General features: G+C 40.6%; 1 protein-coding gene and 1 long non-coding RNA gene across 4 annotated transcripts in view; both read left to right on the top strand.

Annotated features, from left to right (window-relative positions):
* Nucleotides 1–5,885: 5,885 nt before the first annotated feature.
* On the top strand, nt 5,886–44,216 carry LOC120441906 (gastrula zinc finger protein XlCGF7.1-like). Of its 3 annotated transcripts, none has more exons than XM_039617417.1 (4): nt 7,550–7,570; nt 12,111–12,707; nt 42,031–42,301; nt 43,987–44,216. In XM_039617417.1, exons 1-4 carry the CDS (start codon nt 7,553–7,555, stop codon nt 44,010–44,012), a joined length of 912 nt encoding a protein of 303 aa, XP_039473351.1. In that variant the 5' UTR covers nt 7,550–7,552; the 3' UTR covers nt 44,013–44,216. The 3 variants fall into 3 exon arrangements, 2 of the variants coding, with proteins under 2 accessions (XP_039473351.1, XP_039473350.1); XM_039617416.1 differs by lacking the exons at nt 42,031–42,301; nt 43,987–44,216 and adding exons at nt 13,033–13,303; nt 14,985–16,693; XR_005614369.1 differs by lacking the exons at nt 7,550–7,570; nt 42,031–42,301; nt 43,987–44,216 and adding exons at nt 5,886–5,996; nt 13,033–13,525.
* A 27,788-nt stretch (nt 44,217–72,004) lies between these two features.
* LOC120441980 overlaps nt 72,005–72,089 on the top strand; it is a 3,453-nt gene continuing 3,368 nt past the window's right edge. Inside the window, exon 1 of the long non-coding RNA XR_005614430.1 lies at nt 72,005–72,037. This is a non-coding gene — a long non-coding RNA (uncharacterized LOC120441980). The remainder of the gene's footprint in view (nt 72,038–72,089) is intronic.

Genomic DNA, 72,089 nt, shown 5'->3' on the forward strand with positions numbered 1-72,089 from the left:
GTGAACTGTTCTGTAACAACTTTTTGACCCGTTGGTCATTTGTTGCCAGTTTGGCGTTGCAACTTGATTGACCGTTGCATGACTTTGTTTGCATTTTGCAGTCTTCAACTCATATTGGATGTAAAGAAACATGCAACATGCACTGAGCTTGTGGAAGTCTGGAAATGGATCTGCCTGTCAGTAATTTTCTCTTTTGCCCACCCGCTGTACCTTTCCTATTTCTCTGCGTGAAAATGCATGTTTATTGTGTTGACTTTTTTCCTGTTGTGGCCCGTTGGCCTTTACCCAGCTTTTCCACTAAAAATCTCATGCATGCCTGAGCTAACTTATCATATTTTTCTTTCAGTAAAGAGGCTATGGGCTGCAAAGGATACTGGACGCTTGGAATCAGTTGTTGGACCATACAAGTTATTTGATTCCTCTTTTCGAACACTGCAGGGGTCACGGTGGCTTTCTGATGAGGTAAGATAACTTATCATTATTGACTCTGATTTTGAAGTGCTCTCCTTCTGAAGCATTTGCAGTGCAGAGACCATTAATAGTTTAAACTGTGCGGGTAGGTGGGGGGGGTTTATATAGCAAAACTCTGATAAGGTTTCACCCATTCACTTCCATAGAAAAGATTGTTATCAACCACAACACAGATGTTGTGACATCTGTGACATCATAATACCCAGTTCCAGTATATGCAGAAAGAACCTTTATCAGCAATTATATTTCTTTCCAAGTTTTTGTGTACAGCACTCAAGCAGTTACTTCAAAAATTGTTGCTGCTGGTGTATAAACTCTGATTTTTCAAAACAGGTCATTGATGCATACCTGCACCGTGTTATTGAGAGACGAAAGGTAAGTAAGAAATGTCCTTTGCCCAGTTATTTTGAAATACAAAAAAATGTATTTACTGTTCTGTAACATTTTTGTATACTTATACAGAATGCTGTACACCTGCTCTGTTCAGTAGTTCCAAGCTCGTTGTTTTCTGGGCAGTTCAGATGCCTCACCAAGGTAAGTTGAAAGTTCAGAAGTGGTCCAAAAAGTTGAGTCATTTCTATTTCTGAGGACAGAGTTTGGTTCCTTTAAACAAGACTATATTTGAAAACACCCTGAGACGCAAGGTACCTAAGTAAATCGAAATTACTCTGCACTTCCAATCCCACAGATGAAGTTCCCAGTTGAAGACATGTGGCTGTGCCCTGTAAACTTTGGTACACACTGGATTCTTGTGGTATGTGTTTATTTAGTTATTAATTTGCATAATTTGTTGGGAAGTAGTTTCTTGCTCAAAGTGTTATTCTTAAATAGGTTTTCAGTGGCAAAAACTATTGTAATTTTTAATTTATTAACTTTTTCTTTAGATTGTCAACATTTCTGCACAGAAAATACTACTCATAGACCCCATGGGGAATGAAGGTGTTTATGACAGGAAAATTCTGCGCAACTGGAGGTATGTATGATACTGAGGTATTATTCTTGTATGTTTTATGTTCAGGTATTAAACATAAAACATTTCTTGTTTCATTACAAACATTTTTGTTCAACTAGGAATTTTCTGAGGATGAGAGGGCATGAAGATACCATGGAGTGGCAGTTACACACTATGCAACACAACAAGCAACAGGATTCCAGCAGTTGCGGAGTTTTGCTGTTAAAGGTAACCCTTATTCAAATGAGTCCATTTATTGTTAGCTACAATTAGGACTTTACATTATAATAATAATGAGAAATCTCACAGTTTGCAGAACAGTACCTTGCTTTTGGAGAGGTCAGTGAGGTGTTAACCACTACAGAAGCAGTTGTGCTGGAGCGAATGCAGATAGCTTGCACCCTACTTGAACATCGAGGTAAGTCCAGTAAAGTCCTTATCACATTAGAGTGTGTACTTCCAATTTAAATAGTGCTTTTCAAACAGCACAGTACCAAATAGTGCTTTTCAAACATTTTCAGATAAGACCCTTCTTAAAGTCTAATTAAAAAAAAATTCAGGGGACTAATTTGCCATGAAGTATTTGTGGAAAAATGTACTATTATTTTTTTTAATTAATCAATAAATAATGTTTGATTAAAACCTAACCATGAATGTGTTTCAGGGAACGCTGAGGACTACTGCATTGTTTGCTCTATGTTAGATGCTGATGCTGACCGCAGCATGATTGAAATGGTAAAACAAAACAAAAGAAACACATAAGTCTTAGTATCATTACTTGCTAATCATGTTTAAAATGTTGACTAATAGTATTCACCAAACATAATATGAGCTATTTATTTTTCCTTTCCAGGTGCAGTGTGAATCTTGCCAAAGATGGGCACATTTTGCATGTGCAAAATATAAAGAGAGCAACCAAGAATATAAATGCAAAAATGTAAGGAAAATACATAACAACTTCAAATAAAAACAGCTGTCTTTTCCCCTCCATGTCTCTTTGTATTCTTTGTCAACATTAGATGATTGTGTGCTGGAGGCACGTTTTGATACCTAAATAAATCCAAGCAGGAAGCATGTTTTGATAGTGTGATTTGGCCATCTGAACATCCTACCTAAATAAATCCAAGCAGGAAGCATGTTTTGATAGTGTGATTTGGCCATCTGAACATCCTACCTAAATAAATCCAAGCAGGAAGCATGTTTTAATAGTGTGATTTGGCCATCTGAACATCCTACCTACCTAAATAAATCCAAGCAGGAAACATGTTTTAATAGTGTGATTTGGCCATCTGAACATCCTACCTACCTAAATAAATCCAAGCAGGAAGCATGTTTTGATAGTGTGATTTGGCCATCTGAACATCCTACCTAAATAAATCCAAGCAGGAAGCATGTTTTAATAGTGTGATTTGGCCATCTGAACATCCTACCTACCTAAATAAATCCAAGCAGGAAACATGTTTTAATAGTGTGATTTGGCCATCTGAACATCCTACCTAAATAAATCCAAGCAGGAAGCATGTTTTGATAGTGTGATTTGGCCATCTGAACATCCTACCTAAATAAATCCAAGCAGGAAGCATGTTTTGATAGTGTGATTTGGCCATCTGAACATCCTACCTAAATAAATCCAAGCAGGAAGCATGTTTTAATAGTGTGATTTGGCCATCTGAACATCCTACCTACCTAAATAAATCCAAGCAGGAAACATGTTTTAATAGTGTGATTTGGCCATCTGAACATCCTACCTAAATAAATCCAAGCAGGAAGCATGTTTTGATAGTGTGATTTGGCCATCTGAACATCCTACCTAAATAAATCCAAGCAGGAAGCATGTTTTGATAGTGTGATTTGGCCATCTGAACATCCTACCTAAATAAATCCAAGCAGGAAGCATGTTTTAATAGTGTGATTTGGCCATCTGAACATCCTACCTACCTAAATAAATCCAAGCAGGAAACATGTTTTAATAGTGTGATTTGGCCATCTGAACATCCTACCTAAATAAATCCAAGCAGGAAGCATGTTTTGATAGTGTGATTTGGCCATCTGAACATCCTACCTAAATAAATCCAAGCAGGAAGCATGTTTTAATAGTGTGATTTGGCCATCTGAACATCCTACCTACCTAAATAAATCCAAGCAGGAAACATGTTCTGAACGTCCTAGCGAAATAAATCCAAGTTTTAAGTGTGATTTGGCCATCTGAACGTCCTACCTATAGATATGTACGATGGAGCCATTAACCACGTAAGGTAGCATATTCTGATAAGGTAGCACGGATTGATAGACAAGACCATAAATTTACGCTACGGTAGCGCTACGGTAGGATGTTTTGACAAGGTAGGACGTTTTGTCAGAACACCCCCTTCTCCCCTCACTCAGCTGTATATAGCACCCCCCTGCACATTCTTGTACATACACTTGGTGCATTGTAAATAAACCACCCTTGTGAGCATCAGAACCGGAGTTCAGCACTTGAGTCCACCTTCAAACCGTAACAGGATGCCGTCTCTCCTAACAAGACCAGGTTTCCTCCAGAAGGTTTGCCAATTATCTATGAAGCCCACATCGTTTCTGGGACACCACTCAGACAGCCAGCAATTTAAGGAGAACATGCGGCTAAACATGTCACTCCTGGTCTGATTGGGAGGGACCAGAGAAAACTACAGAGTCCGACATTGTTTTGGCAAAGTTACACACCGATTCAATATTGATTTTAGTGACCTCCGATTGGCGTAACCGGGTGTCATTACTGCCGACGTGAATTATGATCTTACTGTATTTACGTTTACCCTTAGCCAGCAGTTTTAAATTTCCTTCAATGTCGCCTGCTCTGGCCCCTGGAAGACAATTGACTATGGTTGCCGGTGTCTCTAGCTTCACATGTCTGAGAACAGAATCACCAATTACCAGAGTTTGACCCCCGGCGGGTGTGTCGCCGGGGGTCACACAAAGACGTAAGCACAGCGCGGACCCGACGCATCAGAATCAGCTTGGTCTTTCTCGGCTTTCTCACCCGACGGCCCGAACACGGACACGCTGTCGGAGCTCACCGATTCTGATGCGTCGAGTCCGCGCTGTGTTTACGTCTTTTTGCGCTGATTCTGAGCTGCAGGTTTTGTCTCTCTCCAACCAAAATTCACCGAGCCAGCAGCAAAAGAAGCAGCAAACTGAGCTTCACGTTTGATCAATGTCATCATGCGTTTTGTTGTTTTGCTTCCACGACTATTAAAATCACACTTCATGCACAGCTAGCTCTCCCTCCCTCTCTCTCTCTCTCTCGCTCTGTACTTCAAGAACAGCTTCCCGTGTCAAATCTCTGTTTTCTGCATTATTCATCCGCTTATTACCCACCAGTCTACTGTTGTTTACAGTGCTGTCGGCCGCTGTCTTTTTCTTTTCTTTTTTTCACTTAAACGGTTCAATACTGAAGAAATTTAAACTTTATATGCAGAACATTGCAGAATATTTTTAAGGTTATCTGCTATAAAAAGTCAGGCCAGAAAAATCTCCTTCATGTTTTCATGTTCACAATTCTGATGAAGTCTCACATGTATCAGTACTGATAAATGATCAGAATTATAATATTTCTGACTGTCTGAGGCTAAATTGAATCGAATCAGGACTTTGAGAACCGGAATCGAATGGATTATAGAAATCAGTGATGATACTCAGCCCTAGTGAGCAGCCTTGACACGACAGAAGTGGACGTAGCTGTAATAAGAAAAGAACTATTGATAACTTAATAAGTTAAGGACTGATCCATCTGAAATTCATAGCCAGCTCTGACACGGTGTCATCAATCTTTGAATGCTGAAAAAGCACAGTGTATCAGCAGCAGGCAGCAGCAAACAGGTCGTCAGAGGCCGAGATGATGATTAAGTTTAACATTTTCTACAATACTGACAAAGCACTTTAAGCACAAGATTGTTAGTTAATAACTTAGAAATGAATATTGTCTGTATGGACTGCAATTCCCTCCCCAAAGAAGTGCACATGTAAAACTGCGGTGGTAAACGATGCGGTTGAAAAATTTGTGTACGCCTTACTTTAAAAAGTTAGTCTAGAGCCCTGTAAAGAGTTCTTGGACACAATTATCGATGAGACATAATCAGGCTTACAAGGAATCACCATAGCTGATAAGGAGCTCGTCATCAGCCAGCTAGCTGATGACACCACTCTTCTTGAAGAATGCTAATCAAATCCCTCCAGCCCTTAGTGTTATTAGTGATTTCTCTGAGACATCTGGTTTATGTCTAAATCTAAAAAATGTGAATTGCTAGCAATTAAAGGCTGCACTGCAACTACTATGTGTAACATTTCTGTTAAACAAGAAGTCACATACCCAGGACTGTTAATATCAAAAGACCAAAAGTCAAGATGCTCGTCAAACTTTAAAAAAAAAAAAAAAAAAGGTACGTTCTAAATGAAACGTCAGACGTCACTAATCACGTGACTCTGGCCAAACGAATCAAGCCTCGACACAGTGCTTCTGAAGCAGTTGACCTTTCTGACACACGCACCGGAGCGTCAGCTTCAAGCGGACCATCACTACCTCTCACATCTAAAGGTAAGTGTCAAGGTAACTTTGAACTGAGTTCAGTCAATCTCGAGTTTTTCGAAGTTTTCTGAATGAAGTTTTCTGTTGCTCTCTGTGAGAGAAGACCGTTAAAGGCGAGGCTCTCCAGAGTGTAGCAAAACAGGAAACCACAGCTGTGTGTGTGTAAGTGTGCAAACGAATAGATTAGAAGTGCAACTGAGCCACGAGTAAAGAAAGGTCAAGTTTCGTGAGTTGTTTTTCTCACCACTGATCACACGCTCAACACTCTACACATACTTGCATCACACGCGCGCTCTCGAGGATCAGCAGTAGCGGTTTTAGATACGGGCGACACGGGCGGTTGCCCGGGGCGGCATCGTGATGGGGGGCGGCATCACGGGCATCGGCAAAAAAAAAAGAAAAGAAAAAAAAGCTCGTACTCATGCTGCCCCGACGGCAACCAGGGCATATTGGGAATGTCGTAGGCACCGATCGGTTTTCTATCGCCCATTTGCTGGGAGTAAGGGAGCCCTCCGTTTGCGAGGTGCGCCTGCTGCTTGCTGTACAGGGAGGAGGGGGCGGGGCGGCGGGGGATTCTCTGGCTGGCTGGCTGGAGCAGCATCTAATAGCCAACTCGCAAAATAAAATAAAAACAAACCAACAAACACGAAGACACCAGACATCATGATACAGACTTATAATTTGCACCGATGTTTTTTCGAAATTCTATAAAAAAGTGAGCGCGAGAGCCCTCGGTGCGCCTGCTCGCTGCTGAAGTCAAAATAAACTTTATTGTCATCTCCGCTACATACAGTCCAGTATATAGAGAGACGAGACGATGAGGCTTCAGTTACAGCAGTGCAAGTAAACGAACAATAAATATAAGAAGAGTAAGAAAATAAATATATACTTTAGGACCAGGGGTAAAGGGATCAATAACAATTTAAAATTTATAATTTACAGTTTGATGATTTAAAGTCTCACACATAACCCGTCGAAAGGGGAGGGAGACCTGCTGTTTCCAAATAGAGCACATTTCATTCATAATGTTGTAAATCCAAGCCCAAGGAGTGTTCACCAGGGCGCCAAACAGGCTAGGACCGCCACTGAGCATCAATATGTACAATTCTGGGCGTCACGTGAGTTGCAGGTGTTACCATATAACGGAAATCTCCATTGTTCTGTAGCAGTGGTTCTCAAACGTTTCACAATGACTTTCAGCCTTACGAGCGACATCAAAGCACAGTAGTAGTAGTATATGTATATATATATATATTGGTGTGTCGGCCCACTGTGCATTTGATTCTAATAACAGGCCTCTGTCTCTCCTGCTATACTGCTACATTTTGTATCAGTGCTCAAACCTTTTGTGTTTGTTTCCAATAAGTTTCCCACCTCGGAAGCAAAAATGTGTTCTTTACTTGTCAGGTGAACACATGAGACACTTTGACTCTTCAGTGCAGTGTGGAGCCTAACAAAGATCTGTTTTGTGTCCCAGCTGATCAGCAGGAGGAGAAGAGTCTGACGGAGCAGCAGAGGAACATTTTCAGCTACTTGGACTCAGCTCAGCCACTACAGAGAAAACAATGAGCTCAACACAGAAGGTGACAGACAGAGCAGGGCGATATGACCAAAAATATTTATCACGATATACATTTGATAATTCGCGATAACAATATAACTGACGATATAATTGACGCAATATAAATGGTAAATGGCCTGTATTTGTATAGCGCTTTACTAGTCCCTAAGGACCCCAAAGCGCTTTACACATCCAGTCATCCACCCATTCACGCACACATTCACACACTGGTGATGGCAAGCTACGTTGTAGCCACAGCCACCCTGGGGCGCACTGACAGAGGCGAGGCTGCCGGACACTGGCACCACCGGGCCCTCTGACCACCACCAGTAGGCAACGGGTGAAGTGTCTTGCCCAAGGACACAACGACCGAGACTGTCCAAGCCGGGGCTCGAACCAGCAATCTTCCGATTGCAAGGCGAGCTCCCAACTCTTGAGCCATAATTGACGAGACAAAATACTTTTACAACTCCACAACTTTATTAGTGCAAAAAATCCCATCAATGTATTTTCACTTAAACAAACAGCTGTTTTTTATGTGTATTGAAGTTATATAAAAATTTAACAGTGCAAATGCAAATTCCTTGCTGACAGTTTAACCAAAAGGCATTTCCAGTGGAAATTGGCGGCATTTTGCTCGAGGAATTTGCATTTGCACTGTTAATATTTTTGGTCATATCGCCTGCTCTACTTTCATGTGTTACTGTTTAGGCTTAAATTGGTTTAATGTTTGGTGCCTTTTTCTTAATGTAAAAAAACCCCCTCAGGTTACAATCAGACATTTGTCTTCACTGAACCTGTTGGGTCTAAACTCAGACCCCGCTGTCTCCAGGACTTATTCCCATGAAAGAAAAACAAGGCAACAGCGATCGATCGATTTACTTGCAAGGGAGGCCTCGTCGGTATCTCAGAAACGCACTTCGAATCTCATTAGCCCCCCCCCAGAACCTCGAGAGTCTGGGGAGGGGGACAAATAAATTCCTTTCACCACAGAGTTAAAACAATGTAGAGATGGTAGCATAAAAATGACAACATTTAACAATTCACTTTAACAGAACCAAGCAGGTCATTTTACCAGCTCAGCTCTAATTCATATGACAGATAATATATGGTATAAACATCTAGATGATGGGAAAGTGGTATTCTTGGACTTTAGTCCTGCATTTGATTTGATAAATTTTGATCTTTTGATTGATAAACTAAAATGTTATTGATTTTCACCAGCTGCTCTGTGCTCGATAAAAAGTTATTTGTCTGGAAGACGGCAAAAGGTTTATTATAATGTTTATTTCTCCGAGGGCTGCGACATGAACTGTGGTCTACCCCAAGGCAGCTGCCTCACTTCTCTATTCAGTTTTCACAAACGATCTGCAATATGTCTTGGCTTAATCTTGGGTATGCCAATGATTCCACCATGTTTTATTCAGCCAGTGACAACTCTGAATTGACCAGCATGTCACAACAAAATTTGCTGAATGTGTTTGACTGGATAAGTAAAAACAACATGATTTTAAATGTATCTAAATCCAAATCTATGTTAATTAGAAGCAGATTAGTCAACAGCCCACAACTGAGTCTTTCCATAGCCAGTGTTAGAACACGTCACCCAGATTAAACTACTCGGCGTTACCATAAATCACCACCTTTCATGGTCTCAGCACATCGACTGTTTTTAAGAAAACGGGACAAGGCATAGCTATGGCTATGAAATGCTCTTTCTGTATCACTTCTTCAGTTATGAAAGATGTCATTAATGCACTAGTAATGCCTCATCTGGAGTACTGTTCAATCATTTGGTCAGCAGCTAATAAGACAGATCTTAACAGACTTCAGTTAGTCCAGAATAAGGCGTCCAGATTAGATGTTCATACTATACTAATTAAAAATGGACCGATCCTCACCTCACAAAACGCGCTACTTGGTGTAACCCAGCTTTGCTTATCAGAGAAGTATGTGTCACTCGATAGAGCGGCTGTTGTCTGCGAGACCTGTCGGCGAACTGGTGCAGCATTTGGAGCCTCACTACATGCTTCCAAACCGCAGCATTTTTAATCTTAATCTCTTCCATACTGAGGCGAAAAGGAAGCGATTTGTCCCGTACTTCAGCTAGAATGGAGGAAAAAAGACTGGAGTTAGTCTGTGTCCTTAAGTTGCAGCTGCCTCTTCTTCTCTCATGTTTTCTAAGTAGCTGACAGCTGGTAACTGTGCAGGGGCGGCTCTAGCAAAGCTTTGCCAGGGGGCAGGTAGGGCATTAACAAGAAAAGGGAGGCACAAAAAATACTTTTCTTTGTTATTTCATTTAAAGGACTAACTTTTAATAAATAATTATCTGAATCTTACACCCAAAGTGGTCATCTGATTAAATGTATAGAAATCCATTACTGTATATGGTAACTATTAAGTCTAATTTACACCCTGGTAAGCTATAGTCCTTTTTCCTTTGGGAAGGTACCATCTGTGCAGTCTGCAATTCTGTTGAAGAAAGATGTTGAATCTATTTAATTATTGTAGAAACAATTGATTATTTCTGTGCATTTGATGTACACGTGCATTAAATTAAAGTTGATTACGTCGAATAAGCATCATGAGGTGGAGGGCGGGGGTGGTTCTGGGAGATTTTTGCTGGGAGTTGGCAACTCTATTAGTTAGGTTGTTTAATATTTCTGATAAGTACTCTTTAAAATACCAGAATAGGAAGGATGGTGCAGGTTTAAGTTTATTAGATTGATGTGTGTTGCTGAACTATAAAATATTTGAATAGAATAGAATTCAACTTTATTGTCATTGCACATGTCACAGGTACAGGGCAACGAAATGCAGTTTGCATCCATCCAGAAGTGCTTTAGCCATGATATCGATATATTACAATATATATTAGCAATAATATAGATATGTAAGTTATATTACAGAAATGGGTCTATTATGGTATGTTATAATGTACACGGTATGAAGTATGTTATGAATATGCTATAACTATAAGTATGTACAGGCTGTAGTGAGTACAAGCTATGAACAGGATATAAATAGGAAAAACTATACAGAAATATGAGATATACAGCTATACAGAAATGGGAAATATGCAAGTTATAAACAGTTGTACAATTAAAAATTATCGTATTATACAGAATGATTATTTATACAGAATTATACAGTGGTGCAGTTAAGATAAGTGAGATATGTGGATAATTTCTACAGAGGCTATATAAAGTGCTAGTGGTTGTGAGTGGTGGTTCAGTCCATGTTATTATTGTGTGTCTGAGGGTACAGTTGTCCATTGTGTGTGTGTGTGTAGGTGGTTGTGGGTGTGTGTATGTTCAGTCCATGAGTTTAACGTGGGTCAGATGTCAGGAGGCAGAGTTCAGGAGTCTGACAGCTGTGGGGAAGAAGCTGTTCCGGTACCTGGTGGTCTTAGTCCGGAGGCTCCTGTAGCGCCTCCCAGAGGGCAGGAGGGTGAAGAGTCCATGTGATGGGTGACTGGGGTCTTTGATGATTTTCCCAGCCCTTTTCAGACACCGCTTCCTGTAGATGTCCTTTATGGCAGGAAGTGGTGCTCCGGCGATGATTGGAATCGGTATTGGACATTAAAAAGTGGCATCGTGCCATCTCTAATACTAATATCGATAAAATGCATTATCAACTTTCTTGGCTTCCTGTACAGGCTCAAATATTCTATGGCTTACTTGTAGTTATAAAGAAAGCAATTCTGTTAAACACACCACATTTATTTCTGCTCAGCTGCAGTATCCAGATGAAATACATAATGATATTACACGATTTTCAACAAACTGCAATTTAGTAAATGCTCGAGTTAAAAGTAACTTTTTGTAAAACTGTTATATTTAGAGCAACTTTCAAGTGGAATAAATTGCCTCATAAAATTAGAGAATTAGCAACTATTCAAAACTTCAATGAACATTTAAGAGTCGATTTACAGAACTTTTAGTTGTTGTAATATTGTAAGAGATGATTTGTTTTTGATAATTGTGTAATGTGCATTAATGTTATTGATAATATTATTATTGTTGTTATTATTGGTTTTTTTTGATTGTTTATATTTTAATTGTGAAACCTCACTGTGGATGTAAGAGCCAAATTATGTGGATATCTTGAATCCACCTCATTGTGTAATATTTTATATGATTGTATTTGACGGAAGACGAGCAACATCTGTTGTGGAAGCTAATGGGGTTCCTTTTGAATAAATAAATAAACAAACATAGGATTTATTATCACTGAATAATTATGTATAAATCTATAAAAATTATAGAAATATGTAATAAAAACAAGAACTGTGTGTGTGTGTGTGTGTGTGTGTGTGTGTGTGCAATCAGGAGGGATGGGCATGATTTTAGTGTTTGAACAGTCATGAATTATTTTTAACACCAGGTTGGATGTAATGTGTTAGAACTACCAGCAGGTGGGGATAAGAGACCTTTAAGGTGTTTGGTGCCACACTCCACCTTCAGGTTTAAAACTAGTGTTAATGGAGGGAGTTTGAAGGTTCAGTTTGTTCCACGACTGCATTTCACTCACTGCCTCTGTTTGTATCTCTGTCACTGCAGGACCAACATGGAGCGAGAAGTCAGCGGTCTCAGGAGGCCGACAAACCTCACAGAAGAAAGAGAGAGAAAAAACACACCTGTGATGAGTGTGGGAAGGATTTTACTGTGAAGACTTCACTAAAAGAGCATCAGGTCATCCACACTGGAGAGAGACCGTTCAGCTGTGACTTGTGTGGAAAGACTTTTTCCTGGAAGGATTCCCTAAAAAAACACCAACTCATCCACAGTGGAGTTAAAGCGTACAGCTGTGATCAGTGTGGCAGAGCTTTTACTCACAGTAGCAGCTTACAGAGTCATCTAGTTACCCACTCTGGAATTAAGGCATACAGCTGTGACATCTGTGGAAAAACTTTCAGCCGGAGAGGGGACCGAAATACACACCTACGCATTCACACCAGACATGATGTGTACTGCTGTGAACAGTGTGGCAAATACTTTGCTACAGACAAACAATTAAAACAACACATGTTTACCCACACTGAGGGACGACCTTATAAATGTGACCTGTGTGAGAAGACCTTTAAAGCTCCACATTACCTGAGACAACACCAACAGATCCACACCAGAAAGAGACTCTACAAGTGCAGTTACTGTGAGGTATGTATTTATATTTTTATCTTGTTATTTTAGCCTGACTGTTTGGAACAACTCTGCTCATTAAACTGTGTTAGCATGTTAGCAATTCTACTGCATGGAAAAGCAGCTCTGAGTGATTATTCAGATTTTCATGTCAGTTATGATTTTAGTATTACTGTAGTATTATGGTGGTAGTATTGTAGTTATTGCAGCCTAGTAAATTGAGTGTGTTAACTGAAACAGTAAAATGTAATTGGACGTCTGCAGAGATGCTCTTTATTTCAGGCGACGTTCAGGATAAAAATGTTGAAGGACTGACTTACACTGTCTTTGTGTCTTTGTTTAGAAGCAGAGCGACACAGATGGATCCTGTTCTCAACCCTGTCATCACCATGGTGGTGGGAAAGACTTTCGTTGTGACCTCTGTGGAAAAACTTTCAGTCGGCAAGACACCCTAAAAATACATCAACATAGACACACTGGAGGCAAACTGAAATACTGCAAAGAATGTGGGAGAAGCTTCACCACATCACGTGGCTTAAAACGCCATGAACTGATTCACAGTGGGGTTAAAAAGCACCTCTGTGATCAGTGTGGGTCATCCTTCACCACTGCAGGTGAGCTTAAAAGACACAAACGAGTCCACACAGGAGAGAAACCATACAAGTGCAGACACTGTGACAAAAGCTTCTCACATTCAAGTAGTCGTAACAAGCATGAACGTACACACATGGATAGAAACTACAGCTGTGACCAGTGTGACAAGAGCTTCAAGAATCTCAGTTCATACTCTGAACACAAACGATCCCACGTTACTAATAAACTGTTTCACTGTTACCAATGTGCCCAAACATTCACCTCATTGTCTGCTCTGTGCAAACATCAGCGTGATCACTCAGGGCTGTAATCACTCCCATCACTGGATCACAGTGAATCTGAAGAGACAGAAAGATCCTCTGGTTTCAGTGTCAGACTCAAAAAGCTTGAGATCAGGCTCCACAGAGTTCAGATAGAATCATTTAAACTTGTTGAACTGAACTGGTTGCTGGGCTGAACTTCTACATAATACAGATTTACATGGGATCTTATTTTCTGTCGTTTTACTGAGTCAGTTTTGTCCTTTTTTCTCTGTCCTGGTTTTGCTCGTCTGTAAATAATTGAAACTCAGTCAAATAGTTCATTGTTCTCCAGCAAAACGTTTTGGAAACTCATGTTTAACCTTTAAAACTCTGACATGTTTTAGCACACAAGGCTTCATCGGGGGAGTTCACTCATGATTGGACCATGAGAATAAAGGTTTTAGTTCTTTCAAAGAGAGTCTTGGAGGTGTTTGATGTTTTGTTTTTCTGAAACCACCTGAAAGAAAAACTATTTTTCTTGCTTTATGTAGTGTGGAAGTTTTTAATGTTTCTTTCATCTGTGATGTTCTTGAATGTGTTGAGGTGAAGATGGTACAAATAAACTGTCCTTTTAGCTTTAGCTCCTAATTTATTCATTATTTATGGATGTAGCACAGCAGCAGTTTCTTGATTAACACATGGAGGGCTCGGGATCTGATGCTAAATAATGTTTTGTGTCCTTGTACACATCATACAGCTCAGCTGTTCCACAGATGTCAGGTTTACACAGTGGGATGGTTTGTAAGAACGCAGCTCTCCTGTGGATAAATCCTTACTCTTAGCCTCAGGACCTCACACAGTCCCAGCAGGTTCGGTCAGAAGATTTATACCTTTTTCATTTCTATATGATTCTTCTTGCATCTAAACAAAGATGATTATGATGATGATGAGTCATTTATGAAAAAAGAAGCAAAAAACAATATTGTTGTATGAGGATTTTTATGGCAGATTTTGTGCATCAACGTTTTTGTACATGAAAATGTCGAAAAGATGCAAAGGAGGAGGAGGGCACAAGAGCTCAGCACGTGATACTGACTGGAAGCAACACAGCTGCTGTTGACAAAGCAGCAGAGTCAGATATGAATGTGTATTGAATTCATCGTGTAAATATACCAGATTCATCCACATACGCTAGTTTTCACCTTTTTTTTACTTTCAGTAAGTTTACTTTTAGTTTATTTTTACTTTCTTAAGACGCAGGAGAATCTGATTCATCATGATTGAGCATTTCATTAAAGTAATGTTTAAAAGACATTTCTCGTTTGTTCTTTCAGCTGCAGCCTCGCTGGTGTTTAACTGTCTGACAGTAAAGAAGATAAAAGATACGTGCAAACACAAACACATGAAAAGTATTTGCAGAAAAGCTTAAAGCTCTTGTTTGTCTGTTTTTTCGTTCCAGTCATCGCCAACATGGCGAAGATGTGAAGCTGCCTTTCTGCTACAGTATCTCCTTACATACATTTGCTCATATCGTGGGACTTCTTATAGAGTGTCTTTCTTTGACCATGTCTCACTGTGTTTTATTCTTGATGTTGGATTTAACTCTTGCATGACTTAATTTTAATAATGTTAAAATGGATGGATGGCTAGACGGACCCCCTGAATTAATCATCTGAAATCTTTTTATTCCTTTATTCCACTGCTTTCAGGCATTTCTGTGCATCCAAATTTATATATAGATATCGAAACACTCATATCTGTACAATTTGTTAATATCTTCATAATCTCCAATAATGTTACACCCCAGTGCTTTCATTTGAACCCCAAGTGTCATTGTCTTTGAAAAAGCACAGAGTATAATGCATCTATTTTGCAAAAATAAATAATACAATAAATGTTTAAAGACTTTCAAAAGGTACCCTGTTTTTCCCTTCGTCGTATCGTACAAATAGAGATAATATAATTATCTGAGGAACAATTGTCAATAAGCAGAGAAGTTATTAAAATATTACTGCAAGACATGGAAGCAGCTGGTGTTGTTCCCAAATTAGGAAGAATATTTTAAAATTACTTCACAATTCTTCTTGCACTTCAGATTGTTACAAACTATCAGAATATAAAGAAAGTCAGAAAATGGAAAACCTCAGCTTATAAAACTGCTATTTTTTTTAACCACAATCCACTGGATCAATTTCAAGGGTTTTGCACTTGATTTTTATTTAATCATAAAACACTGCAGAGATGCAAAGAAGTAATCATTATAACAGTGTGCAAATACTATGTGTCCAAGCTATAGACGTCTCTGAAGCGACACTTTAAGAAACTCCTGCATAGCTGCGGGGTGCACAGTCCACATTTCACAGTGACAGCACAAAGACCCACACAGCTGGATTTGGATATTTAACATTCTTTCAGTAAAAATTAAACCCTGCATGAGTCCATGAATATCTGCCATTAATCAGATGAAAGCCTCTGCTGTAGCACCCTGTCATCCATTCATCCAAGAGATGTAACCAAGATACTGCCTCTATTAGATAATTATTAGATAATCATTGTTGAAAAATAATCTTTAACATCTGATTAATTTCAGATTTTTAATGTCAGATTTTACACGGTGAGGTGTAGCAGAGTTTAACTCAGAAAATTAAACTTTAACTCAAAACGTAGCAAGAAGAATTTGTTCTTTCAGCTCTAATCTGTGAAAAAAAGACAAAAAAAAAAACTTGGTTGTTCTGTTCATTGTCACCGCTCTGATGTCAGGTGTACATGATTGGAGGATTTGGGGTTGGGTTCTCTGCTCATTCATCATTGCAGATTTTAGTTAGATTTGTTTGTCCGTGGGAACTGTGGGAACCTTAAATTACATTTTGGATGTAAACATAAAGAAGAGCGTGAAGGGGTGTGAAGAAAAACAGATTTTAAACTTTGTTTTTTTTTACCTGGACTCTGTGGCTGCTATGAAACAAAAGTGAAGTAATGAAAATAAAAAATGTTCTCAGTTTTCCTTGTTTGCCAAACTTCTCTCTAAAAACCAACTCTGGTCCCTGTGTTTTTATTACAGTCTCTACAGTGTGAGATAATAAAAGGAGGATGTTGAAGGCAGCACTGCTCCACCTGCACTATACACACTATACAATTTTTCATAACAGATGAGTTTTGTGTTTGTTGGTTTTTTTGTTTTTTTTTTGTTTTGTTTTTTTTATTCCCACCTATGCTTCTATTTTCTATATTAAAAAAAACAACAGGAGTTATGCAGGTTTACTGTGATCAAAACTTCAGACTCACAGTGAAACATCGTGCTGTGTAACACTATACAACAGTGTAAAGTCCAGGAAAGTTTCTTCATGGTTCAGAGGCTGCTCGGCAGAGGATGATTTAAAGATATGTGTGAAATGGGCTGTTATGATTGGTCAGAAAATGTGATGACGGTTGCCTTTTTATAAAGAGTAGCCTTTCCTTTTTGCCAGCGGTCGTGGCCGCTAAAGAGACTTAAAACTGCAAAGACGGCACGGCGCTGTCACGCTGACGGCCCAGGAGACACCGTTGGTGAGTCGGAAACTATTGCCTGGATGCCGAAACTCCCAGTAGGCAGGAGAATGCCAGGAGGGGTTTGTTCATATGAAATAGGAAAAAAAATACAAAGCATTAAACCATGTTAAAAACACAACAGCCTTTATAAATGTAGTTTGTGTTGGTCTTTCACGTGGAATTCCAATAAAATTGATTCATGTTTGTGGCTGTAATGTGACAAAATGTTGGAAAGTTCAAGGGAGCCGAATACTTTTGCAAACCACTGTAAAATAGAACAAAATACAAAGCATTAAAAAATGTTAAAAACACAACAGCCTTTATAAATGTAGTTTGGACCCGGAAGCAAGTTTCATCAGGTCATCACTTAAAGACTGGATATCCCACCTGCTGTGGAGTTTTAATGCAGTACAGTTGTTATTATTAAACTCCTGTCACATTCTGACCGTTAAAATGAATAATATTCATATATGTAATGAAATTGTTTCAAGTAAACTGTATATGGTGTTAAATAGGCCTAAACTACTGTACTTTAATGTCGGCGGTACTTCAAGAGCCATATATTTTATGAGCTGGTACTCATTGTGATATATAGAGGACAGCAGGAGCAGAACAGACACACAGCAACAACCAACAACAACCCTGCAAGTGGACCTATTTTGGGGGGACTTGTGTATCATGTAAAGCACTGTGCAATGCTCTATGTGACAAATATTAAAAAAATTAATTTCATTAGTATAGATGAAATATTTTGTTTTCTACGAATGCCCAGCAGCCCTGAAACCCTCTGAACTCTAATGTTCACAATGCAATAAATCGATAGACTTTGAGGAGCATGAATTAGACTGGATAAGAATTTTTATGGAACTTCTTTTATCCTGGACCTGGAAGAACCCTTGACCCCAAGCAAGCTCATGCCATCCCCCTGTACCCAGCTCCACTTGTTTGTGAAACAAAGCTGTGTCCCTTTGGTTCTCCTGTTTGGTCTACCTTAGTAATTTGGACACCCTCAACAAAACGAACAGTAAGTATGGAAAATTCAAGTCCATGTCAAGTTCTTGTCAACGGGAAGAGAAAAAGTGTCTCATCAGTTTGATACCTGCTACGTGAAGGTGTTAGAGAAGATTTGCATCAATAAGATTTCTTTTTCTGGACTATTATGGTTACTTGTGAGTTTAGACTATTCAGACATCTATGAGGGCTGTGATAAGAGAAGGAGAAGGTTTTAGAGATGTTAAAAGTTTGCCTATACTTTCACATTTTAAAACACTCTAAACACAGTTACTCCTGCTACAGAACCTGCTGCCTTCTGGTGGTGTCTAATAATCTTAGGCCCCCTCCTCGATTCAGAGATGGTCTTTCCCTTTTCACGTAAATGGGCTCCTTGACTCCGCCCTCAAACCAGCGATCCTCCCTGTCCAGGATGTGTACATCCTCATCATTGAAAGAGTGTCCACTGGCCTGTAGGTGTGAATAGACTGCAGAGTCCTGGCCTGACGAGGTAGCTCTTCTGTGTTGTGCCATCCGCTTCGCCAGAGGTTGTTTGGTTTCCCTGATGTATAAATCCTGGCAATCCTCCTGGTGCTTAACAGCGTACACTATGATACTCTGTTTGTGTCGGGGGACCCCATCCTTAGGGTGGACCACTTTTTGGTGCAGCATGCTTTGGGGTTTAAAAGCCACAGAGACCCGGTGTTTAGAAAAAATGTGTCTCAACTGCTCCGATACTCCTGACACATATGGGATCACTACAGGTTTTCGCTTGGGCAGCGGTTGTCCTTCTCTCCTGGATCGGCTGGAGCTTTCTTTAGGTGCCTTTCCTGCTTTGACTAAAGTCCAGCTGGGATAACCACATTTACTCAGGGCCTTCTTGATGTGCTGTTCTTCTGCTTCCCTGGCCGCTGTGTCAGTGGGGATGGTGTTCGCTCTGTGTTGTAGCGTCCTGATGACACCCAGTTTGTGCTCCAGTGGATGATGAGAGTCAAACCTTAGATACTGATCCGTATGTGTAGGTTTACGGTACACGTCAGCTTTTAGATGTCCCCCATTACTGATGGAAATCTCACAGTCTAAGAAGGCTAACCTGCCACTTTTCATATCCTCCCTGGTGAATTTGATGTGTCGTCCACTGAGTTAATGTGACCCGTGAAGTGTATTACATCCTCAGATTTGATTTTCACCCAGGTGTCATCCACATATCTGGTGGTGTCCCAGGGTAGGACAGCAAAGCCCTCTTTTCCTCTTCTTCCATACAAATTGGCCACGATGGGTGAAACTGGGGAGCCCATGGCACACCCATGTTTCTGCCTGTAGAACTGACCCTTGTATGTCAAGTAGGTGGAATGAAGACACAGTTCCAAAAGCAAACACACTTGCACACGATGCTGAGAGTGGTCCTGTTGCTGAGGTTGGTGTCATCCTGTAATCTCTTATGGACTACCTCCAACGCTTCCGTGACTGGGATGCAAGTGAAGAGAGATGTAACGTCGTACGAGACCATGGTTTCATCTGCCTCCGTAATGACATCTCTCACCTTCTCAACAAAATCCAGGGTGTTCTGGATGTGGTGGTCAGAGCTGCCCACCAGCGGGTTGAGGATCGAAGCCAGAAACTTGGAGATGTTATAGGTGACAGAGTTGATCATGCAGACAATCGGTCTTAAAGGTGCCCCCTGTTTATGTATTTTCGTTAAACCATACAGACTTGGTGTAGACCCCCCTGGGTACAGCCTGTGGTATGAGGTCTGGTCGATATCGATATCGATAATAAAAAAAATGGCGAACTGACTGACTGGTTAAAGCTGACAAAAGCTGTCAAGACTGACTGACTTAACATCATTGTGTGAAGCTAACCCCCACCTGACAAAGGTGTGGACGTATCTGTGTGTGTGTCTCTGTTGCAGGAACAGGAGACCACAGGAGGAAACTTGGGTCACATGACTATATGAACTCTGCAAATTTAACCTTTTTAGTTTTAATTTTTCTGTGTCTGTGAATTTACCACGGGTGTGTTATTCACTACCTTGTGTTGCTCACAGAGATCACTGTGAGAAAGAGTGTATACACCTGTGCAGCGCTAACATTTACATTTCTTTTCTACAACAGATGGTTAATCATGTGATTTGATCATGTGATTTACAGCAGGACACAACTTAATGTTTTTCTACCACAGGATTACTGAGATTTTGTGTGAAGAAAACTGTGGTTACAGGCTATATGTTGGTGATGAAATTACACTGTGTTGTTGAGAAAATGTTGGACAAAATGTGAATGTTACAGGGGAGAAGTGAATACAGTGTGATACTGTGTTTAAAACCATTGTTGCTTCTTTTACTTAACTTTATGACCTTTCACAGCACCACTGGAATCGGGATGGCCGATGCCTGACCACCAGGATGATCCGTGTGTTTGGCTGATGTTTGTTTTTCTTTAAGAGTGTTTGTAAAGGATTCAGCACAGACAGACAAGTGACAATCGAACAGATGTGCAGTGGTTACAGAATAGTTACATGGGGTTCATTATCTGACCACTATTGGGCTCATGGTGAGTGACAAACTTAAGGAAAGTCACTGATTACAATGTGGAATGACGTTGAGATGTTCAGTGATTTGGAGCAAATTATGGAAAAAGTAGGAGTTTAATGAGTTTAGAATAAACCTGCAATGATCCTTGTCTCTGTGATGCTGAATACTTTATTACAGTTATGAGTTGCCGTTGGTTGCAAATGTGAAGTTGTTTTAACTTGAAGACTTTGTCTTCTAGGATACAGGCTGGAGCTATGAGTTAAACAATCTAAACATTTAACCACTGACTAATGTTTGACACAGGGTTAAAGGTTGGAGTTTGGCTGCTCCAAGTGGGAAAACCTGGAGATTGTTTTAGAGAGAATGTGCAACATTCTTGTACATGTCTCACTGGGGAGTTGACACATGGCGAAAGCCATGTGGCGAGAGGAGTGTCATTTTTTAATTTGCAGATGTCGTGAGGTGCCATGACGAGAAGGAGTGACTGAGGGGATCGTCCACAAGATGGAAGCTGAGGCTTCAGGAGGAGAGAGGCTTCAGGAGGATCAGAGATCACCTTCAGCACAGCAGACATCGCGCAGAGAGCTGTGCTACTGGGCTTCCAGGAGATCATCGAGAGGAGTCTTTGCACAGCAAACAACCATAAGGAGTGGAAGCGTTTCAACGTTGGCATTGAAGAAGACAACTAAGGTGTACGACGTGCTCTGCCTTAAATCGTCCGCAGCGTTGGAACATGAGAACCTGAGGGATGAAGGGAGCATGCCAAGATCCAAAAGTGACAGCGCAGAGGAGGTCCAGCGATGGACTTGTGGTTCTGTGAACAGCACAAATGTCAGGTGACTGTGAAATAACTAACAGCACTTTTTCCACAAGTGAAGCCAGTAACTTACTATCCTAAAAAGATTAGCTCTGGTTTCTTGTGCTTTACCTCCATGCGTGAGATCAGTATGTGCAGCAGCTTAAGCTGTACAATGTTTCAGGAAATAGTTTATTTCACCTTTTGACACTGTTAGTTCCACACGAGGTAGATCTCTACTACTGCAGACTAAAATTACATTTCTGTCAGCTGCAAGACACTTGTCTTTAATGTTACTGTTACTCTTACAACCACACATAACCATAAAATGGTGCACAATTCTGAATCCATCAACTCTTTTGCCAACGAAAGAAGAGGGCACTTCTCATGAGTGTAGAGAGCACGTGGAGAAGGAGTGTAAGCCGAGGGATGACTTAACAGATGTGCCACTTGATGAGGGAATGGTTTGGGTTGTTGATGGTTCGAGTTTTACAACAGCAGAGGGACAGGCTAAAACAGGTTTTACTGTAGTAGATAGTGAGAAAATTATCTGTGCAGGACAACTAGCATGTTTCATATTTGCGTAAGCAGCAGAGATGCTAGCTTTAACGCAAGGGTGTAAAGCTGCAGAGAGACACTATACACTGATAGCCAATATGCATTTGCTACATTACATTTCTTTATAGTGCAGTGGGTGAGACGAGGTGTGACAGCCTCTACAGGGAACCCTGTACAACACAACAAACTCCTGCAAAATCTGCTGGAAGCAATAATATTGCCCAGTAGAATTGCCATGTGTAATTGTGCAACACATGTGAGGGAAAGATCCAGTTGCATTAGGGAATGCTTGTTTACTTAGCCTGGCAGGGCGAAGGACACTGTCTCAGCTGAACTCTGGACACATACACACACACAGGCATATACCCACATGCAGATGTACACTCATCCCCCCTCCCCCTCCAAACGCCTTCGACGCTTATTCCCTTGCGATGCTGACGGTGAATAAAGGAGACCAGCGCATAGGCTGCAGGCCCGGATGTACTGTCTACACTGGCTGTCTCTCACCCTTTACCCACCCCTGTTGCTTGTCATGTGTTTCTTTGGTGTATTAAGAGTTTTTTGATGTGCTATGTGCAGAGGTGTTTTTGTCTGTTCTCAAACTGATCTCCCTGTTGGAGCTCAGTCTGGGAGGAGTTATTTTTTTCTCCTTATCTTTCCTCATGTGGTGCATTTTCCATTGTTATACCTCTCTGACCTGTCTTCACCATGTGATGTTTTTGTGTAATGTATGTATGGTTGGAGGGTAAGATGGCGCCGCCATTGCGTGCAATAGGTCAGCAGCCTTAACATGAAATTTCCCCTTGTGGGACTAATAAAGATATATTAATCAATCAATCTATCAACTAGGGAAGCAGATGCCATTTCGGTTGCCAAAGCAATATGTAAGAATATCATCCCGGAACACGGGATTCCAGAGACTATTTATAGTGATGATGGTCCACACTTTGTAAATGAAGTGATTGGATTAATGGCACAGCATCTAGGGATTACACTAAAATATCATTGTTCATATCACCCACAAAGTGCAGGGTTGGTAGAGAGAACTAACGGCACAGTAAAGCTAAGACTTAGGAAGTCAATGGAAGAGACAGGCAGGACATGGTTAGACTGTATAGAACTAGTTAAGATGTACATGAGGATTACTCCAACAGAGAACGGTCTGACTCTTTGAGATTATATATGGTAGAGTATTTAGAGTTTTAGTCTTCTGTAGTGATGATAGAAACGCAGAAGAGAGAGCACATTAGCAGATTGGATGCTAAAAATGTTTAAAATTACAGAAGTCATGAGAACAAATGATCTGCCAGATGATTCTGTTTCTCCTCAGCAGCAGAGTCTGAAGTCTGGAGATTGGATGTTGATAAGGCCATGGAGAGGAAGTGCTCCGTTCTTACTGCAGGTTTTCATAGAAAGTATAGAGAATAACACCCTCCCTCCTACTCTTACTCAGGGTCTCATAACACTTATTCCAAAGCCAAACAAAGACTTACTTCTTATTGATAATTGGAGACCCATCTGTCTGCTCAATAATGACTATGAGATTATGGCTTTAGTACTTGATAACAGAATTAAAGAGTTCTTGGATACAATTATCGATGAGACACAATCAGGCTTTATGAGAAATAGACACATTTCTAATAACATTAGACTGGTTTTGGATCTACTTGATTACTCTGATTTGGTATCTGACAATAGCTTCATTCTCTTCCTGGATTTTTAAAAGGCCTTTGATACAACTGAACATCAATTTATTTTCCACTCTTTGAAAAAATTTGGCTTTGGATAATTTTTCTGTAAAGCTTCAAAACCTTGTACACGAATGGCAATAGCTCAATTAAAATGATTACGACTCCACCCCAAGATTTGACCTGTTATACAAGGAATCACCATAGCTGATAAGGAGCTCATCATCAGCCAGCTAGCTGATGACACCACTCTTCTTGAAGAATGCAAATCAAATCCGTCTAGCACTTAGTGTTATTAGTGATTTCTCTGAGGCATCTGGTTTATGTCTAAATCTAAAAAATATGAATTACTAGCAATTAAAGGCTGCACTGCAAATGCTATCTGTAACATTTCTGTTAAACAAGAAGTCACATACCCAGGACTGTTAATATCCAAAGACCAAAAGTCAAGATGCTCGTCAAACTTAACAAAAAAAAAAAAAAAAAGGTACGTTCTAAATGAAGCTTCAGACGTCACTAATCACGTGACTCTGGCCAAACGAATCAAGCCTCGACACAGTGCTTCTGAAGCAGCGTGTTGATCTTTCTGACACACGCACCGGAGCGTCAGCTTCAAGCGGACCATCACTACCTCTCACATCTAAAGGTAAGTGCCAAGGTAACTTTGAACTGAGTTCAGTCAATCTCGAGTTTTTCGAAGTTTTCTGAATGAAGTTTTCTGTTGCTCTCTGTGAGAGAAGACCGTTAAAGGCGAGGCTCTCCAGAGTGTAGCAAAACAGGAAACCACAGCTGTGTGTGTGTAAGTGTGCAAACGAATAGATTAGAAGTGAAAGTGAGCCACGAGTATAGAAAGGTCAAGTTTCGTGAGTTGTTTTTCTCACCACTGATCACGCGCTCAACACTCTACACATACTTGCATCACACGCGCGCTCTCAAGCATCAGTATTGTACAATTCTGGGCGTCACGTGATTTGAGGGTGTTACCATATAACGGAAATCTCCATTGTTCTGTAGCAGTGGTTCTCAAACGTTTCACAATGAGTTTCACCCTTATGAGCGATATCAAAGCGCAGTAGTATAGGCCTATTTAACACCACATACACACACACACACACACATACATATATATATATATATATATATATATGTATATGTGTGTGTGTGTGTGTGTGTATATATATTGGTGTGTCGGCCCACTGTGCATTTGATTCTAATAACAAGCCTCAGTCTCTCCTGCTATACTGCTACATTTTGTATCGGTGCTTAAACCTTTTGTGTTTGTTTCCAATAAGTTGCCAAAAATGTGTTCTTTTACTTGTCAGGTGAACATATGAGACACTTTGACTCTTCAGTGCAGTGTGGAGCCTAACAAAGATCTGTTTTGTGTCCCAGCTGATCAGCAGGAGGAGAAGAGTCTGACGGAGCAGCAGAGGAACATTTTCAGCTACTTGGACTCAGCTCAGCCACTACAGAGAAAACAATGAGCTCAACACAGAAGGTGACAGACAGAGCAGGGCGATATGACCAGAAATATTTATCACGATATACATTTGAAAATTTGCGATAATGATATAACTGACGATATAATTGACGAGACAAAATACTTTACAACTCCACAACTTTATTAGTGCAAAAAATCCCATCAATGTATTTTCACTTAAACAAACAGCTGTTTTTTTATGTGTATTGAAGTTATATAAAAATTTAACAGTGCAAATGGAAATTCCTTGCTGACAGTTTAACTAAAAGGCATTTCCAGTGGAAATTGGCAATCAGACATTTTTCTTTACTGAACCTGTTGGGTCTAAACTCAGACCCCGCTGTCTCCAGGACTTATTCCCATGAAAGAAAAACAAGGCAACAGCGATCAATCGATTTACTTGCAAGGGAGGCCTCGTCGGTATCTCAGAAACGCACTTCGAATCTCATTAGCATGATTTTAAATGTATCTAAATCCAAATCTATGTTAATTAGAAGCAGATTAGTCAACAGCCCACAACTGAGTCTTTCCATAGCCAGTGTTAGAACACGTCACCCAGATTAAACTACTCGGCGTTACCATAAATCACCACCTTTCATGGTCTCAGCACATCGACTGTTTTTAAGAACATGGGACAAGGCATAGCTATGGCTATGAAATGCTCTTTCTGTATCACTTCTTCAATTATGAAAGATGTCATTAATGCACTAATAATGTCTCATCTGGAGTATTGTTCAATCATTTGGTCAGCAGCTAATAAGACAGATCTTAAGAGACTTCAGTCAGTCCAGAATAAGGCGTCCAGATTAGATGTTCATACTATACTAATTAAAAATGGACCGATCCTCACCTCACAAAACGCGCTACTTGGCGTAACCCAGCTTTGCTTATCAGAGAAGTATGTGTCACTCGATAGAGCGGCTGTTGTCTGCGAGACCTGTCGGCGAACTGGTGGAGCATTTGGAGCCTCACTACATGCTTCCAAACCGCAGCATTTTTAATCTTAATCTCTTCCATACTGAGGCGAAAAGGAAGCGATTTGTCCCGTACTTCAGCTAGAATGGAGGAAAAAAGACTGGAGTTAGTCTGTGTCCTTAAGCTGCAGCTGCCTCTTCTTCTCTCATGTTTTCTAAGTAGCTGACTGCTGGTAACTGTGCAGGGGTGGGTCTAGCAAAGCTTTGCCAGGGGGCAGGTAGGGCATTAACAAAAAAAGGGAGGCACAAAAAATACTTTTCTTTGTTATTTCACTTAAAGGACTAACTTTTAATAAATAATTATCTGAATCTTACAACCAAAGTGGTCATCTGATTAAATGTATAGAAATCCATTACTGTATATGGTAACTATTAAGTCTAATTTACACCCTGGTAAGCTATAGTCCTTTTTCCTTTGGGAAGGTACCATCTGTGCAGTCTGCAATTCTGTTGAAGAAAGATGGTGAATGTATTTAATTATTGTAGAAACATAATTGATTATTTCTGTGCATTTGATGTACACGTGCATTAAATTAAAGTTGATTACGTCGAATAAGCATCATGAGGTGGAGGGCGGGGGTGGTTCTGGGAGATTTTTGCTGGGAGTTGGCAACTCTATTAGTTAGGTTGTTTAATATTTCTGATAAGTACTCTTTAAAATACCAGAATAGGAAGGATGGTGCAGGTTTAAATTTATTAGATTGATGTGTGTTGCTGAACTATAAAATATTTGAATAGAATAGAATTCAACTTTATTGTCATTGCACATGTCACAGGTACAGGGCAACGACATGCAGTTTGCATCCATCCAGAAGTGCTTTAGCCGTGATATCGATATATTACAATATATATTAGCAATAATATAGATATGTAAGTATATTACAGAAATGGGTCTATTATGGTTTGTATGGTATGTTATAATGTACACGGTATGAAGTATGTTATGAATATGCTATAACTATAAGTATGTACAGGCTATGAACAGGATATAAATATGAAAAACTATACAGAATATGAAATAAAAAAAACTATACAGAAATATGAGATATACAGCTATACAGAAATGGGAAATATGCAAGTTATAAACAGTTGTACAATTAAAAATTATCGTATTATACAGAATGATTATTTATACAGAATTATACAGTGGTGCAGTTAAGATAAGTGAGATATGTGGATAATTTCTACAGAGGCTATATAAAGTGCTAGTGGTTGTGAGTGGTGGTTCAGTCCATGTTATTATTGTGTGTTTGAGGGTACAGTTGTCCATTGTGTGTGTGTGTAGGTGGTTGTGGGTGTGTGTATGTTCAGTCCGTAAGTTTAACGTGGGTCAGATGTCAGGAGGCAGAGTTCAGGAGTCTGACAGCTGTGGGGAAGAAGCTGTTCCAGTGCCTGGTGGTCTTAATCTGGAGGCTCCTGTAGCGCCTCCCAGAGGGCAGGAGGGTGAAGAGTCCATGTGATGGGTGACTGGGGTCTTTGATGATTTTCCCAGCCCTTTTCAGAACTTGAAGCTGCTCACACGCTCCACAGCCGTCCCCTTAATGTAGATGGGTGGATGTGGGTCAGCCTTCCTCCTGTAGTCCACGATGAGCTCCTTGGTCTTCTTGGTGTTAAGCAGCAGGTTGTTTGTGTCGCACCACTCAGCCAGACGATCCACCTCCTCCCTGTAGGTGGTCTCATCGTTGTCACTGATGAGGCCAATCACCGTGGTGTCATCTGCAAACTTAATGATGGTGTCAGAATCATCAGCAGGTCTGCAGTCGTGGGTGAAGAGGGAGTAGAGTGAAGGGCTCATTTGGTATAACGGAATAGCTTTAGTGTCTTGTTTTTAAAACTTGAGTATGAACTTATACAAAATGCAGCAAGATATTTATTTAAAAAACAGTTTTATTGAGCACAAAAAAGGCTATATCGGATTCATATCGGTATCGGCAGATATCAATATGATATCGGAATCGGTATTGGACATTAAAAAGTGGCATCGTGCCATCTCTAATACTAATATCGATAAAATACATTATCAACTTTCTTGGCTTCCTGTACAGGCTCAAATATTCTATGGCTTACTTGTAGTTATAAAGAACGCAATTCTGTTAAACACACCACATTTATTTCTGCTCAGCTGCAGTATCCAGATGAAATACATAATGATATTACACGTGTAACACACGATACTTTACCACTACTGAATGTAGAGAAAGTTAGGATCTTGGGCTTATGTTCTCTAGGAATCGACTAAGGAGCGAATGACACACAGCTAAAAGAACAGTCAACATTTATTCAAACCAAAACCAAAAACAGTCATTCAACAGTTCACAACAGTTCCAATAGTCCATATTTGTCAGTCCGTGTATTCAATTTTAGAGTTCAGAGTTCAGTGTTCAGAGTTCTTTTCAGTCTTTTCAGTTCAGGTGTGTGAGTGTGTGTGTATAGTGTTAATGTTAGTAGTACTACCCGGGTAGTGTATTGTTCTGAGATCTCATAAGCTTATCTGTCAAGAAGTAACGCAGTTGTCACTTCTAAGTAGGCTGGAAACCTTTCCTGCATTGCAGCTGGAGATCCGGAATCCTGGCTTGCAACTTTAGACTCCAACAAAAAAACCAACCTGCACAGGGCAGTGAACATATTTTACATGAATATCATATAACAACTTAATCAACACTAGTGACCAAATGCTTTTCACTCTTTGTATATAACAACTTAATGCAATCAACAATAAAATTAATCAAAGAACCTTAAAACAATTTCCACATCATACAAATTTAACTCAAATCTCATATTTTGTGAACAGCAGTCACATCAATCCAATGAATTGAGAGAAAGCACGTTACTGATGCACAAGTAAAGTGCAAAACGTGGGGCAGGGATAGCTCAGTAGGTAGAGTGTCTGCCCCATGATCGGAAGGTCGGGGGTTCGACCCCACTGAACGGCTACCCTGAGGTACCCCTGAGCAAAGTACCGTCCCTACACACTGCTCCCCGGGCGCTGCACTGGTGGCTGCCCACTGCTTCACTGGGTGAATGGGTTAAATGCAGAGGAGTAATTTCCCTTCGGGGACTAACACAACACACTTTACACTTTACACTTTACACAGTACTATTTAGCCAAAGACTGCTCATATTTATCATCTCATTACAATAAATAAAACTTACCTACTAGCTTTCAAAGAAATATTTCCGATTGGTTTAAAAGATTCACAAGTGAAGAAATAAAAAGATAAGACAGCACTTAAAAGAAACGCATGAAATTTATATTACACTTAGCTAATGATTAGCTAACGATTAGCCTGCTATGCTAGCGCAGTTAGTCAACTCACCGGAAATGAACAAAAACCACAAAAACAGAGGTACATCGGTATCAACAAAAAGTGTCCGCGTTTCCCAACAAGCGGAAGAGTAAAATCCAATTTGTCTCTTTACAAATAACCTTTTTCTTGAACAAGGATTAAAGAAAAAACTCGGTGAGTAGCTCCGACCAGCATACGTAGCCTTAGCGCTATTCTCCTTCTCTGTATCAACTCAAGTTCACAAGCACTAAACAATCTCATAGTGCCACCTACTGACATTCTTTGGGAATAGCAGTTCATCTCTATGAGGCAAATTTTAGGTGGGTTACATCCCTCCCCCCCTAAATGGGCATGCATCCCCGCATGACAGCAGTCACTTTAAATGGTTTTTACCCTACCAACACATGGGGAAGGGTTTGAGTCAAGGGCATGTGAAAAAACCTGATCAAGACTGTTTAAAAGAGAATGCATCACTAATGTTAAGGGATTTCCCAAGGTGTTGTAGGTTAGTCTGCTAGGTTCAGTCCTGTTCCTAGTTGACCGCCTGATTTCTCTTGTTTCTGGGGGTTTTTCATCTTTAGCAACCTCTGCCTCCAATCCATCTCCATCACTCTCCTCTTTTCCATCCGACAACCCGGTTGTTTCAGTTTGGTACTGCTCCCGAGTTACGTCAATAACCTCTCTCAGAGGTTCAACATCATTTTCTATAGCTGGATCTATATCAGCACATGAATCGTGAACAGATGAATATTCCTCATTAAAAATAACACCTGTTTCTTCCATTGGAGGGTCATTTCCAATGTCATTTCCACTAGAACCGTGAAGTGAAACATCACTCTCATCCAGCTCCATGGGTGCAGAATGAAACTTCTCTACTGCAGGGTTTAGATCAGACTCGTCTCGGTCCACACTTTGTTCTGACACAGACTCAGTTGCGTTGGGGATTTCACTGACAGTAGTGAAAGCCGGGTAATTGACTTCTTCGTAAACTACTGGAAAGTCATAAGACACACTGTCATTATCACCCAGATAATGATAGTCTCCTTCAACTTCAGAAAATGGATTCTCTTTGGAGATGTCGCCTTTGGGTGTCTCTTTCTCTGGACTTCCATGACTGGGTTCGATGGGCACTGAGCATGACAGAAATCCACATGGTAACAGTAAGTCTCTATGCAGTGTCCTCTCAGGCCCATCTGACATGAGTGGAGCAACAACATACACAGGAGAGTCATTGATCTGTTTTACAACTTTGTAGACCGTCTGACTCCATCTGTCAGCTAATTTGTGTTTCCCTCGTATTCCAACATTCTTGACAAGAACACGATCTCCAACCTCCAAGGTGGATTCTCTCACTTTTAGATCGTATCTTGACTTATTGCGTAGGGCAGTTTTCTCGCTATGTTCCACAGCAAGTTTGTAACTTTCCTGTAGGCTTTCCCTGAGCTTCTTCACATATTCACTGTGAGTTACACTGTCCTGCCTACTCACATTAAGTCCAAAAGCCACATCAATTGGAAGATTTGGCTGTCTCCCAAACATGAGCTGATAGGGTGAATACCCAGTTGTGTCATTTTTTGTGCAATTGTAGGCGTGAGCCAATGGCTGCACATGATCACGCCATTTTAGTTTGTCATCTTCTTGGAGTGTTCCAAGCATCCCTAGCAGTGTACGGTTAAACCGTTCTACTGGATTACCACGGGGATGATAGGGGGTTGTTCTTGTTTTCTTTATGCCTAACATTTGGCACAAGTTTTTGATGACTGCCGATTCAAAATTACGGCCCTGATCACTATGCAACCGCTCTGGTATGCCATAGTGAATGATGAATTTATCCCACAGGGCCTTGGCAACGGTCTTTTCCTTCTGGTCTGCAGTTGGCACTGCAACAGCAAACTTCGTAAAGTGATCCGTTATCACCAGAATATTCTTTGTTCCTCGGCTATCAGGTTCTAAGGACAAATAGTCCATGCACACCAACTCAAGTGGTCGACTGGTTTTAATATTTACCAGTGGAGCAGATTTCTCAGCTCTAGCCTTGCGGCGGATGCACCTTTCACATGTTCTGATTTTCATTTCAACATCTAGGAACATTCGGGGCCAAAAGAAACGTGTTCTCACAAGGTCAACAGTTCTTTCAAATCCCATGTGACCTACTGCATCATGAAGACTTTCAAGAGCTACTTCTCTGTACTCCTTCGGAAGCACTAGTTGAAAAAGAGTCTGGCCCTGGCTCACTCGCTTCCGGTACAAGACATTATCTATTAGAGACAACTGATCCTGTACCCTTAACATTAGTTGGACTTCCCTTTCCTCCTTTTGCCTAAGACGATAGGAAAGGCGTTTTCCTGCATGGACAAGGTCTATGACTCTGCTTATTATAGGGTCACGCCTTTGTTCTGCAGCCCAATCTTGTTGGGAGAGTTGAGGAAGAGTGCTAGTACCAGTCAGCATGTCGGCTTGAACAAACTCATCAGGTATCGCACTCGCATCCACTGCCAAACACTCCACCGCAGCAGGTAAGTAGTGGCAGTAGTGGTAAGTAGTGTCAGGAGATATGCGTACTTGGTGCTTCTCGCATACAGCTTTTAGAGCATCCTTTGGAAATGTTGCCCTGTTTCCCTCTTCTGTAAACTTTGCAATGAATTGCTTTACTCTCTCATCCTCAGCAGTTGTACTGTCATCAGTTTCAACAGAAACATGTAGCCGTCTTGATAATCCATCCGCATCCTGATTTCTTTTACCAGCTCTATACTGTATGTTGAAATTGAAATTTGACAAAGCAGCAAGCCATCGATGTCCAGTTGCATCAAGTTTAGCAGACGTTAACACGTAGGTCAGTGGGTTATTGTCAGTCATGACAGTGAAGTCGGCTCCATACAAATAATCAGCAAACTTGTCTGTAATTGCCCACTTCAACGCAAGAAATTCAAGTTTGTGAGTGGGGTACCTTCTTTCACAGTTAGACAGCCCTCTGCTAGCATAGGCGATGACTCTTAACTGACCATCTTCTTCCTGGTATAGGGCTGCACCAAGTCCATGTGAACTAGCATCGGTGTGTAAAACATAGGCTTTCCTGGGGTCAGCAAACCCAAGCACTGGTGCAGATGTCAACTTCTCAATGAGGGTCTTGAAAGCTTCCTCACATGAGGGAGTCCATTTCTCATTAAAAGGACGGTTCAGGTCGCTGTTTGATGATGATTTGGGGTGTTTCAGCTTCCTGGCAGGGACATAACCAGCTGTCAAATCATTCAATGGCCTAGCAATTTTAGAATAGTCTTTGACAAACCTGCGATAATAGCCGGTGAAGCCTAAAAATGACTTCAGTTCTGACAGGTTTGTGGGTCTGGGCCATGTGGTGAGTGCAGAGATTTTATCAGGATCGGTCTCCACTCCTGTTCTGAGACAATGTGTCCTAAATACCTCACTGACTTTTGGAAAAGTGACATTTCTCAGGTGAAAGTTTGAGACCAAATTCTTTCAATCTGTTCAGAACTCGCAGGAGCCTTTCTTCATGTTCCTCCAAAGTATTGGAGAACACTATAAGATCATCAAGAAAGACCAGCACTTCCTTGAGGTTCATGGAGCCCATGCATTTCTCCATAACTCTTTGAAAAGTGCTTGGAGCATTAGTGACTCCTTGGGGCATCCTGTTGAATTCCCAAAACCCCATGGGTGTGACAAAAGCCGTCTTGTGTTTATCCTCTTCTTCCACCTCTACCTGGTAATATCCAGACTTTAAATCCATAACAGAAAACCATTTGGATCCTGACAGAGCTGTAAATGCCTCTTCTATATTGGGCAAGGCATAAGCGTCTTTGATCGTCTGGTTGTTCAACTTTCTGTAATCCACACATAGACGAATCTGCCCATTTTTCTTTTTCACAACTACAATTGGTGAAGCAAATGGGCTCTCGGACTCTCTAATAACGTTGCTGTCGCACAGCTGCTCCAAATGAAGGCGGACAGCTTCATAATCAGAGGGATGAATGGGCCTTGGCCTTTGTTTAAAAGGCGTTGGATCAGAGAGCCGAATCTTATGTCTCACCACTGTGGTGTGACCATAATCAAGTTCACCCCTAGCAAAAACATCAGACAAGGAATTCAGCTTCTCAGCAATCCTGTCTTTCCACTCGTTTGACAGGGGTGAGTCACCAAAATCGAACTTTATTTTGTCACTTGGTTTTACTTCGTGGGTGGTGTAACACTGAGCATGTTTCTGCTCTGAACTTCCAGTTCGATTCATACATTCAGACCTCGCAGGAGAAACTGAAAGTGGGACAGATATCGCTGCCAAAGGACGGTGAGCTGGCAGAATGATATCATGCGTTGTCTCATTTTTTAGGAGAATGGGAACTTTGAAGGATGTCTGTCGTGGCTTTGACATTACATAGCTGGAAAATATCAAGCCACCTGGTAGGCTGGACTGGCTGTGGGGCTCGACTAGAAGAGTGGATCCAGGGCCTGCACAGACATTTCTGACACGTCCATTTAAGGCTATTTTCTGACCAGCTGGAATTACTATGTTGGTTTTACATTGTGACTTGACTGTCCCCACAAAACTATCAGTTTTTGCTTTACTCCTGTAGATGGCATGCAGATGTCTAAGGAGAGGGGCATAAGTACAATGCTCAGGAATGGTCATTTGCTCATTGAAGTCCTCATACAAGACGTCGAGGGCATTTGTACCAATGAGGACTGGAATTTCTGAATTTGCTCTGTGATCTGGGACAATTAAAGCTAGAACAGTTACAACCCTGTCCTTCCCTGTGAAACTGTGTGGAAAAGTGATGTCAACTTCAATGTACCCAAGATAAGGGACAATTTGGCCTGCAGCACCTTCAATTTCTAACAGATCATTTAATGGCAAAAGAGGATGAGAAGGTAAGTGGGTCAACTGAAATGATTTTGAAATTGTGGTAACCTGAGACCCGGAATCAATGAGGCAACTATGTGATAGTTCTCCAATCTTAACCTCTGCAAGAGACCTCGATCCGACTAATCTATTTGGAAGGTGATTCGGAATGCATTCAGCGTGTTGTTGTTTACTTTGACATCTCTGTTCTGACTTGGGACTCTTGTGAATGTTCTTGGTTCCCGTATGTCCCCTTACCGGAACCTGCTCCAGTTTAAAGCTTGACCCTGCTGCTGGGCTTTCCATTCTTCCTGTCTGGCTTTTAGTTCTTTGTACTTTTGATCAACCACAGCCTTGTTTATAGCATTTTCGCAGTTCCTGGCTATGTGACCGTCTTCACCGCACCTAAAACAGAACCAAGCCTTGGGCTCAGCTCTCACTTGGGTTCGTGGTGGAATTTGGTGTACCAGAGTTTCAATTACAGGTGCGGGTGGCTCTTGTGTTTTTTCCATTGCTTTAACTTGTCACTTTCTTTGCTTTTTAGATGGTTTTGTCATCAGTTGCAATTGCAGTTCTGCAACCTGCTTCTTTAGACTCTCCGTTTCAGAGACATAGGCCTGCAATACACTTGCACTTGGGTCAGTGTGATGTGGGAAGTCAGGGACAGAATGCATGTGCGCAATTGGTTTTATCTTGGTAGGCCCAAAATGACGTTGCATCCGGTCCAGTTTAGAAGCCCTTCTGTCCTCTTCGGTCCTCAGCTCTAGCAGAAGCTCTGCAAACTCAGGCGTGGTCTCTTTCTTTAGTTCTAGTTGCAGGACCAAGTTATGGTCCCAACAACCCCGTTTGAACTGTTTTAGCAAATGCCGACTTGCATCTGCTGGAAACACACCATTCCTGCTTACAGCAGTGTTAAGGAGAGCTTGCAGCCTCTGTAGATAATCAGAAGCTTTCTCACCTGGATTTTGATTTGTGTTCAGAAACCTTGCAAATATCTCCTCACCATCCTCAACAAGACCATATGCAGAATCTAACAGCCTGACATATTCTCGTGGATGTGATGAATAACCAAGTTGCTTCACAACATCTGATGCTGGGGGAAGAAGACTCTCTAGTATTTTCCTCCGCTGAATGTCAGCTGGAGTGCCATCACTGAACATTAGTTCAACATGTAAACACCATGTTTCAAAATCCACTTCTCCGGGGGGTTTTGGCACACGGCCTGAGAATGAGCGTAACCATTTGGATTGGCTATGTGTAGTGACAGAGTCATTTCTGATTACATGTTCCACTACTATACGCTGTATCTCTGGTGGGTTAGTTACTTCATCTGTCACCACTGGAAGTTTGGTTGGAGTAGTCTTTGGTTTAACAACCCTACAAGTCTGAGATTTGGCTGAATGGGTGACTGGCTGGGATGTAAGGGGCCGTCGGTGGTCGTACTTTAGCTTTGCTGTCTTTATCAAGGGTGTAGTACTGTGGTCAGAATAACTGTCAACATTTTCATCACTTGAGTCAGTCAAAACAGGGTCTGGCTCTGGAGTTTGATGCAGTGCTGGCATCTCAATGCGACTAGCCTGCCATTTTACATTCTTGTTGGTCACATTTTCAATCTCAAGGGGAAAATCTGACTCGTTATCCCCCATGGTAATCTCTGACTCAAACTCAGCAATAACAGTTTCCCCACACTCTGGTTGTGCATTTGGGACCCTCAGAATCCTTGTTACCACCCCATATTTCTCCAAGGAAGCAATAATATCAGCATCAGAATCTAGACTAGTAACTCCAGTAATACTGATGGACCGTTTAAAATCCACCCCGTAGTTCTGTGCTAAATCCATCACTTTTCAATGTTGTCTTAATTGAAAGCTTATCACAATAAATCACAATCTTAAAATTGACTATGCTATTGCAGAATGGTGTAATTTCAATATTAGCTGTGTCTTAATCGCTCCTGGCTGGCTCGCCACAAAAGGATACTATGTAACACACGATACTTTACCACTACTGAATGTAGAGAAAGTTAGGATCTTGGGCTTATGTTCTCTAGGAATCGACTAAGGAGCGAATGACACACAGCTAAAAGAACAGTCAACATTTATTCAAACCAAAACCAAAAACAGTCATTCAACAGTTCACAACAGTTCCAATAGTCCATATTTGTCAGTCCGTGTATTCAATTTTAGAGTTCAGAGTTCAGTGTTCAGAGTTCTTTTCAGTCTTTTCAGTTCAGGTGTGTGAGTGTGTGTGTATAGTGTTAATGTTAGTAGTACTACCCGGGTAGTGTATTGTTCTGAGATCTCATAAGCTTATCTGTCAAGAAGTAACGCAGTTGTCACTTCTAAGTAGGCTGGAAACCTTTCCTGCATTGCAGCTGGAGATCCGGAATCCTGGCTTGCAACTTTAGACTCCAACAAAAAAACCAACCTGCACAGGGCAGTGAACATATTTTACATGAATATCATATAACAACTTAATCAACACTAGTGACCAAATGCTTTTCACTCTTTGTATATAACAACTTAATGCAATCAACAATAAAATTAATCAAAGAACCTTAAAACAATTTCCACATCATACAAATTTAACTCAAATCTCATATTTTGTGAACAGCAGTCACATCAATCCAATGAATTGAGAGAAAGCACGTTACTGATGCACAAAAAAGAAACACATGAAATTTATATTACACTTAGCTAATGATTAGCTAACGATTAGCCTGCTATGCTAGCGCAGTTAGTCAACTCACCGGAAATGAACAAAAACCACAAAAACAGAGGTACATCGGCATCAACAAAAAGTGTCCGCGTTTCCCAACAAGCGGAAGAGTAAAATCCAATTTGTCTCTTTACAAATAACCTTTTTCTTGAACAAGGATTAAAGAAAAAACTCGGTGAGTAGCTCCGACCAGCATACGTAGCCTTAGCGCTATTCTCCTTCTCTGTATCAACTCAAGTTCACAAGCACTAAACAATCTCATAGTGCCACCTACTGACATTCTTTGGGAATAGCAGTTCATCTCTATGAGGCAAATTTTAGGTGGGTTACACACGATTTTCAACAAACTGCAATTTAGTAAATCCTCGAGTTAAAAGTAACATTTTGTAAAACTGTTATATTTAGAGCAACTTTCAAGTGGAATAAATTGCCTTATAAAATTAGAGAATTAGCAACTATTCAAAACTTCAATGAACATTTAAAAGCCGATTTACAGAACTTTTAGTTGTTGTAATATTGTAAGAGATGATTTGTTTTTGATATTTGTGTAATGTGCCTCAATGTTATTGATATTATTATTATTATTATTGTTATTATTGATTGCTTATATTTTAATTGTGAAACCACACTGTGGATGTAAGAGCCAAATTATGTGGATATCTTGAATCCACTTTATTGTATAATATTTTATGTGATTGTATTTGACGGAAGATGAGCAACATCTGTTGTGGAAGCTAATGGGGTTCCTTTTGAATAAACAAATAAACAAACATATGATTTATTATCACTGAATAATTATGTATAAATCTATAAAAAAAAATATAGAAATATGTAATAGAAACAACAACTGTGTCGGTGTGTGTGTGTGTGTGTGTGTGTGTGTACAATCAGGAGGGATGGGCATGATTTTAGTGTTTAAACCAGGGGTCGGCAACCCGCGGCTCCGGAGCCGCATGCGGCTCTTTAGTCCTTATAGTGCGGCTCCGCGTGGTTTGGGAAAATAAATTAGAAGTATTTCGCTGAAGTGTATTTTATTTATGTTAGTTCTTTTAAACTTGTAGTTCTAAAGTGGAAGATTATTGTGATATTGAAATATAAATATAAAATTATATTCTATTATTTTTTCCTCGCTCAATATAAGCGTCACACTTGTGGAAGCCGGTATTCCCGCCGAAACACCGTGCATTTATCGAGACTTTCAACCCCAGGTAGGCCAATTATGGATCTTCGGATCCACATTATGTCAGCAGCTCCACCCAGGGGCGGATCTAGAAGGGTGGAATGGGGTGGCAAGGGATCATTTTAGGGTGCCACCCTAAAATGATCCCTTGCCACCCCAAGTGCCACCCCAGTTTTGCATATGACAGTGTTGTTTATTAAAATAAGATAGCATTAACAGTTTGAGCGTATATAGTTACAGTCAACAGTGAATATAAATGCTCAAACTGAATATATTGCATAGTGTTCCCCCCCTCCACCATTAACAAATGGTTCAGCCCATAGCGCTGACCGGCTTTTTTCTTGTTTTCAGTAGCAGGAGATGCTTATGATTGTGTCAGAGCACATTTTGAACAACACCATGGGAATTTCGGATTTTACACAGGTGGTTGGATGTTACACTCTGGAAATGGAATAAAGGTGAGTGTTATTAACCCTCTGTGGTCCACGGACGCTGCACCTCCAAATCACATGACTGATTTAAGCTGACGCAGCAACAAGCTGCAGCCACGCAGAGTCTCTATTTCAGCCATTATTGAAAGTTCGGACTTCAAAGTTTTTAAATTTTAATTACAGGCCAGTAAATCCACAGTTATGATAATATATATAAGCCACGCTTTTTACTAAATACTGTCAACACGTTTTTGTTTTTTGTTTTGTGTGTGTGTGTGTTTTCTTTTTAAGCGTTTTCTAAGGACAGCGTGAAAACAGTAAAGAAAGAAAAAGCCACCTCTTTCCTATTGGTGGAAAAATGTAGCATGTCGACCAATTAAAAAAAAAAGTTGACACGTGGGATTTGGTTGTTTAGGAAAAGTTTTGGGAGTGACGGCAGCGAGACAGAGTGAGTGAGAGAGAGAGAGAGAGAGAGAGAGCGAGTTTTTAGATGTGGGAGATTTGTGACGTTTAGTGTGGAGTGTATAGTTAGTGTGTTGTGTTGTCTCGTGTAGCTGTTCTGTTGTGTAGTCGTTGTTTTGTTTTGTGTGTCAGTGAGGGCACTAATGAATGTCACAAAGGCACATTTGCAATATAAACACTGTCACGAAGTAGAAAACCAGCGGAGTGATACACCTCCTGTTGTCAGGCCTGCAGGTTTATCCCTGTGCTGTTCTCCTCTGTCTTTTGGTGGACCAACAATGTTTTTACTGGCACACCTAATTTGTGGGGCATCTTATGGCAACGCCTGATTGTTCTCTCATTTTAGTTTTTTTTTTTTTAGCGTTTTTTTTTACAGTAAAAAAAAAAAAAAACTACTAGGATTTTAAGTTCTTTGTGTGATTTCAGATCAGTAATACTAATGCTGTATGTCAGTAAAAAACAACTACATTCAGTTGAGCTGAAAAGAATGATCCCAAACAAGGCAAGGGGAAAAAATAAAATGAAACAATTTGAGGGTGAAATACAAATGTAAACTCAAAAGGAGTCAAAAATGGCCGGTTGTATTTCAATCCTCAGTGGGTTAATTCAACAAATCATAAAATATTAGGTTTAAATTTTTGTTCATGACAGCGCAGGTTTCTGACGTTTTCTGTAATTTAAGCTGTAACAATGTGATTTCTTTCTAAGAAAAAACAGTGTGAAACTTAAGTTAGACTTGTGTTTATAAATGAACTGCTCCATGTTGTGTAGCTTTCTGGATTTTATACTTATTGGGCTACATATTTATTTATCATACACGCTATACAGTACATAAGATCAAAACTCACATGTTTTATGTAACTAAAGTGTGTAATTATGTGGGCTACAGACAATAATTAAGTTATAGACTATAACGCGTATACTTACTGCATTTGAATCATTTTAACCATATGTAACCACCTGCATATGTGTTTGAAAAAAAAAAGGCTTTGATTTTGCCACCCCATTTGATTTCTTTGCCACCCTCATGCCACCCTAAGAAAATTTCTCTAGATCCGCCCCTGGCTCCACCGTGAACTATGTTAAAGACAAACACTGCTCACGCCTCACAGACGACAGATGACAGCTTACAGTCCTGCGTAAACTGACTTCGCACAGCACCGATTAGCAGACGCTGTGCGCAGAGGTTCAGGATCAGAAGTCCCATTGTAAACACATCATGGCAGACCCGACGATGTTTGCATGAACGCGCTTTTCAGCATCTCTTTATTGACCACTTTTCACACACGGTTGCTGTACGCATACAGCCGGCTGTAGCCGCAGCTCACAGCCCGACACACACCACCAACAACAACAGCAGAGAGAGCACAGACTTTAAGGCGGCGAGGCGTGATTGCGGGTGCCGCTCAGCTGCGTCCGCCTCCCCTGCAGCGGCGCTGCAGACCACGCCCCCGCCGCACACATTTACCAGGTAAAATACATATTTAGGCAGAATTTTGCAAATATCTATTTTCAATTTTTCAGCAGCATAGTGCTTTTTTACCAATTATTTTTTAAAAGTCAGGTCAAGGCTCCAAAAGCCCAAAGGAGATATAAGGGTGGCAGCTCACAACAGTTTTTGTTTGCTACATGGATCATTTTAGTTCAGCTTGCTTTTGTTATATTTCTTTAAGAGTTCAAAATGTGTTGATTACATAAATAAAATGTAATTTTCTCTGTAGCACTTCATGGATTTCATAAGCAGCACACCTTAGTTGTTCACACAAAGGTAGAAAACAATATATACAGTGTTATCTTCATTTTAGATGTCAAAAAGTATTTGCGGCTCCCAGTGTTTTCTTTTGCGTGGAAACCGGGTCCAACTGGCTCTTTGGGTGTAAAAGGTTGCAGACCCCTGGTTTAAACAGTCATGAATTATTTTTAGCACCAGGTTGGATGTAATGTGTTAGAACTACCAGCAGGTGGGGATAAGAGACCTTTAAGGTGTTTGGTGCCACACTCCACCTTCAGGTTTAAAACTAGTGTTAATGGAGGGAGTTTGAAGGTTCAGTTTGTTCCACGGCTGCATTTCACTCACTGCCTCTGTTTGTATCTCTGTCACTGCAGGACCAACATGGAGCGAGAAGTCAGCGCTCTCAGGAGGCCGACAAACCTCACAGAAGAAAGAGAGAGAAAAAACACACCTGTGACGAGTGTGGGAAGACGTTTACTTCAAAGTGTTCACTAAAACGTCATCAGGTCATCCACACTGGAGAGAGACCGTTCAGCTGTGACTTGTGTGGAAAGTCTTTTTCCTTGAAGGGTTCCCTAAAAAAACACCAACTCATCCACAGTGGAGTTAAAGCGTACAGCTGTGATCAGTGTGGCAGAGCTTTTACTCAAAGTGGTAGCTTACAGAGTCATCTAGTTACCCACTCTGGAATTAAGGCATACAGCTGTGACATTTGTGGAAAAACTTTCAGCCAGAGAGGGGACCGAAATATACACCTACGCATTCACACCAGACATGATGTGTACTGCTGTGAACAGTGTGGCAAATACTTTGCTACAGACGCCAAGTTACAACAACACATGTTTACCCACACTGAGGGACGACCTTATAAATGTGACCTGTGTGAGAAGACTTTTAAATCTCCACATTACCTGAGACGACACCAACAGACCCACACCAGAAAGAGACTCTACAAGTGCAGTTACTGTGAGGTATGTATTTATATTGTTATCTTGTCATTTTAGCCTGACTGTTTGGAACAACTCTGCTCATTAAACTGTGTTAGCATGTTAGCAATTCTACTGCATGGAAAAGCAGCTCTGAGTGATTATTCAGATTTTCATGTCAGTTATGATTTTAGTATTACTGTAGCATTATGGTGGTAGTATTGTAGTTATTGCAGCCCAGTAAACTGAGTGTGTTAACTGAAACAGTAAAATGTAATTGAACGTCTGCAGAGATGCTCTTTATTTCAGGCGACGTTCAGGATAAAAATGTTGAAGGACTGACTTACACTGTCTTTGTGTCTTTGTTTAGAAGCAGAGCGACACAGATGGATCCAGTTCTCAACCCTGTCATCACTGTGGTGGTGGGAAAGACTTTCGTTGTGACCTCTGTGGAAAAACTTTCAGTCGGCAAGACAACCTAAAAACACATCATCGTAGACACACTGGAGACAAACTGAAATACTGCAAAGAATGTGGGAGAAGCTTCACCACATCATGTGACTTAAAACGCCATGAACTGATTCACAGTGGGGTTAAAAAGCACCTCTGTGATCAGTGTGGGTCATCCTTCACCACTGCAGGTGAGCTTAAAACACACAAACGAGTCCACACAGGAGAGAAACCATACAAGTGCAGACACTGTGACAAAAGCTTCTTACAATCAAGTGGTCGTAACTATCATGAACGTACACACATGGAAGGAAACTACAGCTGTGACCAGTGTGACAAGAGCTTCAGGAATCTCAGTTCATACTCCACACACAAACGATCCCACGTTACTAATAAACTGTTTCACTGTTACCAATGTGCCCAAACATTCACCTCATTGTCTGCTCTGTGCAAACATCAGCGTGATCACTCAGGGCTGAAATCACTCCCATCACTGGATCACAGTGAATCTGAAGAGACAGAAAGATCCTCTGGTTTCAGTGTCAGACTCAAAAAGCTTGAGATCAGGCTCCACAGAGTTCAGATAGAATCATTTAAACTTGTGTTGAACTGAACTGGTTGCTGGGCTGAACTTCTACATAATACAGATTTACATGGGATCTTATTTTCTGTCGTTTTACGGAGTCAGTTTTGTCCTTTTTTTTCTGTCCTGGTTTTGCTCGTCTGTAAATAATTGAAACTCAGTCAAATAGTTCATTGTTCTCCAGCAAAACGTTTTGGAAACTCATGTTTAACCTTTGAAACTCTGACATGTTTTAGCACACAAGGCTTCATCGGGGAGTTCACTCATGATTGGACCATGAGAATAAAGGTTTTTAGTTCTTTCAAAGAGAGTCTTGGAGGTGTTTGATGTTTTTGTTTTTTCTGAAACCACCTGAAAGAAAAACTATTTTTCTTGCTTTATGTAGTGTGGAAGTTTTTAATGTTTCTTTCATCTGTGATGTTCTTGAATGTGTTCACATGAAGATGGTACAAATAAACTGTCCTTTTAGCTTTAGCTCCTAATTTATTCATTATTTATGGATGTAGCACAGCAGCAGTTTCTTGATTAACACATGGAGGGCTCGGGATCTGATGGTAAATAATGTTTTGTGTCCTTGTACACATCATACAGCTCAGCTGTTCCACAGATGTCAGGTTTACACAGTGGGATGGTTTGTAAGAACGCAGCTCTCCTGTGGATAAATCCTTACTCTTAGCCTCAGGACCTCACACAGTCCCAGCAGGTTCGGTCAGAAGATTTATACCTTTTTCATTTCTATATGATTCTTCTTGCATCTAAACAAAGGTGATTATGATGATGATGAGTCATTTATGAAAAAAGAAGCAGAAAAAATATTGTTGTATGAGGATTTTTATGGCAGATTTTGTGCATCAACGTTTTTGTACATGAAAATGTTGAAAAGATGCAAAGGAGGAGGAGGGCACAAGAGCTCAGCACGTGATACTGACTGGAAGCAACACAGCTGCTGTTGACAAAGCAGCAGAGTCAGACATGAATGTATATTGAATTCATCGTGTAAATATACCAGATTTATCCACATACGCTAGTTTTCACCCTTTTTTGTACTTTCCGTAAGTTTACTTTTAGTTTATTTTTACTTTCTTAAGACGCAGGAGAATCTGATTCATCATGATTGAGCATTTCATTAAAGTAATGTTTAAAAGACATTTCTCGTTTGTTCTTTCAGCTGCAGCCTCGCTGGTGTTTAACTGTCTGACAGTAAAGAAGATAAAAGATACGTGCAAACACAAACACATGAAAAGTATTTGCAGAAAAGCTTAAAGCTCTTGTTTGTGTGTTTTTTTGTTCCAGTCATCGCCAACATGGCGAAGATGTGAAGCTGCCTTTCTGCTACAGTATCTCCTTACATACATCAATCAATCAATCAATCCTTATTTATAAAGCACTTTTCATACAAAAAATGTAGCACAAAGTGCTTTACATGGTTAAAAGCAGCCCTCCCCACCCTCCAACTCACTCCCCACACTCTCATTAACATAAATGATCATGAATACATGGATTTCATTGAGTTATACTAATTTGTTTCTTCATGGCGAGACATCAAAGTTCGCCATGCTGCTGGGGTCACACCCTTTTGCGAAAAGTCACAGTTTTCACTGTAACCCAAGATCAACTCCTTAAGGCTTTCCTGGAGAAATTTGAGGCTGCAGATGTCACCCATCATAATACTGAACCCCAAAGTGTAAAACATGACATTTCCTGCTCCCACAAGGTGGCACTGTCCCTGGTGTCAAATATGGTAGTTCAGATATGTTCATGGGTCGAGCCTTATCGTATGTGTGCTCTTTGGTCCAGATCGGACAATGTATGACTGAATGAGAGGCAATAATATTTTCATGGCGAGTCATCGAAATTCGCCATGGCGCCACGGCCTCACCGTATCCCGAAAACTCAAAAGCTCCGCAATTTAACATGGTCCAGGTGTGTAGTTGACACTGACCAAAGATGAAGCTTATACGACCAAATCCCAATGTCAAGAGAAAATTGTATATATGTGATCAGCTACATGAAATGTATCCTTTCATTATTTGTGATTAAGCATATTTCTACATGACTTTTTACCTAGTAACTTGTGTGCTGAACTTATGCAGATACTAACCGCATCCTGTCGTTCTGAACATTTAGATGTAGAGAAGACCAAGCTCAGCTCTTTTACGAGAACATACAGATGTAGAAAAGGGAAAAACCCGCTGCCTTGAGTGATGTTATCTTTACACACACACACACACACAAAACAATCTTGTATAAATAAAGGTCGCAGGCAGTCGTGGGGCGCAGATTCGTGCGTTCCATGACTGCCCCTCGCGAGTGAAAAACTTCTGCAGTGTTGTGTTTTCCGACTCAGACGTCTCAGCTGAAGAACGGCAGGGTGATTTAAAGAAATCCCCTGTCATTTAAATTGGTCCTTCGAGCCTAGAGATGGAAAAAGCAGACACGTTTCTGTGACTCCAATAAGGTCTGACCTCTGCATCCTGACGCCGTGGGTAAACCAGCACCGAAGTCTGTCGACAGCCCTCTCCAGGTAGAGGTGAGAGTCCTGGGCGTAAATTCGCATCCAGGCCGGTCCTGGTCCACGACGCTGGGATCCAGATGACCTGAACAACCACCAAAAGACGACTGAGGGTGAGAAAACACTTTTTGGTTTTAAACCGCCGGAAGGGTTTACAAGAAGCGCATAGGTCTTATCCGCCGCAAGGATTAATAGCGCATTAGGCTGACCCACTGCACGGGTGCACAAAAGAGAAGCGCATAGGTCTAACCCGCCACAAGGGTCTAAGTAGGTCTAACCCGCCGCAAGGGTTTGAAGAAAAAACACGTGAAATAGGTTGAGTTCGCCGGAAGGAACTAAGTTTAGGCTGGTTTTAGAGGTAGCCGCAATTACCTCGTAATAAATTATATTTAGACTGGTTTCAGAAGTAGCCGAAATTACTTCGTGACAAATTAGCGCGCAAATGTCTATCTGTGTGTATGTATATGTGTTTTATGTATATGTGTTTTGGAAGTAAGTTGATTTTACAGCACAATAAGTTGGTGAACTACTTCCATTGTTTTTTATTGTTTTCTTTGTGTATCCTGCAAAAGCTCAAGTACTGGTGATAAAGGGAAAGGTAGAAGGGCGTGTCACCAACCACCCCGAGTTTAGTACCAGAGAAAGCTTTGCAGTTCTGTGATAATGGGGAATCAGCCCACAAAACTCACTGCTGACGAGCAGTGGCTAGAAAAAGGAAATGTCCAGGCGCCCGGACAAATCAGTGGTTGTAGATGAAGAAATCTCTACGAAAAAAAAATGTCCCACTATACATTCACCCATATCAGGAGGAACATAATAATCCCTTACCAAGTGAAAAATTAGAGATCAAAGTAGGGGTTTAAAAAGTTGGATACAGACCCAACTGAATATATATATAAATACTCTTAGGAATAAAGTGGAATAAACAAAAGGTTAAATCAAATTAGAGTTTATCTCTACTATATTCAAACTAATAATAGGAAGCATAGCAGCCTGTAAATTGGCATTACCGAATGAAACAAAATTGGGTGAGACAACCATACCCAGAATGAATAGAATGAATGAATGCATGTAATTCACACGAAACCATATTAAATAAAAAAGAGATGCATAAGGTATATTAAGGCTGTGTCATTGTTCAGCCAAAGAAAGAGTGTGAAAAGCAAATGTCTCCAGCTTGGGAAGTTGTGAAGCTGCAGATTCACACAGACCCGTGATGGATACATAATAAAATATAAAATAATAAACTATTGTATATTAGTAGTATAGTAGTATATTGTAATATACTATTGCTGTTATAATAAAGGAAAAACAATACAATGATAACATTAATAATGACATACTATTAATAAGAAGAGGCACCTCAGTCAGTTATGATGTGAGGTGGATAGTTGTTAAAAGTAGTCTGATTCAAGCTTAAGGTTTGCTCAAACTCAGTACAATGATATATGAGATGAAAAAATAAGGAAAATACCTAATCTAATCAGGTGCATAGAGACATGATTGAAAACCTGTCATCCTAGACGAGACATTGTTGAGATGAAGAGCAAACCTATACTAACAACTAATAAGCTAAACCCTGTATACAACAGCTAAAGCTACAGGTTTGAGAAGCAGAAATAAATATGTGGACACTACTAAGCTAATGAGCAAGTTACACACTTTTTATTTTTATTTCATTTGTCTTTTAGAGCAGAAGCTGCATATTAAAAGCTCACACATGCAGCTGTGAGCTCAGTTTTTTTTTCCTCACATTTCTGCTTTGTTCCTGGCAGCAACCCTTTTTTTCTTTTTGTGTCCTGACTCATGTGGTAAAGCGTTCATGCCATCGGCGATTTGTTTTGTTTGTTTGTTTGTTTTGTTGGTTTAAAAAATAAATTTGTGATCATACTTGTGGAGCACAATGACAAATAATGATTAGGCATATGATTTACTAATGCCTAATTTTAGAGCTGTGAGCTATGAGCTGTAAGCAATGCAAAGTTTTTTTCCTAACTTAAAAGTTTGAAATATGTAAGATATGTGAGTTCTTTGAAAAAAAAAAAAAATAGGAATGACCTAAATGCCTTAAGTCAAAATGAAGTCTTGCATCTACATAGAAAAGAAATCAGAAGAAGCATTCAGTAACTTGAAAATAGCCTTTCTACTTACATGTAGATGGAGGTGCAGGTTACATGAGGTGCAGTTTTAACACAGGCATTTGGTGAAAAACAACGTCCGCTTGCATTTTACTCCTGCAAATTAGACTCTGTTGTTTGTAGGCCTGTGCAGCTGCAGCAGAGGCAGTAAAAAAGTCAGCTGACATTGTTTTAGGCCACATTTTGATCATCTAAGTACCCCACGCAGTGACTTCAATTTAAATAAAAAATAAATAAATAAATAAATAAGCAAATTTGTCTTATCTCACACATGTGAGACAACTCTCAAATGCTGGACACTTATTGTCGCTATATGGAAAGTTCGACAAAGAGTTCGATTAGTCTGCAAAAACTAACTAATGCAAAACAGGAAATATGTGTGCCTGTGGTGTGTCTGTGACAGAAAATCGTGTGAACCCAAAACCTTTGAATTAGAATAGGAACTACATGCCCATATAAGGAGCTGACTGTGTCTAAGAAGCAGACAGAGAGACGCACAGAATGTCAGTATGTTTTTTTAGCAGTACATCATTTTGCATTTGGCAGCATAGAGGAATGATTAAATCTACTGGAAACCCAGTACAACATGGAGATCTTCTAAAGACACTATTAGAAGTGATTACATTGCCAAAACAGTTAGCATTGTGTAAATGTGCTGCACATCAGAAAGATAAATCAGAAATAATTAAAGGCAATAACCTTGCAGATCAAGCAGCAACGTTAGCCGAACAACAAACTGTAGACACATTAATGTCTGCATCCATTATGCAAATATGAACAAAGAGCAGCGCCAACCACAGAACAGGAGAAATGGTTAAAGTGTGGAGCACAACTATATATGATTTGATGACTTGTGAAGGTAAACCAATGCTCCCCAAGTCCCGGTGCAGAACAGCAGCATTAGTGACACATGGGGTGACCCATGTGTCCTCAGGGGGGGATAGTCCAGGTCCTTAATACACATTTTTATACTCTAGTGATTATAGACGTATTCTCAAAATGGCCAGAGATTTATCCAGTGAAAAGAGCAGATGCAATCTCAGTTGCAAAATGTTTATGCAATCATTCTGGCCTGAATGGCCTGAGTGCATAGGCCTAGTAAAAATGTGGACGAAATTAATACAAGGCTCTCAAAAACTGACATCATTTGAGGTTGTTTATGGGAGACCTTTTCAACTCCCAGTGACAAGTGAACCCTTAGAAAAATCCGTCAGAGAAACAACTCTGGCAGAATGGATGGCAAAACTACTAGAAAATAAGGATATTGTTTTGAACAATAAACTGCCGTAAGACTCTCCAGTCTCTTGCAGGTTGAAACCAAGTGTTATTGACAACACCCACAGCCTGTAAAATTGCAGAGAGACCATCTTGGATACATCAGAGCCACTGCAAAAAGGTTGAGGTCCCGGGAAGCCCCGACACCGAGGAGGAAGCGCCTACGCTTGGTTGTTTCGGGGGTGAGGGTGGTAAGTGCGTTCTTGGGGCCCCCGTAGGGTAAGCCCGCACTCCAATCTCTATCCGATCAACTTTAGGCAGCCAGGTGTAGGTGTGAAAGGGAACCCTGATGGTTACCTTGACTACCAAGCTCACCCTTAGAGGACCCCAGCCGATGCCAACAGCAGCTGAGCCACGAGGCAGACAGAGTAGATGGACGTACGACAACTTACACCTAATGGACATGACACAAGATCACATCCATCCTTGGATGAAAAATGCCTGATACAGATATGTGTTTAACAAGACCACAGAGAAAGACTGTTACGTCTGCTCGCACATGCCGAGCATATTAACACAACCATATATGGGAAACACCCTGGGACAGGTGCACTAATTCTGATCTCTGACCATCTTCAGAGTGACTTTTGTAAAGTGCACAACAACAACAACAATAACATCGTCATCCTCATCCAGGAAGAAACGCTCAACTTCAACAGTCAGACTACATGACTCAATCTGGGAAACCGACGTACCTGAAGAATTCAAACTTTGGACAATTGGACAAAAGGTACTCAACTCACTCCTCCTGTGGGCAGGAGTTGGAAAACATGCTCTCAGAAGTGAGATAATGGACTATGGATTCGGCTTGTTTCTCAAAGCATGCTGCAAGGTCAACGAGGGACAAAATCAAGAAATAGACGCTCTCAGAATTGCTGTAATGCAACATCGTGTAGCACTGCACATGATCCTGGCTGAGAAAGGAGGATTGTGTGTCTTATTCAACACCACATGCTGCACTTACATACCAGATAATGTACATTCTTTAAACATGATTTCAGATTTTAAAGAGACTGTTGATCGTCTTTGGACTTTTCCTGATTTTATTTTGTTTTCTCTATTTGAGTTATTCCTTGTTTAAAAGCTGTAATTTCACAGACGACATGTTTGTCATTCACAGCATATGCAGATGTATTGAAATCAATGAAGATCATGAAGACTTCTTTTCCTGTTTCATGAAGATGAAGTGTAACTTATGATGTAGTAACTAAGAATGTGAAAGACAAGTAGTTACTTATTGTACATTTCATTTCTCTGATAAACAGGGCGGAATGTCACTGACCAAAGATGAAGCTTATACGACCAAATCCCAAGGAGGAGTTCGAAAAAAAAGTTCGAGGCATGGAAATGGCAAAATTAGAGCCAAAATGTCACCTTCAATCCAAAATGGCGGACTTCCTGTTGGGTTTGCGTCAATGGTCCCACTGACTTTTTTGTTCGTCTTGGCATGATACACATGTGTGCCAGATTTCATACATGTAGCTCAAACGATGTGTTCATAGGGCTGCATTTAACAACGCATAGGTGGCGCTCTAGAGCCATTTCCCAGTGCTCATATGTAAAAGCATTAAAATACAAAATTTTTCACCAGACCTGGCATGTGTGCAAAATTTCATGAGTTTTTGAGCATGTTTAGGCCCTCAAAAAGGCCCTTGCTTTGCCTGAATAATAATAATAAGAAGAAGAAACGGAGCAGATACAATAGTGCCTTCGCACTCTCAGTGCTCAGGCCCTAATAAACGGAGCAGATACAATAGGGCCTTCGCACTCTCAGTGCTCGGGCCCTAATTAAAGCTGCAAGCAGCGTTATGAGGGCCCTCGCACCCCGGCGCGTCGAGTCACGCCCAACACCGAAAACCAGCATGTCCGATCTGATGTCACATTGCCACATTGATGGAATTCAGGCATTTAACCACAAGCTAAAATTTCATCTCATTCAATCATGATTGTAGTCCTCCCACTAGGTGGCGCTCTAATCATTACTGACAAATGGCATAACAATCATTTCCGAGGTCGAGTCTCATCACGCCTGCAACATTTGGGAGAGGTTGGACATTGTGTTTTTGAGTGACAGCAGATTACTGCTTTTTGGCGAGTGATTGAAACTCCACGTGCCGCCATGACCACCCCGTTTCCCTGAACGTAAAAAGCTTTTCAATTTAACATCACAAAGGTCTTTAGATTCCCCACCCTGGAGATCGGGTCAATCTGAAGAAATCCCTTGGAGGAGTTCATCAAAGTATGTTGCCTGAAAAGAGGGGAAAATGTCGCAAAAATTACACATTAATTTTAAAATGGCTGACTTCCTGTTGGATTTGGGATATTGCTCCAAGAGACTTTTTTATACATCTTGATGTCTTCCATAAGCTTACCAGGTTTCAGACTTATAGATAAAACACAGAGCAGGGGCTGTTGTTTTGAAATTTTGTAGGGGGCGCTGTGGAGCCATTTTGCGCTATTCAATGAAAATGGTAAAATAACAAGAAAGCACACATCACATTGGAGGTGTGCACCAAATTTCAAGACATTTTAAATTTCCCAAGCCCCTCAAAAGCAACTTCATTGTTCATGGTGAACCGCGTTGCCACCAGGGTGCGCCGTTCAGTTTAAAGTCACAATTATCTCACTGAAGCATCATGAGGGACTGATGGTGATATTCACTGCTTTTGAAGTGGCCACGATGAACCTGTGAAAATCAGTGCAACAAAATATAAGACATGACATTTCCTGTTGCCACTAGGTGGCGCTCTGCGTATTCTTGACAATGGGCACATCAATCTGTTCAGGGCGGGACTGACATCACGTCTGTAAAGTCTGGTACTGATCAGACTGGATTTCATTGAGTTATACTAATTTGTTTCTTCATGGCGAGACATCAAAGTTCGCCATGCTGCTGGGGTCACACCCTTTTGCGAAAAGTCACAGTTTTCACTGTAACCCAAGACCAACTCCTTAAGGCTTTCCTGGAGAAATTTGAGGCTGCAGATGTCACCCATCATAATACTGAACCCCAAAGTGTAAAACATGACATTTCCTGCTCCCACAAGGTGGCGCTGTCCCTGGTGTCAAATATGGTAGTTCAGATATGTTCAGGGATGGAGCCTTATCGTATGTGTGCTCTTTGGTCCAGATCGGACAATGTATGACAGAATGAGAGGCAATAATATTTTCATGGCGACTCATCGAAATTCGCCATGGCGCCACGGCCTCACCATATTGTGAAAACTCAAAAGCTCCGCCATTTAACATGGTCCAGGTGTGTAGTTGACACTGACCAAAGATGAAGCTTATACGACCAAATCCCAAGGAGGAGTTTGAAAAAGTTCGAGGCATGGAAATGGCAAAATTAGAGCCAAAATGTCACCTTCAATCCAAAATGGCGGACTTCCTGTTGGGTTTGCGTCAATGGTCCGACTGACTTTTTTGTTCGACTTGGCATGATACACATGTGTGCCAGATTTCATACATGTAGCTCAAACGATGTGGTCGTAGGGCTGCATTTAACAACGCATAGGTGGCGCTCTAGAGCCATTTCCCAGTGCTCATATGTAAAAGCATTAAAATACAAAATTTTTCACCAGACCTGGCATGTGTGCAAAATTTCATGAGTTTTTGGGCATGTTTAGGCCCTCAAAAAGGCCCTTGTTTTGCCTGAATAATAATAATAACAAGAAGAAACGGAGCAGATACAATAGTGCCTTTGCACTCTCAGTGCTCGGGCCCTAATAAATATTAGGTAAAACGTAAATTAATAATATAAATAGAATAACAGGATAGAACAAATAAGCATAAAATAAATAAACGTTAGGTGAAAGCTAAATTAAAAAGGTGGGTCTTGAGCCTGTTCTTAAAAACATGTACGTTCTCTGCGGCCCTGAGCTCCTCTGGCAGGCTGTTCCACAGATGAGGACCATACCACTGAAAAGCTGCCTCTCCGTGAGTATGAGTCCTGACTTTGGGAACAGTCAAAAGGCCATTACCAGAGGACCTCAGGGTCCACGAAGGTTCATATGGTAAAAGCAAATCTGAGAGATAAGAAGGCCCAAGACCATTAAGACATTTAAAAACCAATAAAAGAACTTTAAAATCGATCCTGAAACACACGGGGAGCCAATGCAGTGATTCTAAAACCGGTGTAATGTGGGCCCACCCTCTGGTCTTTGTCAGCACACGAGCTGCAGAGTTTTGTAAAAGTTGTAAAGGTGAAATATTCTTTTTGGGGAGACCAGAGAGCAGGGCATTACAGTAATCAATGCGACTGGTAATAAAAGCATGCATCAACATCTCTGTGTTGGCCCGAGAGGGAACAGGGCGGACTCTGGCTATATTTTTTAGATGATAAAATCCAATTTTGGTTACATGTTTAATATGTGGGATAAAACCAAGCTCAGAGTCAAAAATAACACCCAGGTTTTTCACTTGTAGCGAAGGACATAGTGAAAATGCCTGTAATTTAGACAAGAGTTTCTCTCTCTGAGCCTCAGGACCGACGATTAAAACTTCAGTTTTTTCCTGGTTAAGCTGTAAAAAGTTTTCTGCCGTCCAAGATCTTATATCTAAAATACAGTTAAAAGGGGCATCCATTGGTCTGGTGTCATCACACGGAGATGTACAGCTGAGTGTCATCAGCGTAACTGTGGAAGTTCACTCCATGCCTCCTGATGACACCGCCAAGAGGGAGCATATACAAATTAAAAAGTACAGGGCCTAAAACCGACCCTTGAGGCACACCACATGTCATTTTATGGATCTTAGAGGAGCATGTATCCATACTCACCATAAAAGTTCTGTCTGAGAGATAGGAAGTGAACCAGTTGTGTACAGCACCAGAGAGGCCCACCATGTGTTTCAGTCTGTTTAAAAGTATAGCGTGGTCTACTGTATCAAAGGCTGCGCTTAGATCCAGTAGCACCAGGACTGAGAGCTTTTGGGCGTCCCAGTTACATCTAAGATCATTTAAAACCTTTAGGAGAGCGGTCTCTGTGCTGTGGTTCACCCGAAATCCAGACTGAAATATCTCCAGGATCTGTTTATCATTCAAAAAATGATTAATCTGAGTAAAAACAAGTTTTTCTAAAATTTTACTTAAAAATGGTAAGTTGGATACAGGTCTGTAGTTATTAAAATCATTACAATCCAAATTGCCCTTCTTCAGAAGGGGCCTCACCACCGCCGTTTTAAAGGCAGCAGGGAAGACACCCAACTGAAGAGAGCAATTCATCACGTATAAAAGCTCAGCTTCAAAAAAATCCATAAAGTGTTTTAAAAAGTAAAGAGGGATTGGATCTAAAAGACGTGGTGGGTCTCACTGTGGAGAAAACTTTCTTAAGGTTCTCAGCATTAACCAGGACAAAGCTGTCCAGTGTCTCCTCAGGTACAATCGAGCCCTCAGATGTGTTTAAAATCATATCACGAGAAGATAAAATATCACATCTGATGGCGCTGATTTTTCCCCTGAAGTGGTCTGCAAACTGCTCACAGAGTGAGTCTGTGGGAGTTCTTTGGGAGCTGTTGAAATCAGGGTTAAATAAATGATCTATGGTGGAAAAGAGGACCTTGGGATTATTTTTGTTATTACTGATTATTTTGGCGAAGTATGAATTTCTTGAATTCCTTAGTGTATTATTGTAAATTTTAAGTTGCTCGCAAAGTATTTGATGGTTGATTGCATTTTTATTTTTCCTCCATCTCCTTTCTGCTGCCCTGCATTTCCTTTTGAGTGTTTTGACTTCTTCGTTTCTCCAGGGTGATACATGTTTTATGTTAATCTTTTTGGTGGTGAGTGGAGCAACGGAGTCAAGGCTTTTCTTCAGTTTGCTGTTAAAATGATTAAAAATAAAATCACAGGGTGCAGGTAAAATCACAGGGGGGCATTCGTCTAAAACCCTGGTATAATTTGCAGCCACTTCAGAGGTTAGATAGCGCCTCCTCACAGTTCGCACCGAGGTCTCCCGCTGAATAAAACCGTTGATGTTAAAAAACACACAGTTGTGGTCAGAGACAGCCAAGTCAACAACAGAGGACACACTGGTGGACAGCCCATGGGTGATGACCAGGTCCAGAGTGTGTCCTCTGTTGTGAGTCGGCTGTGTGACGTGCTGGGTAAAATCCATACAGTGAAGAATGTTTAAGAATTCTTTTGATGTAGAGTCAGAAGGATTATCTATGTGCAGGTTAAAATCACCGGTTAAAATTATCATTTTATATTTTGAATGTATGTTTGTTAAAAATTCTGAGAATTCCTTGATAAAAGCAGCACTGTCTTTAGGTGGTCTATAAATTGTGACAGATAAAACTGGAGCGCTGCTAAAAACAATAGCATGGAATTCAAAAGTGGTAAAATGATCAAATAAAATTTGTTTGGTGGTGAGTCTGTTGTTGGTTAAAGATGCAGTCCCACCACCTCTTTTACCACTTCTAATAGAAAAGGAGAAATTAAAATTTGGTGGGAGGCCTCAGTGAGAACAACTGGTGCATCCGAGCCCAGCCATGTTTCAGTTAAAATAAACAGTCAAGTTTATTATCTAAAATTAAATCATTAATAATAAAAGACTTGTTCAACAGAGAGCGGACATTTAAAAGTGCCATACTGATCGAGACTGGTGGATTTTTGACAGTAGAGTTCAAGGAATGATGACATTTTTGAAGAGGCCGGAGGTTATTAATGTTTTTGGAGTTACTGGATTTATGATAATTCTGTTGCTCTCTGTTTGTGATTATGACGGGTATTGTGTTGACTGTGGGAGAGAGAGGTCCGAGTCCAGAGTTTTGTGTATTACTGTTAAAAGTGGAACAAATATAGGAGCTGGGACCAGGGGGACATCAGTCAGTGGCGGACAGATCAGCAGGTAATGTCGGTTTGGGGTAGTGACAGGGCGGTGTGCGGGAGTGCTGTACGCCAAATGCCAAATTGGCGGACAGCAAACGGCGTCCCCAGGTGTTGAGGTGGAGCCCGTCTGCCCCAAAAAGATGCCTCCTCTCCCAGAAGGCATCAAAATTGTTAATAAAACCCACACCGTGGGAGACACAGGCGGAGGAAAGCCAGGTGTTAAGGCTGAGCAGCCGGCTGAAACGGCCTATCCCTCTGCCACAGGTGGGGGTGGGCCCGGAGATAAAAGCACTCACCTGCAACTGACCAAGGAGGCTGAAGAGTTGGAGGAAGTCCAGCTTCAGCAGCTCAGATTGCTGTTTGGGGATGTCATTGGTGCCGATGTGGATGATGAGCTGGTTGGCCTGTGGGTGGGATCCCAGGATGTTGGGAATTCTGTCCACTATGTCGACAACGGTGGCTCCCGGGAACGACAGCGTGAGCGCCCCCCCATCCGCACGTTCCTGATGATGGAATCCCCGAGGACCAGCGTGGAGAGAGGAGGTGCCACCGGGGGCTGCTGGCCATCTGAGACGCCCGTGCCGCGGCACCGGGGGTGTTCAGATGGAGATGCGCCAACCGGACTGCGTGAGTGACTCCCAGGTAGCCGCGCCATGGGTCCTCTTCTCCGAGGACCCGGGGTAAAGCACAGCTCTCCGCGGTGAGTTTGCACCACAGCGTCGGGCTGCCCGCCGCAGCTCCGGGGGTGTAGTGGTGGAGATGGCGCAGACCTCAGCGACACAGCGGGATGGCAAGGGCTAGCGGCCAGAGGAGGAAAGTCCACAGGATCCAGGACATTGAATTTATTCTCCAATACTACCGCGCCGGAGGGGTGAGGGTGCGAGAGACGGATCCTCCTGGCCCCTTTGCAGCCACCGCGCGTCTCAACCACGGTCCATGGCGCTGGTTGGAGTGGAGTGGAGCTGACCAGAGCCTTGGGTCTGGCCCCTAGTTGAAACCAGCAGTTCTCGTCCGTGGCAGAAACACCAGCGACGCAAGTTGAGAGCCTGGGTTGACTGTTGGCGGGATCTTGGGACACAGCAGCTGGGTGGTGCACTGTGTCGGCTAGCTCAGCGCTAGTAGCGGTGGTTTGAGCTTTGCCAAGGAGGATCGTGTCAAGTTCGCATTCAGCCCCCTGGATTTGGTATAGCGTGGATATCCTTTGTTCCAGCTCGATCACTTTTTGGCTCAGGTTGATGCAGCTTTCACAACTGGATGTTGAGGTAAGTGGTGCCATTCCGAAATCTCGTACCAGCGACAGCGTCAAAAACAAACAGCGTCAAAAACAAAAACAAAAACAAAAACTGCTACTTTAGCTTACGTTAGCTAGTTGCGGCAGTTGCTGCACGCAGTCAAGATGCTCCGACATATCGTGGGACATAGAGTGTCTTTCTTTGACCATGTCTCACTGTGTTTTATTCTTGACGTTGCATTTGAGTCTTGCATGGCTCTATTTTAATTAATGTTAAAATGGATGGATGGCTAGACGGACCCCCTGAATTTATCATCTGAAATCTTTTTATTCCTTTATTCCACTGCTTTCAGGCATTTCTGTGCATCTAAATTTATATAGATAGATAGATAGATATCGAAACACACATACACTCATATCTGTACAATTTGTTAATATCTTCATAATCTCCAATAATGTTACACCCCAGTGCTTTCATTTGAACCCCAAGTGTCATTGTCTTTGAAAAAGCACAGAGTATAATGCATCTATTTTGCAAAATAAATAATACAATAAATGTTAAAAGACTTTCAAAAGGGTGCCCTGTTTTTCCCTTCGTTGTGTAGCCCTGTCTGCAATTATTCGGGCTTGCAGTATAAAGAAAAGAAAAGTTTACAGTTATAAAAAATGGTTAAAATATAAATAGTTGATAAATGGTTTAAAAATCATATACTTGGGTACCAATGTATTTCATTTACAGTTAAGAGTCCAATAAATAAAAGGGTTTCATGATTTAGAGTTCATTTACTGTGCAGAAGCAATATGTTGGGGTGTAACCTAAGTTTGTTTACCCATCTAATGTCAGTTATCTTAATGTTATATTGCCATTGGTTGTTGTGCTGATGAGCCAGTCAATGTCACTCTTCTCTGTTATGGGGGCGGGACGAGTGGTAAAGATTTGTGTGAATCTGTGGGAGCAGACACAGAAGCTAAGTCCGAAGAGAGAGATGTCGTAAGGCAAACGTGGTGTGGATTTTGCATCTAAGTGTATCATTGAGGTCGACTACCCGTGGTCCTGATATGACTTATTTGTGATCTGCAAGAGAAGCCGAGGGACGCTGTAGAAGGAGAGGGAGAGCGAGGTTTCTGCCCGGATGGACCCTGCTGTTTTCTTGCCCCCTGACTGTCTTCACTACTGGTGAACTAACTGCTAACTGCCCGTTTCTGACTGCCCCCACTAACAAACTCATTGGACTCGTGAGTACTAACAGTGTTGGTCAAGTTACTTGAAAAAAGTAATCAGTTACTAATTACTGATTACTTCCCCCCAAAAGTAATCCCGTTACTTTACTGATTACTTATTTTCAAAAGTAATTAATTACTTAGTTACTTAGTTACTTTTTAAAAACACAATTTACAACCTGAATAGGTGATAAAGCAATAGATCTTTCAGCCCAATTCTACTTTTTCTGCATAATCCATCATACAAAATGTAATCAAATGGAAAAGTCTCTTTTTAAAACTTGTTTTATTATGTGTGCCTATGCCAAGAGGCACACATATTACTATTCCTCGGATTTATTATTATTATTATTATTATTATTATTATGTGCCTATGCCAAGAGGCACACATATTACTATTCCTCGATTTATTATTATGTGTGCCTATGCCAAGAGGCACACATATTACTATTCCTCGGTTTATTATTCTTATTATTATTATTTTCCTTTTTCCGCCTGAAATTTTGCAGCGTATCTCGCCCGCAGTTTTGAGACAAGCTTCATATATGTTACCTCATTTTGTGCGGCTGGATCTGGAATGGTGTGCTATGACTTTTGGTGTTTATGACTTTTATAGTTTTTTAATATTAATATTTTAGTGAAAATTTTCCAGCGCTCCTCTGCCAAACAGTTTTGACAATAGGGTTACATATGTTACATCATTTTGTGCGGCTGAAGCTGGACTAGTATGGTGTGACTTTTGGTGTTTATGACTTTTATAGTTTTGAAATATTTAGATTTTAGTGCAAATTTAGGCCAATTCATCTTTTGGCGCCAAATAAACAGACTTCATTTGTGGTGTGTTGGCGCCATCTTTTGGTCCCATTGAAACAAATTTCAAACTTCATTTGTGGTGTGTTGGCTCTCTCTAGTGGTATGCCGGGAGTGGTACAGCCTGTCTACCCTTATTTGGATACCGTAATGATGACAATATCAATGGCGCACACAGCCTCGCTGCTTTCAGGAACCATTGGAGGTTTTAAGGTTGCGCGAACCATTGAATAGTTACGGTAAACACAATGGCTTCTATGCTTGGTGGAAAACTCCATATCCCACAATTCATAGCACACCTCTGCCGAGTTAAACAATGGCGGCCACCACTTCGTTTCATATGTCTTTTATTAGTGTTTCTAGGTCACAAAATCAACTTTTAAGATATTTTCAGGCGAGAATGTAGGTGTGTAAACTTCAAATATCTGCTTGTTTTATCAAGACATCCCATATTAGCGACAATGCTCTGACGACATCGGTCCTGCCTGACAGCTAGCCGGCTACCTAGCTAGCTGCCGCGCCTTGGCTGCAAATGCACAGCGAGGGGACTCTCTCTCCCTTTCACCTCCCGGTCTCTCGCAAATGCTCGCACAGAATCGGAGTTACAGCTGGATGTGGAAAAATAACTGAGTTGTTTGGTGGTGCTATAATGCGGAGCTACAACAGTGGGCAGCTATCCACGGTGTATGACAGAAAGGACATGCCGCGACCGCCGATTGACGGTGTTTGCTAACGCGGAGGTCAATCGTGGATCAGGGAAAGCGAAAGGCAGGAGCGTGAGGTGAACTGAATTTCAGGTAAGAAGTTATGACCTGCACTCTATTTGGGTCAGATATAAACCGAGTTTAGGTGTAGTTTATTTAGCAGCAGTTCTCTTATGTGCTGCTGATAGCTGGCTAGCTAGCTAGCGCCGCTAGCATAGTTAGCTAGCCCCGCTAGCGACCCTTCGTGAAAAAGCACCCAGGCTTGGCTTATATTGAGGCGGGTGAAACTCGTGTCAGCACCCGGTCGCTCGCCTACAGTATGTGTTTTAGCTGGACTTCGTTTATATGGGCCGATGATGCTGGAAACCGAAGGCAGGAGCGTGAGGTGAACTGAATTTCAGGTAAGTTATGAACTGCACTCTATTTGGGTCAGATATAAACCGAGTTTAGGTGTAATTTATTTTCGTTGACCTTTTACAATCGTACTGCCACGGGAGTTTATATACAGCTGTGTGCGCACTAAGTTACTGACGTTGGACTTTATTTTATTCATTAGGGTTAGTTCATAGAGTTGCCGTGCCGTACAAATGGAATCGTCCCACATTCAGAGAAAACATTATGATTTATTCTGTCGTTACTGAAGCCTCCCTGTCATTCTCTCGCGTGTTGAAACGTCAATCATGAAACTGATCAATGATCGGCTGTTCGCTCTTATTTATCGCGCTAAACAACAGCAGCACGTTTAAGCTTGATCAGCTGTTGTTAGAATTCTTTTGATTTTAATTTCTAGTATCAGCTGATGTTTGCTGGAGCATGAAGATGAAATCAGGAGATGTCCTTACTGAATCATCAGAGCTGAACTGGTGATGGAGAAACAGGTTTACACTTTAGGTGACATGAATGAGTTGAAGGGAAGTTATGAGTTGTTTCTGAGAGACAAAGACCAAGCTCCTTTTTTGTGTAGCTGACAGCTGGTAACTGCAGGGGCGGATCTAGCAAAGCTTTTAGGGGGGCAGCTAGGGCATTAACAGAGAAAGGTGGACACAAAGATATACTTTTCTTTCTTACTCTCATATAAAATATTTAGCTTTTATTAAATAGTTATCTGAATCTCACAACCAAAGTTTGTATAATAATACACAAGATTGGCTGTAGACCATTGTTCATAATTCAGAACACTGTGTAAAAATAACAAAAAACAAAAAGTGAATGCATGTGTGAAAAGTGGTCCATAATGTAATGCTTCAAAGCGTGTTCATGCAAACATTGTCGGGTCTGCCGTGGTACAATGGGACTTCTGCTCATGAACCTGTGTGCACAGCGCCTGCAAATCGGCGCTGTACAAAGTAACTTCATCTTTACACAAAACTGTAAGCTGTCATCTGTGAAGCGTGAGCGGTGTTTGTTTTACCATAGTTCATGGTGGAGAATGGCTGCTCTTCTGAGTTTTGCTCTCTGTAGCCGTATGAATGGCAACTACAGTGATTAGCAGCGGCATAGGCACACATAAAATTTCTTCTGAAATTTTCGCTTTCTAGTTATTATTATTATTATTCTTCAGTTTCCGCCTGAAATTTTGCAGCGAAACTCGCCCGCAGTTTTGAGACAAGCTTCATATATGTTACCTCATTTTGTGCGGCTGGATCTGGAATGGTGTGCTATGACTTTTGGTGTTTATGATTATTATAGTTTTTAAATATTAATATTTTAGTGAAAATTTTCCAGCTCCTCCTGCCAAACAGTTTTGACAATAGGGTTACATATGTTAGATCATTTTGTGCGGCTGGAGCTGGACTAGTATGGTATACACTTTTGGTGTTTATGACTTTTATAGTTTTTGAAATATTTAGATTTTAGTGCAAATTTAGGCCAATTTCCATAGAAACAGACTTTATTTGTGGTGGGTTGGCTCTCTCTAGTGGTATACCGGGTAGTACGGCTGAAAATCTGTATGCTTGTTTTACACTCAATATCCCATAATGCATAGCACGCCTCTGCCGAGTTCAACAATGGCGGACACCTCTTCGTTTTAAACGTCTTTTATTCGTGTTTCTAGGTCACAAAATGAACTTTTAACATATTTTCAGGCGAGAATGTAGGTGTGTAAACTTCAAATATTTGCTCGTTTTGTCAAAACATCCCATATTATATCTGACGATGTTGCTGGCTAACTAGCTAGCGTAGCTAGCGCCGCTAGCTAGCGCCCCTAGCGACCCTTCGAGCACCCGTCGAGCACCCGTGCTTGCCTTCAGTGAGACTGCTGACCATCACCCGGTCGCTCGCCAACAGTCTTTGTCTTAGTTGGACTTATTTTTTCGTTTATATGGGCCGATGATGCTGGTCGATGTGGAAAAAATAACTGAGTTGTTTGGTCTTGGCTAACGCGAAGCTACAACCGAGAGCAGCTATCTACCGGTGTGTGTCAGAAAAACATGCGGGGAACGAGACATACGAGGGGGCGAGGGGACCGCTGATCGACCGGTGGTAGATCGTGGATCAGGGAAACCTAAGGCAGGAGCGTGAGGTGCACTGAATTTCAGGTAAGAAGTTATGAATTGCACAGGACTTTCTATAGAGCTGTGTATGCGCTAAGTTACTGACGTTGAACTTTATTTTATTCATAAGGGTTAGTCCGTAACGGAATCGTCCCACATTCACAGAAAATATTACGATTTATTCTGTCGTTATGAAGCCTCCCCTGTCATTCTCTGGCCTGTTGCAACTTCAATCGTGAAACTGATCAACGATCGGCTTTTCGCTCTTGTTTATCGCGCTAAACAACAGCAGCACGTTTAAGCTTGATCAGCTGTTGTTAGAATTCATTTGATTTTAATTTCGCGGCTGGTCCAAACCAGGAGATGTCCTTACTGAATCATCAGAGCTGAACTGGTGATGGAGAAACAGGTTTACCCTTGGGCCGATGATGCTGGTCGATGTGGAAAAAATAACTGAGTTGTTTGGTGGTGGAGCTACAACAGAGGGCAGCTATCCACGTGTGTGACAGAAAGGACATGCCGCGAACGAGACATATATAAGCGGTGAGGCTACCGCCGATCGACCGGTGTTTGCTAACGCGGAGGTCAATCGTGGATCAGGGAAAGCGAAGGCAGGAGCGTGAGGTGAACTGAATTTCAGGTAAGAAGTTATGACCTGCACTCTATTTGGGTCAGATATAAACCGAGTTTAGGTGTAGTTTATTTTCGTTGTGCTGACTTCTTCAATCACTTACAATAACTCGTACTGCGTGCTAGCACGACGGAGTTTCTATACAGCTGTGTGCGCGCTAAGTTAGCGATGTTACCGATGTTGAACTTTATGACAGCCTCCCCTGTCATTCTCTCGCCTGTTGAAACTTCAGTCATGAAACTGATCAATGATCGGCTTTTCTCTCTTGTTTGTTTATCGCGCTAAACAACAGCAGCACGTTTAAGCTTGATCAGCTGTTGTTAGAATTCATTTGCTTTTAATTTCTAGTATCAGCTGATGTTTGCTGCAGCCACAGCTGTAAAACGGCTGTTCCAAACCAGATGTCCTTACTGAATCATCAGAGCTGAACTGGTGATGGAGAAACAGGTTTACACTTTAGGTGACATGAATGAGTTGAAGGAAGTTATGAGTTGTTTTGTGTAGCTGACAGCTGGTAACTGTGCAGGGGCGGATCTAGCAAAGCTTTTGCGGGGGCAGCTAGGGCATTAACAGAGAAAGGTGGACACAAAGATATACTTTTCTTTCTTACTCTCATATAAAATATTTAGCTTTTATTAAATAGTTATCTGAATCTCACAACCAAAGTTTGTATAATAATACACAAGATTGGCTGTAGACCATTGTTCATAATTCAGAACACTGTGTAAAAATAACAAAAACAAAAGTGAATGCACAGCCGGCTGTGTGGGTAAACCAACCATGTGTGAAAAGTGGTCCATAACGTAATGCTTCAAAGCGTGTTCATGCAAACATTGTCGGGTCGGCCGTGGTACAATGGGACTTCTGCTCATGAACCTGTGTGCACAGCGTCTGCAAATCGGCGCTGTACGAAGTAACTTCATCTTTACACAAAACTGTAAGCTGTCATCTGTGAAGCGTGAGCGGTGTTTGTTTTTACCATAGTTCATGGTGGAGAATGGCTGCTCTTCTGAGTTTTGCTCTCTGTAGCCGTATGAATGGCAAACTACAGTGATTACTAGCGGCATAGGCACACATAAAATTTCTTCTGAAATTTTCGCTTTCTAGTTGTGTGGATGCTGGAGGCATCCACACTATTGAGTTCCTGTTTCTCTTTATTCTTTATTATACTTTATTGTGTGGATGCTTTAAGCATCCACACTATTGAGTTCCTGTTTCTCTTTATTGTGTGGATGCCCTAAAGGGCTTCCACACTATTGAGTTCCTGTTTCTCTTTATTCTTTATTATTCCTCTAGTTGCTTCCGTACACTTTTTGGCACTTAACTACTTTCTCAGTTTTAAGCCGATTTTTTCAGTTCAAACTCTATACTGTTCTGCTCTTTCTGCTAATGATGGCTATGACTTTTGGTGTTTATTACTGTTATACTTTTTAAAATATTACACTTTTTCCTTTAATTTGTCCCATTGTAATGAATGGAAAACTTCCACAATTCTGCTAAAACTTGCTTGTCTTTGAAACTTAACTACTTTGTCATACTTTCACCTAGAAACTCCATTCAAACTTTAAAATGTTCTCAGATTATTGGGCTATTCCTGTCTGATTCAGCTTTTTCAGATCTTCTACCATTTTAATCTTATCTCTCTTTAAGTTTTCAGTTGCAAAATTGTGATTTTTCAGAAAATACATGCGTTGCTATGGTTGCTATGCAATTAAGTCAGAGTGAGTGCTGGTCCGTTCTGAATTTTCTCTTCATGTCTAAACAACTTCTTGCTACTGGCTCAATTTGCACTAAACCCCCACAAATTATACATCAAATCGTAGGTATTTTTGCTGGCTTTCAGGCAATGTCACTATCTTTATTGTGAGATTTACCGTTTTTTCGCAATTTGCCTCGGAGTGACACAAGGTCTCAATACTCCCATTCAAAGTCTATGGGAGGTTTTGAAATTCAGAGCTGAAATTCTGTAACGGGAGGCATTTTAAAATCGCCATATCTCTTTAACAAAGCAAAGTTAGGACATGAGGCTTGTGCCAATATATCTTCAGACACTGCTGACACTCACAGTGGAAGCAGTTTTTACAATTATCTTACCGTTGAGCAATGAATTACGTTTGTTTGAGGGGTGGAAATCTGTCCTTCTCTCAGTCTTCAAACTCTGGAAATGAAGCCGTTTCTTCTCTCGTCATATCTCCGCGACGAAGGTAGAACGAGCTATGAAAATCGCAGTCAAAATACACCAAAGTCCGCTGATTCACCCAGTCCAAGAATTATGCTGCCAGCCCTCCTAGTTTTTGAGTTACACGACGTTTTGTAACTCCAAAAAACGGCGTTTTTCGCCTCTCACCGCGATCTATTTTCTGACTGCCAAGTATCTGTCTTTCAGACTGCCGCCCCCTGTCCAGGTGGCGCAATCAGTAATGACACGGCTCTGCAGCTCAAAGGTCGTGGGTTCAATCCCACCTTGGTCCACATTTTTTTTTTCACTACAAATTTATACACTATCACAGACCTGTAATTTATATTGCTAATTTATTACAATTCTGCAAAGTTTTATGATTTTAGCAGCTTTTCTAATATGGACCTCAGATTCTTGTTAACGCTCCATGGCAGAAACAAGTACACAGCCTGATGAAGCAGACAGAGGCAGTACCTCTGATTGGTGAATTTGAGCAGAACCAGGTTGTTCCTTCATTTCATTTCTTTATTTATTTCACACATGGTTCAACAGTGTTTCTTTTTCTACATACAGAACCTTCTGCCTCTTTTCAGCAGAAATTCTGCTCATCTCTTGTGTTGGAGTGCCCTCTTGTGGCGCCTTTTGGGTAGTGCCTTAGTGAACACTGCAAAGAAGTGGTATCAGACTGGTTTGTAGTGGAGGAATTTGTTGCCAGTTTCTTTCATCTTTAATCCGTATTCATGTTGTAATGTAGTAGTACCACAATATGGCAGAAACACTATGTTTTGGCACAAATACTTTGATTTAGTATACTTTAGCTTCTTCAGGTTCTTCACCCTTTTCAGCAAAATTTTCATTTTTTTCACCCCTTTTCAGCACAAATTCCAGCTTTTTGGCTGTATTCAGAAAAAGACAACTCTTTTGAGCAGAAACTCTGCTGATTCATCTCTTTTCAGCGCAAGTTTCTGCTTCTTTGCCTCTTTTCTGCAGAAATTCTGCTGATTCACCTCTTTTCTGCAAAATTTTCAGCCTTTTCACCTCTTATCAGCTTCTGCTCATTTCAGCAGAATTGTCCGTCTCTCCACCTCTTCTTTGTAAGGGTGACTTTGGCTCAGGGAAATGAATAGCCACCTTTGAGCAGAAATTCTGCTGATTCATCTCTTTTCAGCGCAACTTATTGCTTCTTTACCTCTTTTCTGCAGAAATTCTGCTGATTTACCTGTTTTCTGCAAAATTTTCAACCTTTTCACCTCTTCTCAGCACAATTCTCAGCAGCTTCTGCTCATTTTAGCAGAATTGTCGGTCTCTCCTCCTGTTTTTGAGAGAATGAGTTTAGCTCAGTGAGATGAGTAGCTGCCTTGAGACCAGGAGGGCCAGGTTCCAATCCTGCTCAGGGCGACATGTTTTTTTTTTCACCACCATACAACTTTTGCAACTTTTCATCTTTTTCAGCTTTTCAGCAGACAGCTTCAGCGTTAAGGCATCCACACAGCATTTTCGCAGGAAATGCAAATTTTCTAGTTCTTTATACTTTATTATTCTAGTTGCTTCCGTGACGTTTTTGGCACTTAACTACTTCCACAATTTTCAGCCGATTTTTACCGTTCAAATTTTAAACTATTCTGCTATTTCTGCTAATGTGCGCTATGACTTTTGGTATTTTTGCTGTTATACTTTTTAAAATATTAAGCTTTTTCCTTTAATTTGTCCCATTGAAATGAATGGGAAACTTCCACAATTCTGCTAAAACTTGCTTGTTTTTGAAACTTAAGTACTTCCTCATACTTTCACCTAGAACAACCATTCAAACTTTAAAATGTTCACAAAGTTTTCTGCTATCCTTGTGTGATTCAGCTTTTTCATATCTGTTACCGTTTTCATCTTATCCTCTTTAAGTTTTGAGTTTCATTTTGTGATTTTTCACAAAATACATGCGTTGTTATGGTTGCTATGCACTTGGGTTTCAGTGTGCCACTGAAAGTTTTGCAGTCTTCTCTTCATGTCCGAACAACTTCTTCCTACTTGCTCAATTTCCACTCAACTTCCACTAATTATACATCAAAACGTAGGTATTTTTGCTGGCTTTCAGAAAATGTCACTATCATTGTTGTGGGATTTATAGAATTTTGGCAAATCTCCTCAGACCAACACAAAGTCTGGAAACTCTCCATAGAAAGTCAATGGAGAGCTTGTTCAAAATCACCGCTGGATTTCTCTAATGAGAGGCATTTTCAAATCGTCATATCTCTTTAACGAAGCGAAGTTAAGACATGAGGCTTGTGCCAATATATCTTCAGACACTCCTGACGCTCATAATTCAAGAATTTCTTTCTCACCTATTACCATTTGGCCATGAATTGGGTTTGTTTGAGGGTAGGAAATTTGTCCCTCGCTCAGATTTCTTCAGATTTCAAACTCTGAAATGAACCACTTTTTTCTCTCGTCATATCTTTTGATGGATTTCCACAGAGACCTGAAAATTTCCATGACTGTTCACCAAAGCCTGCTGTCTCTTACGGTGAAAGAATGATATCGATACTCCAAATAGATTTAGAGTTAGAAAGCGTTGTTTGAGGGCAGGTCAAGGCAGTTTTTGCTTCGCCTCTACTCAGTTATGGTGCATTACAAGTCAAATATCTTTAATAATTCACATTTTAATGATAAATTGTCAACAGTGTAAGATTCCCCCATCTCTTCTGAACAAAACGGTGTAAGAATGACTGTTCTAGCCCCTACGGTTAGGAAATTATGGCCATTTGTTTGAGAGGAATCCTCACTATGAGAAATTCACTGCAGAAATCCTGTCTCTGTGCTCTGTGTGTGTAAAAACGGCTGCACCTGTTTTGGCGGGAAAAAGTACACAGCCTCTCTGATTGGTGGATTCAAATTTAGCAGCTCCCAGGCTGCTTGACTGACCTAGAAACTTACTTTTCTCTTTTTGTGTGTGTGCGTGTGTGTGTGTGTGTGTGTGTGTGTGTTTGTGTGTGACAGAGAGAGAGAGAAAGAGAGAGAGAGAGAGACTTTTAATGGGCTGATCTTATTGTAAGATTAAAATTCAATATATTTAGACTGGTTGACTGAATTGGATCTTGTGTGTGTGTCTCTCTGTGCATGTGTGTTTCCATATGTTTCCATATTTGTGATTGTGTGGCTGTTATATCTTTTTTTTTTGCCAATTTTTTTCATTGAGCAAGTATATTTGAAGGATCCTTAGCATGTTCAGCATTTTTTCAGCTGTCCATTTTGCTTTTCCAATTTTTCTGTTTAAGTTATTACTATTGTGCTAAACCATACTATATCTGCTATTTTATAAGATTTGTGCTAAATATAGTATTTCTGCCAAATATAGTATTTCTGATTAATTATAGTTTTTCTACCAAATCATAGTACAGTATTTTTGCTTTTTATAGGATTTTTATAGGATATTTATATTGCTTAATATAGTATTTCTGCTTTTTATAGGATTTGTGCTTAATATAGTATTTCTGCTTTTTATAGGATTTGTGCTTAATACAGTATTTCTGCTAAATGTAGTATTTATGCTTAATCATACTATTTCTATATATTTCTGCCAGATCCCCAGGCAGCCAATCCTCTGAGGACTGAGACATTCAAATTTACATATCAGGGCCTGCACGGGCGTCCCAGCCAGCCAATCATATCTGAGGTCTGCCGTTTCTTCTCTTGTCATATCTCAGCCACGGATGTACAAAGAGCAATGAAAATCGCAGTCAAAGTACACCAAAGTCCGCTGATTCACCCAGTACAAGAATTATGCTTCTAGTCCACCTAGTTTTTGAGTTACACAACGTTTTGTAACTCCAAAAACAGAGTTTTTCGCCTCTCACGCAATCTAATTCTGAGTGCTCATCACCCTGTTTTCCAGGTGCTCGTTCTCTTTCCCAGTAGCGCAGTTGGTAATGACACGGGTCTGCAACCTAAAGGTCGTGGGTTCAATTCCACCTTGATCAACATGTTTTTTTTCCTTACAAATTAATACACTATTACAGACCAGTAATTCGTATTCATCATTTATTACAATTCTGCAAACTTTTATGATTTTAGCAGCTTTTCTAATATGGACCTCAGATTCTTGTTAACACTCCATGGCACAAATACTGTTCCCTTTAGGCTCTGTGTGTGTGTGTGTGTATCAATATTTAAGTATTACTCCTACATAATTGTATTTCTGTTAAATCAAAGAACTTTTACTACATCTTAGTACTTCTGCTCAATCATAGTATTTCTGCTAAATCATAGTATTTTTGCCAAATCATAACATTTGTGTTATGTTATAGTATTACTACTAAGTGGAGGAATTTCTGTCATGTTACAGTATATGTGCTGATTACAGTACTTCTGCTAAATCATAGTATTTCTACTATATTATATTTTTCTTTCTAAATATAGCATTTCTGCTATATAATTGTATTTCTGCTATGTTATAATATTTGTGCTAAACCAGAGTATTTCTGCCAAATGATAGTATTTCTGTCAAATTATAGTATTTGTGCTAAAACATAGTATTAATTTAAAATTACCATATTCATAGTATATTACAGTGTCTCTGGTAAATCACAGTATTTCTGCTATGTTGTACTATTTTTCTAAATCATAGTGTTTCTGTAATGTTTAAGTATTTTTGGCTAAATATATTCTTTCTGTTATCTTATACTATTTCTCCTAAATTCTTGCATTTTTAGAAGTTATCATGTTTCTGGTAAGTTACAATATTTCTGCTAAGTTCTGCTATGCTATTGTATTTCTGCCAAGTATTATGTTTCCTCTAAGATATTGCAGTTCTGCTAAGTTATTACATTTTAGCAAAGTTCCTTTGCTTATGCAAAGTTTTTACAATTTCTGCAACTTTTCAGCTTTTTTAGCTAGTTTTAGCAGACAGTTTCAGCTTTAAAGCAATTCAGAATTCATATGATTACAACCAATATGTATTAGAATAAAAGAAACAAATGTGCAATGAACATGTCAGGAGTCGCTGTTAAAAAGTCTCATTGCAGTGGGGTTAAGGGACCTCCTGAACCTCTTGAGTCCTGCAGTGGAGTGAGATGAGCCTCTGCAGCCACTGTCCTGTGAGGATGCTTAGGGTGATCACCAACACCAGCTCCTTGGTGTTGGTGTTCAGAAGAAGACTGTTCTTATTACTGCAGTCATTTAAATAAATCTATCATAATACAGTACATTTTAACATAATGACCTTATGTTTATTTATGTCTTTTAACCATTATTTCAAATTCAAAGAATCATGTTTGAAACATTTATTAAACTTATAGAATTAAATTTCTGCTAGTTGTTTTTGTTGCAAAAATCTAGTATAATAATATTTAAATTTACCTATATTTTTCACGTTTTCAATGCCAATTTTGTGTAATTGCGGAGTTTCCCACTACCCGTGAATGCCTCTCTTTTCGTCCCTGGCTGACTCCTGAATCTCCGCCCACTCTCTGCTCGATCCCTGCCGGTAAGCGCTGCTTCTCTGTAATGAAATGTCTATAAGCTGTTATAGTGATTTACCCAGTTGTTGTTAGTGACTTATGAAGCCAGTCAAGTATAAGTCATGTTAAAGGCTGCTTTTTAGTGAAACGTTGTAATTTTAGTATTTAAAAGGAGTGTTTGGTATGCTAGCCCTAACAACCTAAGCGCTAACGCCTAGCCTAGCTGCTATAGGCCCAGTGTGAAATTAATATGGTTCATTTGATTGTTTAATACAGTTATTGTGTTGTATTTGGTTCAGTCGGTGTGTTAGTGTTTCTGAGTCTCTTATGGAAGCTGAAGTTAGTTCTCTTCACAAATCAGTCAGTTAAAACAGCCTCATTCTTTAGGTTGTAAGGTAATGAGCCGCCATTTTAGAACCACTGATTAGCTGCTGAAGCAGCAGGGTCGGCAACTTCAAAGGAGCCATTTTACCGCCATTAGCTGTGTCCCAAAACGTCGGCTGCATCCTTCGGAGGACCCGGCCTTCGCGGTCTGTGGGCCAGGTCCTTCAAAGACCGAGAAGGCCGGAAGCGGGAGGCTGTGAAATGGGTCTAGCCTTCAGATTTGCGTCACCGCTGTCTCGCTGGAGTTTAATAAACTCGGCCGTCTGCTCCTTGCTATTTAAAATATAACAGGACACTGGCGTAAATTCTCGACCCTTTAACGTTTATTCAGCTGTGTGAAAATCCCAGAGGAACCCACCCGATGGATTAATAAAGTTTTATTTAATCTACTAATCTAATAACTTTGATCTCAGCCAAACTGATTTACTCCAGAACAAATAAAACACCGAAAAAAGGCAAACAATTACATTTTTAAGTTATCCGAGTGACTTATATATCATGTTTAAACTGAGTAGCGAAAGAGCGGGGGTCTGAAAATGATGAAGCCGGGAGTCCGCTGCTCTCTCTGGCTGGAGTGACCGGAGGATGCAGCCGACGTTTTGGGACACAGCTTCTGACTGAAAGCGGGGAGAAAAAGAGTCACGTGCCTGTACCGGTGTGTTTTTGTGTTGTGGGTTAATTAACAGAAGAGAGAGTGAGGATAAAACACATAATATAAGAATATTAACATCTCTTAACAAGAAGTTTTTTTTAAAATTAATTTTAGTTTTCTAGTTAAATTTTAAGAAATGTTTAACAAACACTTGTTTGTGCAGGTTGGTTTTTTAAATAAAACCTACACCTGCAGCTCTGTTTAACTTCTCACTTTGTGAAAAATTAATGAAATCTAAAAAAGGCCACCTTCAAATAAATAAAATGCAGCAGTGCACCATTAATATTATAAATATGATATGTAGATATTTAAAACAACAGCATATTAAATGATACTGTGTGCAGGTGATAATATTTTTAGGAAGCAGAATTTGAGTTTGAATTTGAGTTGCAGACCAACTCAAATGTTGAAGCCTACAAATATATCATCCGAGCTTTCATGTATGATTGTTCATGCTTTGAAATTGTGATGTCAGAATTTGATAAAGTGTGCAGTGCTAGGTGTAGCAAATCATTGCTTATTAAATCTACTGTGTTATCTAATAGCACCAAACTAATAGAGCTATCACATAACTGAGAAACGTGTGTGGCTTATTACAAATGGATGAAACCACATATTACCTTAATGAAGACAATCTTTAGTAAGGTGTAGAAAAAAGAGGAGAGTTGTTTGTATTCCAACTGTGGTAAACAAAGAAGTGTACTGAATCTTTTGGACTACACAGAGTGATGCAGTATTGACTCTGATGCTGATTTGAGTTGTCTCATTCTGTATTTTTGTGCTTTGTCTTTTGTTACACAGAGTGAAAGAGATCTTTGGTTTTGCCTTTGCTGGTAAGTAAACAGTGATTGTAACTGAAGCAGTATGAACCTGGCATTGCGTAGC

The sequence above is a fragment of the Oreochromis aureus genome, linkage group 9 (genome assembly GCF_013358895.1).
Source record: "Oreochromis aureus strain Israel breed Guangdong linkage group 9, ZZ_aureus, whole genome shotgun sequence".
NCBI lineage: Eukaryota > Metazoa > Chordata > Actinopteri > Cichliformes > Cichlidae > Oreochromis > Oreochromis aureus.

Coding starts and splice junctions, on each gene's coding strand:
- LOC120441906 (XM_039617417.1), top strand. Junction 12,708..42,030: donor ACAAGTGCAGTTACTGTGAG/GTATGTATTTAT, acceptor GTCTTTGTTTAG/AAGCAGAGCGACACAGATGG. Junction 42,302..43,986: donor GTCATCCTTCACCACTGCAG/GTGAGCTTAAAA, acceptor TTTTTGTTCCAG/TCATCGCCAACATGGCGAAG.